The following is a 72,089-nucleotide window of genomic DNA, read 5'->3' as shown; positions in this document are numbered from 1 at the left end:
GGAAAAACAGGAAGAGTGTGTTAAGAGGTGCAGAGGGAGACATAAAGTTGTGGGATATAAAAACATGAAAGCTTGGTGTATTTTTGAGTATTGATTGCATTTGTACACGTGTGTTTGTGGTCATGTTGCTAAAAGAAATCCAGGTGAAGTGATATCATTTGAACAAGTCCTGCAGTCTGCAGGGTACAGTTGTGCGTGTGTGTTTGATATCTACAATAAAATTCTAAAATGTAGGGAATAATATTACAATTATAAAACAATTAGTCAGGAGTAATTTCAGTATCCTGGTGGTTTGCAGAGCTGTGCATTATCCTCTTACATTGTTCTTCACGTGCAGCCATTCATTTCTCTAAAGCGAACACGCACAGGGGTTTCCCTGTGGCTTAGAGGTTAAGACGCCAATCACAACCTTTGTTGCATCTCCGTCTCTCTTGTTTACTGTTATTTTCCCACTAATAAAGACACGAAACGCCAAACAAGCGAACATGCACATTTATATGCACATGCATCCACACACAAGGGAGTTCAGCCTTCATGATATGAGCGTGATAACTGATTTGTGTTCCCACAGCATGAATAATCAAATTGTTCTGTAACCTTAACATAACTTACAACCCTGAACCTAAAGCCAACACTTGAAACTCCCTTTTAACACACACACACACACACACACACACACACACACACACACACACACACACACACACACACACACACACACACACACACACACACACACACATCTGTTTTCTTTGCCATGTCATCCACTTTATCTCTCAGGTGATTTAATTTGTTTTGTACCTCATTTTGAAGGACACACTGCATAATGCGATGCCAACATGGCAATTCATATTTCAGTAATTGGAGCGGGTGTGCAGCCTGTCGGAGGAGGGAGGCTGCACTCACTAAATGTTTCCTAAATAACAGAACAAGAGAAGATTTGCAGTGATTCACTTACATTTGTATGCAGTTAAGTAACTTGAATTAGTTAATAAACACTGATATATCCTGTTCCTTTGAACTTCATTCTCCTCTGTTCCTTGTTTTTCCTTTTATTCTCTCCATTTTACCTTCCTATTTTGTCAAATCTGTGTACCTGTGATTAGTAATGTGAGCAGAATACCAAACTGTGATGGTACCAAATTATGATTTATATCGCTCAAGGGCGGCATTAAAAATACATTTGAGAGCCTCTCTCAGATAAACCAATCAGTGACCACAAACCAACAATACAATCAAACCTTCCTCATTGCTCCTTGCATCTTTCTCCTCCTGTCAGTTCTCTCCATCCTTATTTTGACACTCCACTTCTCTGCCTCACCTCCCCTGTGTTTTTCACAGAGGGAGAGTGCAGAGACAGATGGAGCAGGACCAACTCAAAAATATATTCACAGTAGGGATCACTGTCCTCGTTTATATCCACACAATGCTGTATAAACAGGTGTAGGTCATGAAAGTCCCGTCAAACAAAATACCTTGTAATAGTGTAATATCGAGAAAATAAAATAGCCACTACAACAGATTCAGCAACTCACAGCCTTTATTATACACTGCTACCACACTGATGATGCCATTTTCACCATAAAGTTATCATATTCACCAACAGCACATCTTGTGATCCGTGGTGCTGCGCAGAAGAAACCCAACGCTGGATTTAGGGCACACATCTTCTAATTTTTAAAACGTGAAAGCAGCACAACATTTATATCTCATGAAAAGACCAACCAAAGCTCTAATTAGTGCAGCTAGATTTTCATAGGAGACTTGTAATAGTGCGTCACGGAGGAGGGCAGCATAAAGCCTCCCTGTCAGTTTTCACTGTCAAATAAAGCGACACATCATTTAGCACCCCTAGAAGTATGGCAGCTGATAGACTGAATCTGCAAGAATCAATAAAAAAAACCGCTAAACACCAGCCTCGCCTGAAATAGCGCATTGAAACCTGCGCCATATGTCCGAAATACGCACAGCTACCCGCGTGCCCAGATATCCAAATGTATGTGTGTGTGAGTGTGTAGTTTTATGTCAGAGAGAGAGAGAGAGAGAGAGAGAGAGCTTATGGGTTGTGCAACACCTGAAACAACCGCAATCATTTGTCTTTGCTACTTAAAATCATAACGGTGTAAATAAAACTGATTCCGGACCAGGCTGATAGGTGTTACAATGACAAATGTTTTTTTCATGCCTTCATATTACCTAATCCTTTTCTATTTCCTAAAATGGAACAACTGAAGTGTAACCCAGTCCGTGCGTAAATTGTATCCAACGACGAGGTAACCAGTCGACTGTTGTACACTTGTATCCATGCCTATCAGGTGGGCCAGTAATTTACTTTTATCACCCTTACTTTTCATACAGAAAACAAACAAAAAAAGCGCATTAAAACCATGAGATGCACCGGGCTGTTCTGCCCAGGTGGAGAGGCTATCCAGTGAACCATACCTGTTGGTGCGGTGTGGTCTTGTTTTGTTAGCCCAGCAGGTGAACCTCTCTCCTCATAGCCGTTCCGCTATCCGAGACGGAGGAGAGACTCGCATCCCCTCTCCTCTACCGTAATAACGGCTCCTCTCTGTGACACCGGCCGCTCTGGTTCGAGTGGAGCGAAAAAGTTAAACCTTACCATCCACCTCCGAGGCAACAGGGGGGAAAAAAGGGGGAGCCGGTTTTGGATGTGACCTCCTGGGGTAAAAACCAGCGTGCTGCCCCTGCGACTACTCCGATGCAAGAAAAGGTCCCCTGAAAGTTCCGCTCCTCTCCTCCTCTTTTGCCCAGAAACTTTAAGCCATGCCGACAGTGAGGAAACACCCGACTTGAAACACCCTAATCGGGGAGTCGTCTTCGCACCGAGAAGCTCCTTTTTATCCTCTTCTAAGGAAGTGATAAGAAAATAGCCCAGTGGCGGGACAGAGGTGCGATGCGGTCGGGGAGTCACGCAGACTGTTGTTGCACTCCTGCTTGTCCGCCTGGAAGATGAAGTGCTGCTTGACAGTCAGCTCCGAAGTGGGGCAGCGCCCCCCAGCGGGCTGATGAGGGAACAACTGCCCAGAGAAGTGCACGCAATCAACGTAAATGGCACTGTACAGTAATGGGAGGAAGGCCATGTGGGCTGCGCCAAGATGTGTCGGATATATGATATTAGTCGTCTCTTGTCAGTGACAGTCAAACAGAAAGAGACACGGGCCAGTTCATCTGCACGAAACATAAACTACTCCCACGCACTCCCACGCACAGAACTCCAGATGTGTCAGCAATAACTCTTGCGGGGATGGGTGCAGTACAGGGAGGAAATCTGAAATGTTTGTCAGTTCAAGAAGTACAAAACAATATTGTCCTTCTCTGTCCAACTCTCTCTCCCTCTGTCTCTCTCTCTCAGCTGTGAGAAGTTCAAATTAAATTGAACTCACTTTAGCTGAGCTATGGGCATTTCCCAGTGGACTCCACCAACAGGAGCCAAGGGGTGATCGACACCATGTCGACCAAACTGACCTGTCTCTCTGCCTCTGAGTTTGTGCATGTGTGCTGTGTGTGTGTGTGTGTGTGTGTGTGTGTGTGTGTGTGTGTGTGTGTGTGTGTGTGTGTGTGTGTGTGTGTGTGTGTGTGTGTGTGTGTGTGTGTGTGTGTGTGTGTGTGTGTTTGTTCCACTGCCTGAAATGACCTGAGCTGCCCAAAGAAGTTTACTCACAACAAATGACTTTGTCCAGACTCAGTCACTCTGCCCAGTGCAGTTCATTTGAGGAAGTAGCCCCAGTGGCTCTGTAGTGTAACTGTGTGTGTGTGACTGTGCATTTATATGTGTGTGTTTGTGTCATGGAGTGTGCAGTTTCTCCTCTGGTGGCAAGAGAAACAGATAGACAGTAATAGGTGTTAAGGCCACAGAAATCAGGCAGCAGAGAATCCTGGTCGTAAAACACTACACACACACACACACACACACACACACACACACACACACACACACACACACACACACACACACACACACACACACACACACACACACACACACACACACACACCACAAGAACTTCAGCTGTACTTTGTTTCACTGAGTGTGTGTGTGTATGTGTGTGTGTGTGTGTGTGTGTGTGTGTGTGTGTGTGTGTGTGTGTGTGTGTGTGTGTGTGTGTGTGTGTGTGTGTGTGTGTGTGTGTGTGTGTGTGTGTGTGTGTGTGTGTGTAGCACACTGTGTATTGGAGTCAGCATACAAGTGTGTGTATGTGTGTGAGATGTAATCGAAGTGATGATGTATTGTTGCACACATGGATGACAGGGTAATTGATCCATAGTGGGGGTGTGATTGTGCACATGTGCGAGTGAGGAGGCCCGCTGCCAGTCATATATCATTTCAACCAGTGAGCTAATCTGTTACTCTGACATAGAGTTCAGATTACTGATCTCTCCTCTCCTTTCTGTTCTCCCTCTCGAACCTTCAACACCCTCCTCTCCTCTCCCCTCCTCTCCTCCCTTCTCCTCTCCTGCTGATCTTATTTATATAACCTACCACAACATTCACCTCATCCCTCCATCTCTTCATTCTTCTCTCTATCTCATGCTCAAGTAGCACGGGTGAATCATGGATAACCTGCATAACCTCACCATGGGATTTGTCCTCTGTACTGTTACCTGGCAGCACGGCTAAACTCAGCATGTGGAATAGAAGATAACAAATGGAGACACACGTGCAAGCAAGATCCCAGGGCTGCTTGGAAGCCCTCAAAAATGAACCTAATTCTTTTGGGATCTGTGGCATTTACAAACATTCATCGTCACCAGCACATCCTCGCATTTGCACACACACACTCTCCAGTTGGTGGCCTCCCCGTGACACGGAGAGGGATTTAGCATGTGCCAATCAGAGACCTTGGAGCATTTCTGTCATAGAATAGATAGTCGGTTCCCTTAGAGAGAAGCTTTCCAGATCACACGACAGCCTTGGCGATGCATGTTGTGTGTAGCACATGTTAGCACACACACAACCATGTTGATATGATAACGGAGCAAGCTGAAAATAGTCTAATCGTATTCGTTTGTCATACATTTCCTTCAGTCAGCTCACTGAAACAGCTGAGATGGAGACCAATGCTGCAGGACCATGACATAATCCTCACAGACATGAGGAGTTTGCCACATGGCTCTGTACCACTACACATAATCATCCGAGCAATTAATTATAGTAGACAGTGTACCATTTGGCAGCTGTCACTTGCAAATCCTCATAGCGAAAAAGTTATTTTTTTGAATTAAATTTCAAAGGATAAGGGTCTTGATTCTGTCCACAAATCCCATGAAAAGAGCTAAACCATCTACTGTAAGTGTTTGTTCGTCTCTCGGTATGACCTTCTCTGGTCCGTGTCTCGCAGCCGAGTGGTTCATACTGAAAATGTGAATCTTTGAAGCTGCAGTGATTTTCAAATAATCTGAAAACAATGTGAAAAGCGTCACTTATTGTGATGAACGGACAGAAATTTGTACCTGAAGCTGCAGCCCGCCTTCGCCGTACAGCTGTACGGTTTTATTTCACCCTCACTGCTATCTTACTGTCGCAGTGTTTTTGGCTGCATCAGGCAGCTCAGCACCAAACAGCCATCAGAAAAATGAACAACTAGTTGCTAAAGAGACAGATATTTCTCTCTGGAGTTGGTAAAGACCAAAAACAAAGAGTGGATTTTGCACTGTATATTAGCCTTAACCGCCACATTGATGATGAGGCTGGCAATATTCCGACTTGTTGATTTAATGACCTCATGCTGTTATGCAGCGTAGCTTGCAGTAACAAGTATGGCTTAAAGGCACCGTGGAGAAGTTTTCCCAAAAATGGGAGCGATCTCATTAGAGTGGAAATGTTTTGGGTATAAAAGATCAGATGTAAAACAAATCATCATGTTTGTTTTTACTGAATATTTGAATATTTATTCTAACAAAAACTATAATACTTATTTTGTTGCAATCGTATGTTCTTGAAATGAATGATGAAATATTTGTCTTTATTTTATTTTATCGCCTAGCTTTGTATCACTACACCCAAATTCACTGTGTGAATATATGGGTCTGGCCTTGTTCTATTGAGCAGGGTTTCCAGACTCATAATCACAGCAACAACTGAAACGTTGAGCCATTGCTGGGCGGAGCCAAGCTACATATCTCCCACCCGCATTCTCACTTTATTTCTGCTGATGAAAAAAAAATGCAAGGGTCACAAATACATACTTTAATAAAACAGTCACTCAATCAGGAGTAAATGGCTGACTGAACATGTACGCGAGCAGCATGGTGTACATGGAGCTGACTCAACATAAACCACATTGCTCATGTTCATTACCGTGAAGGAACAAGTTATCCAGTGCGAGGCTGTTGCTTATTTAAGTTTAAATATGTTTTGGGGAAAACAATGAAGGGTCTAATTCAGGAGTATGTTGCAGTGTATCAGGCTCCATGAGCACTAGTTGTTAGTAGGATCAGTTGATCTGTCTTTTATTTGCTGACAGTGAAAAAAATATCCTTTCGCCGCCACCTGTTACAATATATTGTAACTGACTTCACAAAACTTGCACAGTACAGTACTGTGTGTAACACTTAATTTCATGGAAGAACAACAAAGTGAAGATGAAAGCTTGTTACACAGCATTATGTGTGCACTTGTGTGCACGTTTCAAAGCCCTGCCATATGACTCTTTACCAGTACCACGTGGCACTGAGTGCTGAGCGCCTCGCTTCATTTGGAATAAACACACATGCACGTACACAGAGACACACACGTTCTTCTGTGTTGCATTGGCAGCCCATAATACCAGCATTAGCATATGAAAGAAAGCAGCTGGAAGGTGTAGCTGTCACTGTTGTTGTTACTTGTGTTATCCATTCTGATGGCAGTTTTTCTGTTCTTGCTATCCCTCGCCTCACTGATGTTTGTACAGCTCTCCATCCTATCTTTCTGAGTGTCAGTCATACGCCTTGTATTTTCCCCCTCCACATGTGACTTAGCACATCTCTCAGGGAATGTAGTTGGTATACAGTATCCAGTATATGTATTAAATAGACACTCATTACAACTTTGACAAACACAACTTGCTTTCTGCAGTTTTCTCTGTCGAAATTAGCCCCTAATTAAAACGGGACTTTCAGAAAATCTTAAAAGTAGTTTCCTAAAAGTTCCCCATATCTAGAAATCTGTACATTAATTTATTAACTTGAAATTACTGAAGAAGCCCTTTTTTTTTTTACTCGTGCCGTGCTTCTTAAAACCCAGAATAATGCAAGTTACGGTGTACAAAAGTTACAGTAGATCACTTTTTACAGGCTCTAAGTTGAGTTAAAAGACAGAGCTGCCCTCAGCACAGCACGCTTTATCTCAGATAGCAGCAGGGTGCAACTTATTAACTCAACTCTCTCTCCTCTTGTCTATTTCTCTCTTTCACTCAAAGATGTAAATGTTCAAACGGACTAATTCCTTCAAAGCTATGATGAGCATGAAAGACCAGTCTCCGCCCTCATTCCTAATTGATGGCCTTGCAACGCAGCATGAAAGCCAGATGGGTTTGCCTTGAGACTCTCATTAGCGGTAACTACACTACAGTTAGCTCCATTAAAATTACATTACAGACATTCTACCGACACACCTTATACTGATCCCCTTTCGGTCTAATTCATTCACTTTAAATGTCGTCTGCATGCAAGTGAGCTGAATGAGTTCAGCAGAAGGATACTATCCTCATTGTTATTCATATGGTATTGTTGTATTTCTGTAAGACATACAGGAAGAAAACACTGTTAATACAAACAAGTGAATCCACTTGTCTGAGAAACCCGGTGCTCCTTTTTTCAGCTTGTGCTTTCATCCGGGGAAAGCCGGTAGATGCTAACGTGTGACCGTAGGCGGTTGTTGAACCTCAGCCTCCAGAGCAACATGACATTATGATTGATAACATTTCACAGGTGTTATGGCAGCATCTGGAGATCCTCCAGGGAGAGCTGCGGGAGGCTGCTTGAGAAAAGGACGCCTGTGATGCTCTGCTTGCCCTGTTGCCACGGCACCAGAGGAGCTGCCCGAAAGTGGGTGAATAAATACAGTATTAACACTTTTTTTTTTTTTTTTTTAATGCCACATGCAACAAACTGGAAACACAACTTTGACTTGTTATGGCATAAATGTCAACAAACAGTTGCTTATTTACACATTTAGCACATAAAGAACAACATTATTAGTAATTTTGTTTCTTCTGTTTATCTGGTAAAAATCAGTCCAAACACTCACTCTCCTTTTTAGCTCATTTTAGGTCTCCACCAATTATTGTAATTTTCAAGAGAAACATCTCTCTGTTTAGAACTGAAAGCTCCCCGACCCTCTATTATTCATTGCCAGTGATGTTGAAGGACAAATATAAACTCAGTGGTTCAATACACATGTGGGCTCGAGGATATTCTGGACAGCAGCTTCCTCGCATCCAAATGACTTTGGTAAACACAACAAATGGGCCATGCATTGTATCTCTAAGGAGGAAGAGAATTGTGTCAGCACTTCATCTCGTGTTTTCCTCGGTTCTTAGAATGACACTTCCGTATAACACCTTGTCAGGCTGTTCACTAATGCAGACACAACAGGAGTGCAGCAGGGACACCCCTGCAGGAAGACACCGTCCTCTCCAGAAATAAGACAACTGCCTTTTAGGTGCTTATACAGAAAGCTGTTCGACTAGGGTTACACTGAAGGCCAAATCTACCCGAGATATGGGCTCACAAACTTTAGTCACTTTTGGTTTCCTTTTACCAAATGCTGTCAACCTAAACCTGAATATTTTTCCGACCAAAACAGCTCTGTCCCATTGAGACATGGACTCCACAAGACCTCTGAAGGTGTCCTGTGGTTATTAGTTGCCGAGCACATCCTTTAAGCCCCGTAAGATGTGAGGTGGTATGCAAGGTGCAGGGATTGAACGTGTTTTTCCAGCACATCCCGCAGATGCCTGATGGGATTGAAATCTGGGGAATTTGGAGGCTGAGTCAACACTTGCTCTTTGTCAAGTTCCTCAAACCCTTACGGAACAATAATTGTTGCGTGGCCGGGTGCATTATCCTGCTGAAAGGCCACTGCCATCATGGAATACGGTTGACATGAGGGGGTGTACATGGTCTGCAGCAACGTTCAGTAACATGTCAAAGTAACAACCACATGACTGCCAGAACCCAAAGGTTCCCAGCAGAACATCACCCAGGGCATCACCCCGTGTCCAGTGGCTTTGCCCTCCATCCAACTGCCATCTCTTCCCCATGATGAACAACACACATGCACCCAGATGTCCACATGATAAAAAATGAAATGCGATTCATCATACTAGGCCACCTCCTTCCTTTGCTGCATGCTCAGGTTCTATTGCTCACATGCCCATTGTAGGCATTGATCAGCTGTGCACAGAGGTCAGCATGGGTACTCTCTGGTGTGCAGCTACGCAGTCCCGTAAACAGCATTTAGGTTGTCAGCGGATTGTGCTTCAGCAGCTTTTTGGTGGGATCAAGCCACATGGACCAGTCTTCACTCCCCACACGCGTCAGTGAGCCTTGGGCAGCCATGGTCGCTGAGTCTGCCATTCATCGAATGCAGCGTGTTTTTTAGAGCTTCTTTTTTTGTTGTTGCCGAAAACAGCAACCTGCTACGTCCGAAATACATGAAGATCTCTGAGAGTAACGCCAAACTGCAAAGGTACCAGCCAGGCAGCCCAACAAATAGCTGCAACTCACTGCAGTGTTCTGTAAAACGGGGGAGAACTGTAGACTCTGGAGATAATTCTCTGTAGGTTCATCACTTTTTTACATTCTCACATTATCACGTTGTCATTTCATCTATTGTCAGTATAAAAATAAAGATTATTCCTGCTTTACCTGTACATTAACTGCGGAGGTAAGCACAACACTTGGGATGTTTTCATTTAAAAACTCAGTGACACCTATTTTGCTACGCATGGTTCGCTCTGGAACAGGGAGAGGACCCGCAGTGATGATCCTTTAACTTATCAGATGTCCATGTGTGGATGGGAGTCAGTTATCCCACACATGGGGGATGATATGCACACCAGCTGGAAAGCTCTCTAAGTGCAACGAGAGAGGGTGTCACGACACTTGTTTCCATGGCTTTTTAAAATATTCAGTGGTGAAGGTGAAGACTATGGCACAGGTTTATGAGGCACTCTGGCGTGGAAAGTGATAATAAAAGCACGTTTTTATACTGCGGCGTGACATCCCAGGGCTATTATAATTACTGGAGACCGTTAAAGTGGAAGAGAGAAAATGTGTGGGTATGTAAGTGAAAAGAGAGAGAGTTTCTTTTCTTCATATTTAAAACCAAATCCTCAGGAAAACTCTAAATGTATCTTCCCTCCACCTGTCATTCCTTCTTCAAAACAACCGTATCTGTTCCTCGAACGCTCAGTGTAACTCATCTGAGTAGCAGGGCAACGGGGTCGTGTTTATAACCTACTGAGCACAATGAGATACAGGCGTTAGAATGCAACTGCCACTGATAATCTAAAAGCTTTTCAGGAAAAGCATCAGCCGTAGAAATCTGGGATTATGTTGTTCCACACTACCGGTTTAGGGATAGGAATATCTCTCGCTCCTTCTCTCAATCTTTTTTTTAATCCTCTCTTATTCTCAGTTTTTCCTCATGTACAGCTTTAGTTCTTATCAGGATGGGATCAGACAAAAAGGGCTCCATTTGGAGGCTGAAGAGAAAAGTTTTCTGCAGATACCTTCGTCAAGTTTATACTGTAGTGTGGTTCAATCTGGAGAGAGGCAGACTCACAGAAAGAGAGAGAGAGAGAGAGAGAGAGAGAGAGAGAGAGAGAGGCAGAGACAATATAGTTTCCAAGGGTTTAGAGACTGCTCTTCCACTTGCATTGCAAAGTATTAGCAGATACTGTGCCCTTAACCCATCCCTGCATCCAACACCCTGCTACGCTGTGGCTCAGTGTACATAAGCTGGATTAGCGGGTCTGACACAAACACAAGCACGGATACACGCCTTTAGCTTTACATATTTGAGCAGCGCAGCTGGATATCTGGCCCAAGTGAAATAGGATAAAACTTTTACAGTCTCTTCAATTCCTCGTTTTTATGTTTGCGTGGCTCTCTTATCCCTCTAAAGCCTTGCACGAGGGAGGCAATTGTTTTTAAATTCCTTGTGAACATGGTCGGCTAAACAAAAGTCTGTCCGGCCTGGATTCACACCCGTACAGGTTTAAATTGCCTGATAGTCACACGACGTCTCATCCATACAGATGCATGTCTATAGAGGCATCACTGTGCAAAGCACGGCCACTGAAAGCAATTCAGTCTGTTTGTATATACGCTGCCAGCGGGACTACACTGCATTCATTCATCTGTCGCCATCCTCCCTCGCTCTCGCTCTCCCACCTGCCGACCCCTTTTCCTCTCACTCCGTTCCTCCAGCCTCCTCATTTTCCACTGATGACAACACCTACTGATGTTTAATGATAATCCATGCTGTCCATTGGCTGCGGTTTGGGAGCTTTTTATATGAGAGGCAGCAAGGGGAATTTTCACTCACTCTTTCTCTGTTCCCAGTTGTGTCTTTTACTCAGCTGACTCCAGTTTACTGAGGAAAAAGACACCAGAGGGAAGCCAAGATAAAAGACACTTTTGAGAGGAGAGAACCAGTGAGCCCAATACTAATAGCACTATTTTGAAGAAAAATCTACTCCGAGCCGGAGTAGGGTGAGGCAGATGGGGTCGTGGTTATAAATGTCAACTTATGGAGAAATATGATTCTTTTTATTTGAATTTGGCCTGGTTTAAAAATCCTAAACTTACCTTCTGAAGGGTTGAATGAGCATGAACAGTTGGCAGTGGTGGTTCATGGGATGTCAATGCTGTTAAAATTAGTCCTCATAAAACACAGTATACATGTATAAATTATTATAATGCAATCATAAAGAAAGAAAAGCACATAAAAGACTGCAGTTCGGCCACCATCTGTGTGATTTAAGAGCCCTCTAGTGGTCACATCTACACACACTTTTACTTTTACCAAAGCTTGTTGGTTGCTGGATCAGCATTGAGAAATTTTGCTGAATATTAATGTTATTTTTTAAAGTGTTATATAAGAAACACCTGCTCACTGAATGTATTAGACACAAAACATCTCAGTCATGGACCTTCAGGCATAACATTAATGATATGCACAGAGTATTTTCTTTAACAGCCAATCAAAATGGAGTCACTCCTCAAACACCTGAGACATGTGACACATCATTCATTGATTTTTCTTTCTATTTGGTATCTTTAAAAAAAAAACCTCTTTGTTCCATTTATTAATTTACTGTAGATATTTCCTGAAACTGTTGTTTCTCTTTTTTTCATTCATTAGTTCATTTAAATTTTTGGGCATTAAGTGTTGTCTCTACTGCTAAAAAGTTTTCACTTGAAATGTTAAATTAATGTTTTGTGTGACATTTCCGTCATGTTTCCTTAATAGTAAATAATTGCTTTTTCTTCAAGGTTATAAAATGCTTCCCTTTGTTGCTGTCTAATATTGATCTCTTCTATCTCTTTGAACCCTTTCCTAAAGATTGGGGCTGCACCTGACAGTTGCTTTAATTGCTGATTAATCTGTTGATAATTTTCTCGTTAAACTGATTCACTGATCAATCGAAAGAAATTACAGCAAACTTTTAAAATGCCCACTCCAAATACAATTTCAGTCTCGTTTGATTAGCAGACCAAAACACGATGTTCAATGTACAATTATAAAAGTCCAAGAAAAATGGCAGATTTTTACATTTTAGAGGCTGTAAACTTTTACCACGTCTATTTTTTTATATAACTTCTTAATAATTAATCAATTATAGCAAAAAATATATATATATATACATATATTTATAATTTAATTTGCATTCTACAGATTTAAACCTTTTTTTTTTTTTTTTTAATCACTTATTGATGTGTTAATTATTTGTTTGTGACAGCCGGCAGCTTCAGTATAAAGATGTGTTGTTTTAAATTGTGATGTGCAGACAGTGTTTAAGGTGTCGTCTGTGTTTGTTCTGAAAATGAGCCCAGATGTCGGCTCTGTTCTCCTTAACAATACCCAACAGGTGCTTGACAGAACAAAGGCAGCGGCATCAAATTGAGGCTGATGAGCTTCTTCCCCTTCTGTTCCTTCAAAACTATCACGCCTTCTGTACTATATATTTACCACCACTAAGTGTCACTGTGTCCTCACATTTCGGCGGTGGAAAGGTGAAGCGAGGACATCTCGGCAAACTCCTCTCTGGAGTAAACTTCCTCGGGGACATGAGGTGTGACTCAGTAGTTCTCGGTAGCTTCGAGCTCCTTCTTTTATTTTCTGTGCTCACTGCTCCATACTGGCCAGCGTGGGAAAAAAGATGAGAAATGCCAAGTTTGGTTTTCACAAAGTTTTTATTGATATTTGGATGCTGTGTCCTGAGGGTGAAGGTATTTTATGACCACAGTACTGGATTACCTAAGCTTTGATAAATCAATGAAAGGTTTAGGTCGTTGTACCGTATGCGCATCCTCTAATACACTCCTATGCAAGGTCAAAGTTAAAAGGGTATTTTATTTTAAACAAAAATACAGAAATTTGGGAATGACATGTCAACACTTTTAGGTGTCGAGTTTAATTCTTTATGAAAGACTTACAACCATGTCTATGTTTGTTTTTTTAGTGCTTTTGCGCATCTTTGTTCAACAACAACTTATACTTTTTTTGTTTGTTTTCCATGCCACACAGGGCACTGTACTGCCCCATAACTTATTTTTCAATAACAAAATCAGTCCAAAGTAACAGGAAATACTGTACATTTCATTTTATACAATCGTGTCATCTGTAATCGGCTACATCATCTTTAATGAATACTTTTAGTAGCACTGTTAATAAATGACACTGTAAAATCAATGTGATAATGGAGAAATCACAGGATTAGCACCTGAACCTGCAGCTCACTGGAGTTTTATAGTGAGTTTCAGCTCATCGTTTAGCCCTCCGGCCTACAATTTTACTGTTTGATTTCACTCTCACTGCTCTCGTAACGCCGTTTTCGGCTGTGTAGGCAGCTACAAACCCACTGAACATCTGCTCAGCACGCAGATAACAGCACAGCGCCACAGCTAGTGGAGCATTTGGCAAAGGAAGAGCCACATGTTTTCCAGGATTTACATTCACCAGGTGGACACAAACATGAACGATAGTGCTGCTTATATCTGCTGGATGTGTGTATATAAGCAACTGTTTGCCTACAAGGTCGCCATATCAAAGGATGACGTGGATTTTTCTGTTCACAGCGGGTTTGGCTGCCAGTTAGTGCAGGTTGAACACTAACACTGCAGCCTTTAAATTCAATGGTACACTTTATGATGGTGACATGTTGCCATTTGAGTCTACTGTACTCTTATACTATCGTTTTATACCAACAAAAAAAAATAGTCACACAGCCCCAGGCCTTCTACAGATTACAAATGTGTACACTCAATTCTATAATCTGTGTTATGTTTAATAATCTCAAGGTTTTTTTCAACCATGTGACACATGTATGACTTGACTAACATCACACACTTTAGTTTTTCTTAAATTTGTAACCATTGCACTCATGAAAGGTAACCAGGTGGATTGTTTGTGGTGTAGTTTTGGTTTGTAGTCAAGAATGTGAAGCCAGATATCTGCATTATGACGGTCTCCTGTTTGATGTAACGGAAAGGAACCCAAGACAATTGCAACACTATCAAGATGAGTCATGTGGTTGATGATGCGACAATAACAGAAATTACTTCATTTTCAGTGCCACAGCATCACCAGCAAAGCTATCTGAGGTCCAGCGCTACAGTGCACAGTGGATTACTTTCAGAGGCCCACACAGGAAACTCAGTCAGACTTGCACACTGGTGACACTGGACACCAGCAGATGAAGCTCGTTCCAGGGCTTAATGTTTTATTGAATGATTCAGGATATCTGTCTGTTGCCAGCTCAGCAGTTGTACGAATATTAATAGAGAACAACTTTGTTTAAACATCCAGTAAGTGTGTCTCCATGTCCTCAATGTAGCAGTTGGACTTTGACTTCTCTTCCATTGGGGGCGTCTGTACTGTGCTGAAGGATATCAGTTTAAACACTTGACCTGGAAGTTGCTTGTCTTCTTCATATGTTTACACTCTGTAACTTTGTCATTTCAAGGGTCTATTTTGCTAATCTGCTGTCTTGAGGATCCTCCTCATTTGCTCATTCTGATGTTTATTGCCTACGTTTTTCTTTGTCTGAATTGAGAGTTTGTGTACTGTACAGGTTGAAAATCTTATTGAGGAACATTAGGGTTTGTGATATTGGACTCGAAGACTAAAAAGGATTGGACTTGACCCTCGTACTGACATTCAGTTTGGTTCATGCTGGAAATACTTTACTTTACTTTACTCTACTGCAATTTGATGCAACTCAAAATTTCAGACAGAAATATTTCAACTCCACTACATTTATTTGACAGCTTTAGTTGATTTTAAGATAAAGATTTGACAAAATGGATTGTATATCAAACTTTAAAAATACAACACATTGTTTCAGATTAAACCGTTTTGGCCTCCAATGTCTTACGAAAAGCAGTGTCAGTTTCATATGTCTTTGAGTTAACTGCACCACCCAACACTGATTTTCCCCTCTAAAATTCTCACGTGGTTTCATTTCAATAAATATAGGACGATCCAATATCTCACCAAAAATCTAAGATTAGAAAACTTTTCAAAAACTGAAAAGAGACTTGTGGATTGGAACTTTTGTGTTATTCTTCTTTCCTCTCCCAGTAATCATCTGACAACCCCTCAGATTTATCTGCTGCCCCTGTTAATAAAACTGTAAAGTAGTTCAAACTAGCTCCGCCTGCAGCAGCTACAGCAGTAACATGCTGCTTACACACTGACGCTTCACTATTAATAATCTAATGATGTCATAATATATCAATCAGAGGGACCAAACCAGGACTTTTACTTAAACTACTTAATCATTTTGCTGCTAAGACATGCAGTACTTTTTTTTTTTTTTTTATAACCTTCATTTTGGGTGCAAGTGACATTTTTTGTTTTAAATCGGTCCAGTATTAACTAAGAGTGCTTCAGCCGGCAGATTGTTGATGAACAGCAGTGGCCGTAGCTCTTGGTTGCTAATTGGTCAGCCAGTTGCCACAGTTAGTTCAAAAACGATATGTGCACCATCCAGTCTTGCCTCACGACTTACTTACAGAAATAGCATCAGTACCTCTGTGGCACTGGGAGGTGCCATTGTGCACCGTTTTATCTGAAACTACAGTATGTGGGTATTACCATGGAAACTGCAGAGAGCTGTCCAAATGACTGTCAAAGAGCCAGGCTCTCTGTAAGTCTGTATGACTGTATGCAAGTCACACACAGTAGATTCAGCATGATCTTGAAACTTGCGTTTCCAGCCGTACAACAAATAAGTCTTTGCTGGATGTTTTTCTTTGGGTGCAATACAACTCCCTGATTAGACTGGAAAACAGCTGTGTCTTGATATGATAGTGAGTGCCACTGTGGTCTAATAATTTGCGTATTGTGGGTCATGAAATGTTCCTACCTTGGAGCTACTGCTGTGTTTTTACAGTGTACTGCCCTCGGGGGTAAATGAACTTACGACCTCGTAGAGAGAATGGCATGTTGAAAAGCTCAAATCCCTGTTGTGTGATTTCCTGTTGCACTGTGGGAGAAAAGAACTTGGGTCAAAGTCCATTTCCTTATGCAACAAGTAATAGTAACAACAACAACAATGCTTCATTAACAGTAATGATAATGATTATTTAAAATATAAATAATAATCGTTATTATTGTAAATATATTAGCAGCAGCAGAGTAGTGTAATAGTAGCAGTAGCAGTAGGAGTCGTAGTAGTAGTCGTAAAACTACCAGAAAACGATAAGAGGAGGAAGAACACATTATATGAAACATAGAATAACAACAAAACAGCATCTTTATATAAATGATGTCATTATTCTTTAACCGTAAAGGGGAGGGGACGTTTAACGGTTAAATCATTTTCAGCCAATCGCGTGAAAGCGCTGGAATCTCAAACGGCTTGGACACTGTGCTGCGTTCAAGTACAGTTCGGAATTTTCTGATCACAGATGCTCTAACCACTTTTGTGTAGACTATTTTAAAGAATGTAGGCACTAAAAATATAAAAGAAGTCATTCAGTACTTTGGCATAAGTGGGCTATTTTGTGTCAGGATGCCAGACACTAGCCTGATGTTAGCAGAGCCAAATTGACTATATTATGATATGGGTCTGGGTACGCTCCGTTGGGGAATAGCTTTCAGACATTGCATTCTACTCGGCGTAGACCTCGGGTTAATTTTGAAATGATTGGAGCAGCTTTAACCAATCTGTGTGTGCTGAGACTCTGCCACTGCTGCAGCTACCTTTAGAAAATAACACTCGACCTCATCATCATTGTACTTAACCACCGACACTGGTCGCTGATTGGGCTGCCCTTCAGAGTGGCTGAGTGAACTCTTATGCGAGCTCCGTTTCTAGTCTAAAATCACAGTGAAGAAGACTGAAGTTGTGAGCGATAGTCTGATGTAGCCAGGGCAGAAGAGCTGAATAAATGTGATGGCTTTGGGAACGGCTCACAAAAATTACTGGGTTTTTATTATATTTAAATGAGTGATATTTCTATTTTATTTCATTAGAAAACACACAACATTCTGAAAACGTATTGGCTCTTTATCAGGAAGAGTTATCACCTGAGCCAGTTTGGGTGCAAAACTATGCATCATTTTTTGATGTTTTCATATTTGAAATTGAATATACTGCACTGTCACAATTTGTACAATGAGTATATCTCATGGTATTATGCAATAGAAGGAACTGGGAGACAACGTAGTTTGATTTTCTTTGATCCCAGGTATCGTTTTGGGGGGGAGCAATTCTATGATCAAGGAAATGTAAGAAATATGAAACAAAACATTGTCTTTGGACCCGAAACACGTATTGGGGGGTTTGAGTGATATACAAAGAGGGGCGGGGGGGTTGAAGGGAAAACTGGTAGAGAGCATGTCAGTGTTGTCAAATAATGATGGGCTGATACTGCACAAAACCATTTGGTTTGTAAATTGATCTAAGATACTCATAATATAATTTATAATTTAGGTTGTAGATATTCATTTCTAATAGTGCTAACACAGCACATGCAACATTTTTCCAGTACTTCTTTTCTTCAATAAAACCTGACCATGTAAAGAAAGATAGTTTTGTCATAGTTACAATGAGACATGTTAACTATTAATTGAATGACTAAGAATTAATCTACAACTATTCTGATACCCTTTTTTGTTGTTGTTGTTGTTGTTGTTGTTGTTGTTGTTGTTGTTGTTCCAGTCTTTCAAAAGAAGGTTTGTTATATTTATTTGTCATAAAAGATACTAAACTGAATATCTTAGATTATCGGACTGTTGGTCAGATGTAACAAGATGGTGTAGAAATTACAACGTCCAATTTTAATATTTCAGACACAAAACGATTCGAGTAAACTGGTATTGAAAATATATTGGGCAATGGTGTGTTTTGCTTTTCCGAGGGTGCCCTGAAGCAGCACAATGGGAGGGTCTTGTGAGAATCAGTTTGACTGCCTCTCGACTACATCCACTCTGATTACAGCTACTTCAAGGGAAGGCGACGAGCCGGAGGGAAACACGGCGCTCCTCGGTATTTGAAAAGCACAGTCTTCTGCGAGAGGTAAGGAAATTAAAAAAATGTTGCGCATTTTTTAATTTATTTATTACTTTTATCAAACTGAACCGCGGAGAGTTTTCTGGAGTTTGAGGTAGTTAGGTTTGAAGCAGCACGTACCGCTCCGAGTGTTAATAAGCCGAGATACCAGCTGCATCACCTCGGCGGTGTTGAAACCTGTTACTTGTTAGGAAGTTTTCCAGCAGTGTTTCGGGTTTTTTGTTTTGTTTTGGTACAAAAATGTAAAGGAAAGGTGCCATAAACCGGGGGGCACACCTGTTTTGTTCTGTCCAGCCACGTCCTGGTGAAGATAACGGGATTCCTGCCACACAAACCCTGCCCTGTATCTACCCCCGTAATATACTTGATTGCGTAATTTAATTATCTGGACTTCAGTTTTGGAGACGCGCGCGCGCGCGCGCACGAATAGCCGATCTTTAGACGTTGTAAAAAAACAAAAAAAAAAACAAAAAACTTTTATCTGCTCTTTCCTTTTTTGGGGGGGGGACCTGTTCGACCAGCAAGCGACAATTGATCGTTTTGGGTGTTTCTTCCTTTAGACGGGAATTCCAGGAAAACAACAAATATCTAAAAAAAAATTTTTTAAATCGTTCAGGCTACCGAGAAGAAATGAGAGCGAGAGACGGTTTTCATTCGGTCGCACGGTCGAAGAAAAGTCGGTCCTCTTCGCTTGTGAAACTAAATAACAGTTGAAACGTTTTGTCTGTCCCGAGGAAATTCCTCTCTCCGAGTCACCACACCCTTGTTGTGCTGTGCTCGGCTACAGTAGCGCAGACCTTCATATGTCACCGCGAGTTGTTCCCTCGGCCGGGCATGTTCTCCATAACAAAAGTGCAAACCACTGGCACTCGGCGTCAAACCTGCAAAACTCGGCTGTCCTCCAACTGGACTACTCCCCATCTGCGTTTCTGGTTTGTCACACGCACACGGGAGGTTGCAGAGAGGACACGTGTGCAGGATAATAAGGCATAAAACACATTACCCCTACATGCTCCTGGCTTGTGTGTGTGTGTGTGTGTGTGTGTGTGTGTGTGTGTGTGTGTTTGTTTGCAAGCGACAACAAAAATATGGTTGTGAAAGTATGATGTCATTGTATCTGAACAGCTGACTGCTGACCCAGCAGGTAGTGGTCAGAAGTGCTACTCCGTCCTACACGCACCCACTAAAGCGGTGCCGGTGCAGCAGAGGGAGATACGGTGGAAACCCCCCCCCCACCTCCCCCCACCCCTCCCAATCCAAGCTACTTCACACAAAAGACGTGAGTCTTGATGGTGTGGTTTTCCCCGCAAGTGATGTAATTCAGAGCCGCTTCATTAGGGTTGTAAAAGTATTAGAATTACTGTTATTATTTACATGTAGCCAGTCTGTAAATGATGGGGCGGATATATTGATATGCAGAAAGGAAGGAGCCCCCCCCCTCCTCCTCCTCACACACACACACACACACACACACACACACACACACACACACACACACACACTGGATAAAGGTGAAACATTGACATTCGATGTTTTCCGAGGTTGCTGTTTTTTTGGAGCATGCAGTGCATCAACAAGAAAGCTCAAGTTAAATGCATTTATTACAAAATTCCTCTTTTAGTATTTAATGAAAACTAAAAGAATGCAGACAGAACTTAAGCAGTTCAAATATGATGACCTACCTGAAATTAGGCACAGTCGGGTTTCACCTGAGGATTTGTGTTATTTTCAGTGTTGATTCATCTGACTATTACTTTGTTGATGCATCATTTTGTCTATGAATTGTTAGAAAATAGTGAAAAAAGGGCCTGTCGTACGTCGCCAGAGCCCCCGTCAACAATGGGTGTGTTTTTTTGCTTTAAGGCTGCCGGGCCACCCCTGACTAAGGATTTATCTGGTTGAGTAGTTGCTGTTACTTCAAGCACTCAATTAGTTGTCGCATGATTAAGATGTTAATGAAATTATTTGCATCTACATTTTGGGAGCATCAGAAAGTAGTTTGCGTTCCAGGAGCGCAAAAGGATGTTTGTACGGTAGCGTTGTTTACGCCGTGCTACTTTACAAGAAATACAAAACGGTAACGACGAGCACTTTAAATTTAAATGTTCCAAGCAAACGCATGAAGCACGAAGACAAAAGCTGACGACGGATACAGTTTGCTTGTTAACTTAAGTTTGATTGATTGTTTAATCCACTGATTGTTTCAGATCAATACCATTTGCCTCAGCTAGCTGTGTAATACATTTACAATCGTAAAACATGGTGGCGTCCTGCTGTGTTCTGTAGGGGGGCTAACAAAAATAAATACACATTTATGACTCCTTTAGCTTTAGTGTAATGGAACGGGCCTAATTTCACACACACACACACACACACACACACACACACAGATCAACATATGCAGTGCTTAGTATTGTTTAGGCAGCCGCTCCTGACTCAACTAACCTGACGGCGAGAGGAAACCCTCGGGGTTCAGGTGACTGACCAGCTGAACAACGATGTGCTTTGAAGATATCGTGGTAACAAATGACCGAAATATTCCAAATTTTCAAAAAACCGCCATGACACACGCGCCTTTGATTGGAATTGACTTAATTATGCGCGTCTCCGATCTTCAGCACGTGAACTTTCGTTCCTCCCGCCGTATCGAGGCCACGCAGACGGATGAATAGTTTAGTAGGTCAGTGTGAAAGCCGTCACGAAAGACCATTATGGACGGAAAGCTGCACGTCCGCCCGCGTAGCCGAAGGCCATTTCGCGCCGGTTGTCGCACCTCATTTGGTCCCTCTTTGAGTTACGACCGACCCACTATGAGGTTTTTCTTTTCGCCGACTGATTCGGGAAGTAGCGCGTGGACAGCGGAGGGATTGTTCAGATGGCGGTTGTTGTTGTTGTTGTTTTGTTTTTTTGGCCACCCCACCCCCCCCACTCGCAGTCTTCGTCATCCCATCGTTGGGTTCTAGGTGTTTATCAAGGCCGAGGTGTTCAGACACGATGCTCCACAGTACCCCCCCCCCCCCCCCCCCCGTCTCAGATTCGTGTGGACAACTTTCCACCAGCAGTGATTTCCAAGGGAGCCGGCGTCCTTCTGAAAACGGATTTGACCGCAAACAAATGGCTCGTCGTGTCGGTTGTTTTGCGCAGCGAGCTCAGGAAAACGTTTGGCCGTTTCTGTTTTCCCATCATTTGTCTGCGGCTGACAAACATGTCCGCGTGGAAAATTGTGCCCGCAGGCGGTGGATCACGCACAGGCAGCAGGCAGACAAAGTCCTCTTGGTAGAAAAAAACAAAAACAAACGATAATCTCCCTGAGAGTTTCCTGTTTGGATCTTGAGGCTTGCAGTTTCAGAAAGCCTTAAAAGGATAAACTTTTTTTTTTTTTTTTTTTTTTTTTAAACATTCACAACAGTCCCCCTTAATTCTGTCGTGGCTACAAGGAAAAGTTGTGGTGCTCTCTGGTTGATTTGTTCTCTGCCGCCGATGTCTTAATCGTTGAAGTCATTTCAAACCAAAGCAGTAAAAAAAAAAAAAAAAAAAAAAAAGAGACTATTTCCAAAGTCTTTTTAATTTCTGCTGCTTTTCTTTCTAATTGTAACTGAATATTTGGGGTTTTCGGGCAAAGGAATTTAAAGAAGTTATTTTTTGTCATTTTATTTACACAAAATTAACAGATGAATCTAGAAAATAATCCACTGGTTCATCAATCATGAAAATATGATCTATTTGAAAAACTACCTAAATATTTATTTCACTTTGGTTTTTTTTTTTTTACAGTTGTGAACAAGGAACTTGAGTATATGGGGATAGAGGTGGAGAAAGAAAGAAAGAAAAAATCGATTTACTTAAGTATTGCAATTCTTTGCCTATCTACTGACCTACTGACTTCTCGAGGGATATTTTTAACGACAGATTTTTTTTTATTTTTTTTTTGTCGACGAGGCTTTAACAGCCGAGAGGTTTACAGCAAGTTTACGCCGCAAGCGTATCTTCCCAGCTGCTGTAACTAGGCCGCAGCTGTTAATGGGATGTGTCGCGTCATTAACATTTCATATATGCTATTCATCGGGTTTTGGGATCGTAGATGCCGAAAAACCGTATCGTCTCCCGTCTTTTTGGCCAGCAAAAAGGTCATGAAACACCTTTGACTTCACGTTGTTTTCGCCCTCACTTACTTCCAAGCGTTGATGATTTGATGAGCCTCTTTTTTTGTTGTTGTTGTTGTTGTTGTTTTTCTTAAAGATTCCGATTTGACGCCGGACGATAGAATGCTAAAACACCCTTAAGGTTTCACGCAGCTTCGCAGACGGACTGGAAAGAAGAGAGAAGTCGTGCTGGTGTCGGAGGCGGTCGAGGCGGCGTGCGTGCGCGCGCGCGTGGGCTTTTCATTTGCAGCTTTCGTTTGTGCTGCGTATGTGAATCAGGAAGAAGGCATGCAGCAGCATCCTAAGGATACGCAACATTAGCTCCCTGATGGTGACATCACACTGCAACACGGAGGGAGCGGGGAGGGGGGGGGGGGATGGGATGAGATGAAGGCGGCGAGAGAGCCTGGAGGCGGATGGGTAGAAGGAGAAGCAGCTGAAGGAGCAAACGGAGCAGGGAAAGATCGCGTCCAGCCGAGGCGGCGCGCGTCCCTGCACGTGCACACTTTATAATCTTGGTCACAGCAGCCTTGAGCGCGAGGCGTTCGAAAGCGGAAATGCATTCCTCGTTTCCCAACCAAGTCCTGATTTAGCCGTGTTCCCAAGTCAGCCCATGACTAATTCATCCGTTTTATTTATTTCGTACCCGCGGAATATTAATCAAAGGCCCGCCTTAGTACATGTTTTAATATTATGAAGTTCCCCCCCCCCCCCCCCCCCCGTATCTGTTGCTGGTGCTGCGGCTCTCTAGTTTTGACCAACACGCCGCCGCTCTCTCTCCTTTTGACGTCCCCGTCCGTCTGCGGATAATTCTTTGTGATATTTCTCTCTCTCTCTTTTCGTCCTCTGCTCTGAGCCGAGCTGTGCGCGCTGTGATAAATTGGGCTGTGGGAGTCTCAATGGCTCTGTCCTATTTTGGGATCCAGCTAGGTTCTCTGGCTACGGCCGCCTCTCTGGCCTGGATCCTGAGCAGCCGCTTCTGGTCTCGAGTCGGATTTAACCTTGAAAAGTTGAGCTGGCTTTAACTTCCCTGCGACAATTTCTTTAATCAAACCCCGGGTGAAAAGTTGCTGTTTTGTAAGAACAACAAAATATCAAAAGTATTTTCAACACCACAATAAATGAATGTTGCACTGGTCATTTCATTCCACAGCACCTGTCACTTTCCATCCATCGTCCAAGCTGTATTTATTTATCTTTATCTTTATTTTATTTGTTTTTGTGTATATAGTCCCTGTGTGTGTATTTATTCTTTTAGTGCTCTTATTTTTTTTTCTAAAATAATAATTTTTGTATCCATCTTATTTCGTTTATTTCATACGTATTGGTAAATTTGTTTATAGTGTGTAAATGCTGCTGTGACCAACTAAATTTCCCCACTGTGGGATTAATAAAGTCTAATCTATCTATCTATTTTCCAGCTACATCCTAATCAGGTTTTTGTGCCCCCAGTTTGATCATGTATGTTAAAATATGTATATATTTTAATTGTATATTTGATGGTTTTTTTTGGTTTTTTTTTACATTGTACAGCTCCACAGTGCAAAATTAAATAGGTCTACATTTAATATTAATAAAGCAGTCTGAGAACGTTGGTCAATTGAATTGGTCTGCGTTAAGTGCAGCCTGCGTTTCCCCTACATGGTCTCTCTTAAAGGTGAATTCCAAACATTTTACACTTTTAAGTTCTGCTTCCAGTTCTTTGGGAGTTCTACTACATACAGTATGTGAAAAATGCTGGATGCAGTTTTCTGTGGCTCCAGAGAGAGCTGTGCGATATCTCAAGTTTCTATTGACCCCCCATTAGCATTACACACCCAAATCGCCAATCGAACTGTCAATGGTGAAGTTGGATTGTAGGTAATGCCAGGTTACACTAAAGAGATGTGCTATAAAAAAAAAAAAAAAAAAAAAAGACAATAAAAGTCTTTCTGCACTGATTTTTATCACTTTTTAAAAACTGCCCATTATGAGCTTGATAGTAAATCAGAGCACTCTGGTGATGATTTGTAGATCTGCAACTAACAATTATTTTCATCATTTAATCTGCTGGAGGAATTGTTGGGTTCCTCTGTATTGTAAAGTTGTGTTGTCAGGACTTTACGTTGTTTGTAAAGTGCCTTGAAATAACCCGTGTTGTGATTTGGTGCGAGATAAAGATAAGATAGAAGATTGAATTGATTATTTTCTAGATTAATCAGAATCAAAGTTACTTGATCAAAAAAAACATAATGCTCATCACAATATTTTTTTCCAAAACCCAAACATACTTTTTTTTTTTTTTTACTATGACAGAGCTGCAGCGAATAATTGATCAATATGTTATTTGATTGACAGGGGAGGGGGGAAAAAATTCCGCAGCTATTTTGATAGCTAATTGTTTAAATTGTTTTTGTTTTTTTAAATGATGCCAAACATTACACAAGCATTTCCAAGTTATATTTCTGAGATTTCAAACAAAAAAAAAAAGCAATTTAAGGACATCATTGTGGTTTTTATGAAATATATCACTTTTTTTTTTTTTTTCATATTTCTTTTTGTTTTCTAGATGAAACAATCAATTACTTGAGAAAATCATTTTTAGATTAATTGAGTGAGCACCTTTTAGAAAGTAGGTGAAATAGGTGCAAAGCGACCCGGTTGTAATAGCATGCTGCTCTTCACTGGCAGGTGATACTGCTGGCAGCACATCTGCACATCAACAGAATAACTTTTATGAAACCACATTCAGCAACGTCTATGTTGTCTTTTGTACATGTGCTTCCCCCCGCCCTCCCCCTCCCACCCGTGTATACGTGTTCACACACGGGGCTCTTTATGGTAATCTGTGGTATGTATGATCTGTCCTGAATATTTCAACCAGGAGAAAGAGAGATGAAGATGTGTGTTTAGAAGAAGAAGGGTGAGGGGTGTTGAGCTTAGGTGAGAGATTGCTCACGGCTCATGTCCTCCCAAATTCATACCCAGTCAAGACGGTGTTGTGCGCCCGGTGACTCGTCATCACGTGGAATGTGCTGCGTTCCTCCGACCGATCGGAGTGTCAATATCTGAAGAGCAAACACGCAGTTCATACTGCAATAGCTGTTTGTTCATGCAGCGCCGGGGAAGCGTGCAGTTCGTTCACGGTTGACGTGGACGTCCAGGCAGAGCCTAGATAATAACCGGGGAGAGGTTGTTGTTTTTTATTATATAAGCATGCGGTCACACGCGGGTCTGCTGAGCTGCTAAAATCCTCTTCATCTTCTTATAATTCCATAATTCTGCATTTAACCTTTTCTGTCCTTGTTGTAAAACTTCGGGCAGTTTCTGAAGGGAAGGTGGGAGATGTTGTTTCTCCCTTTTTCCTCTTTCTACTTCAAACCAAAGTTGGCGACTTAAAGGAAACGGTTGTCTTCTTGACACGTGTTGGAATTTAGGGATGGGCATTTCAAGTAAAACTACTATTTGAAATTCGCTCGGAGCTATTTGAGCCACACGCGCGCGCACACACACACACATATATAAAGAGATAGGCCGTTTGCTCGGTGTTGTGTGTGCTTAGCGGTGGAAGGCTTGTATGCCAGCTTTACCTGCATGGTTTGCACCGCACCTCCTCTTTGTTTATTTATTTATTTATGTATTTATTTTACAGAACTTTCTGACCGCTGCAGTCGTCCCTGCATGCCCCCCCCGCGTTCGTACCGGGACATCTAACACCGGGAATATCTTTACCTGCAAACCTCCGGACCCCTTGAAAGCAGCGCGTTGTTCTTATTTAACATCCAAAGTCTTTTAGGTTGGATTTGTTTTCTTTTTCTTTTCCAACGCAACTTAAGGCAGGTGATGAGAATTGTGCGGTTACGACCGATAAACAAGTACATCCGACGTGTTGTCTAGCGTTTCGTACTACAGGGCATCACATCTTGGCGAACAATACGATACGGCACGCTCCAAATGCAGCTGAATGAAATCGGCAGCAATTTCAAGGTGCGCTTCATCTGCAGAGTTTTACTGCAGATGAAGAGAGGTGTTTTGTTTGTTTGTTGTTGTTGTTGTTGTTTTTTTTTGAACCCAAAGCAGCTGTGGTGGCGTTGAGCTCCGCAGCACACATTATTCATTGAAACAACCGTCTTATTCCACTAACTAAACTAAACGGCAGCTCTCCAGTCGCCTCACCCACTCGCAACGCTGCGGCCGTCCCACCGTTTCGGCAGAGCGCAGCGGGACGCTTCACAGCAGCCGGCCCGCTCGGGACGAAGCACGAAATGATTGGGAACGCTTTGTTCCCTCAACGGGTCGGCGCGAATTCATTTACGTGCGGCCCGTACGTATTAATAATCAGACGGGTCACCTTAAGTGCGGGGGCGGGGGGCCTGGTGTAAATGCCTTCAGCGTGCTGACCCATATGATTAAAGGCCGGTTGATAGGTTTGAGAAGAGGCGACGTTTTGTACGTTTCTGCCCCTCGCGACGCTCCCCGAGGCGTTTCATGTCACGTTTACCCCCCCCCCTCCGATTACCGATATCCTGATCGATAAGGCCGGCCGACGTTGTTACCCACCACTGCGGGTTTGAACTGCTGTCATCGTCAGACGTGACCCCGTCTCTTTTGAGGCGGGCGTGCAGGTGCTGGCGGCTCACCGCTCGGACTGCCGTCTTTGAACGCAACGTTTGGTGTCCCATCCTGCGGCTGCTTGGTCCACGACTCCCGTTTTGCTGCTTCGGTGGTGGTTCTGTGTGCGATTTTAATTATTCATCGAGCATATTTCAACTCCCCCCCCCCCCCCCACCCCCAGTTAATTTATGTTTCCCCTGCGTCGGCGGACGACCACTAACCGCGGCGTAAAATCCAGGGCGCGCTCAATTATTAATCGTTCAATATAACACAACGTAGAGTGTCATAATAAAAAAAATAAAAAGTAAATAGCCGCGAGGACCGACAGATTATATCCGTAGGAGCGTTTCATTCACTTTTTATGAGGTTAATAATACTGTATTTTAATATAACCACTAAAATTGAAGTATCTCGAGATGCAGCCGTATTCACTGGAAGGCAATTCTGTGGAAAAGTTTGTTGCGGGTCGGGTCAACTTAATATCTATCAAATTCACACTAAATAACACAAACTTCGCAGCGCGAGTGGCGTCTTTGCTCGAGTCCTCGCACAACGCGCCTGTGCTTTAACAAACACAAAAAGCTCAAGCGGAAACCACGCGCCGTCCAAATTCACCAACAGGAAGAGATGGCGGCGGCCCCCACCCCTCCACCCCCTTTGTGCAATGAAGCTTATTTGAACTGACCCGAGGGCAGAAACTCAAAAAGAGGAAGAACGAAGGGGAAACCGCAGGACCGGTGAAGCCCGGCGGTCCTTCCTCCTTCGCGTCCTCGCTCGGGTGCCGCGGTCGTACCGGGAAGTTACTTCCGGGGGAGCAGAGAGAGGAGCGAGGGAGGCCGAAGACGACAGCCTGGGGGCGGGGGGGGAATCTACGAGATGCACACCCAATGATTAACTCTTCTTATTTAGGGGAAGAAGACCTTAAAGAGTCTCTGTTCCTGTCCTCGTCCCCCGGCACGGCGTCCCCACGCAGACGCATCGAGGCAAAGTAAAAGGGTCCCTTATCCCCCAAAGAGCTCCCCGCTGCGAGAGCCGTCGTCAATAAGCTGCATTATTTCACCGGAGCACAACATCTGCAGGGCTGGCCCCATTTGCTGAAAGCTCGCCGTGGCCGCGAGTCACACACAACACGCGCGCGCGCATTTCTGCACGCGTGTTTTGTGTGCATCTTCCCTCCGGCGGTGACGGCGTGACGTACGGAGCGGCAGCGGGCCGCTATCACAGAGAACAGGTGGCTCTCCCCGGAGACAAACCGACAACTCGCTGGCCTGATTTAATGTGTGGGAGAAAGAGAGAGGGAAAAAAAAAGAAAAAGAAGCAAACTGAACAATTGTCTCTTTATTGGCGCGGTGAAAATGGAAGCCGTTATCGCAGCGAGTGGAGGTGAACGCCCGATAGTTTTGTTGATTCGTAACGGTGAGTCCGGAGGTTTTTAAAACGGGCCGCTCCGGTTTCTTGACGCTCCCGACGGGGAAGCGCGGGAACGTCTCTCGTTCGCTCCGTGAGCCCCCGCGGCGACCGGTTCGTTTGGCTGCGGGGGGGGTTTAAAGAAAGCGCTGGACACCCGGGATGTTATCACGCGTCAAGCAGCGGACGGCCGTTTGTTTAGACGGCAGCCGGCAAGTCCAAAACTCGATCTCGTCATAAGTCTCCGCCGGTTTTGGCTCGTTCTAACTTTTACCTGCCGGTTTGGTGCCGAGCGCTTCCGAGTACAATCAGGGTTTTTTGGTTGGTTTTTTTTCGAGCTTTGAAAGACGCTATAAAAGCCAAGTAGTGCCGGGGGGGGGGACTGTAGAGTCCAGTGATAAATCCTAGTGAGTTCATCACTAGGATTTCAGCATCCTTCATTGTGCGTGCGTGCGTGTGTGTGTGCGTGTGCGTAATCCACCCCCCCCCCTCCGAACCGGTTAAGAGCTGTAAATCACTTGGTCGCGGGGGGGTTGTATAAGTGACGCGTTTTAACGATCGTTATTGATGTGATCGTGTGACGGAGGGTGTGTGTGTGTGTGTGTGTAGAGCACCGGGGGCCGCAGCGGTCCCCGAGTCCGGGGCTCACCTCCTGGTCCCTTCCCTCCCACTGCTTTTTTTTTTTTTTTTTTTTTTTTTGAGTTTGGCGCTGAACCGTCAGCCGGGCTGTTTTTCCACCTCGCACGCGGCCCGGGAAGAGGGTGCGGCTCTAAAACGCACTTCGATCATCCCCCCCCCCCGCCCCTCAGCTCTTACTCTATTTTCGGTTTCATTCTTTCACATCTCCCCCGTTTAAAAAAAGAAAAAGAAGAAAAAAAAAGACTCGATTCTCCCCGTTCGCCGGGTGTTTGGCACCTCGGCGCGCAGACCAATCGCATTTGATTCTGTTTGCAGATGGCTGCTATCAGGAAGAAGTTGGTGATAGTCGGGGATGGTGCGTGCGGGAAGACCTGCCTGCTCATCGTCTTCAGTAAGGACCAGTTCCCGGAGGTGTACGTCCCCACCGTGTTTGAGAACTACATCGCCGACATCGAAGTGGATTCCAAACAGGTACACTACGTTTAAAATGTCTCCCTTTTTTTTTTTTTTTTTTGCTTGCGCGAGAACAGCGATTCCCAAACCTACAGTAACGCCAGGCTTTACCCGGCGGTACGGCAGCACTCCGCCAGGCCCGGGTCAAAACTCGAGTCAAAAAAAAAAAATTGCTATTTAAATGAATTTTAGCACAGACGACAGGTATGACGCAGAAACCCCGTCGTACGACAGTGACGTCAAAATGGCTCGTTAATCATTTTAAATACGAGCCGCGCGGGGTCATTTGAGGGTAGCCATTTCATTTACCTTAACGCTGCTTTTCTCACGACACTTGTAGTCATTGGTTACTTCACTGTCAAGAGATTTAACATAAAGCCGACGTGATAAGCTTCTGACATCCAAGACATCCTTGTGCTCCAGCGCAGTTCTGTGTATCAGAACTCTTGTTTTTTTGGGGTTTTTTTTTTTTACCCTGTGCTGACCCACTGGGTCGACCCCTTGATTACGATCTACCGGACAACACCATTTATACAGTGTATTAAAAGGTAGCGCCACCTTAACCAGCTCCAACAGTAAATCGCAGATGTAAAGATTTGCCACTCATCTGCATTCAGCGCCAGAATGAGTACTTAAAGTACTTTTGCTGAAGTAGGATTTTGAACGCACGTCTCTTGCTTCTGTTGGAGTACATTTGCAATGTCGCATTTCTGTGCGTATCTTTAACCTCTGATAATCACGAATGATACTCGGGAGCCTGCGGGGTTTATGTGACACTGTTGACCCTGTTGGTTGTGAAACATGTGCCCTTTTTAAAACTGATGGCGATTAGTGCGTAATGTGGGAATATCCTTGGGCCATTTCATTGTTTTAAGCAGCAGCAGCAGCAGCCAGCCAGCCAACAACAGGAAATGGATCAGTGCCACCTTCCTGTGCAGGGTTGGGAAACCCCCCTCCACCCCCCTTCTCGTACATCATGACTAATGTTCCATTTCCTGTTCCTGTTTCCTGTGCTGTAAAATCTGGGATCAGCTGGTTGAGACTTCGCCTGTATGGTATAAAGTTGACTGTACAGATCTCTCTGCTGTGGTATACATATTTTTTAAAAAAACTGTAGTGATATATTTTTACAACAAGTCTGTGCCACTGTTCAACCCATAGCTTCTGCCTATTGTTTTATTATATTAAGTTGTGAAGTACAGCAACCAGGAATATGGATGAGCCCCAGGAGGCCGACTCCTGAGAGACACCTAGTGGTGAAAGAGCCAAACGCAGCAGATTTAAGGTTTGCCATGGTGTGGAGTTGCTCCTTTTCAGATACAAGACGCGGTACTGCTGCCGTCCTGTGATAAACGACCTCCCTGCGGTAGACTATAAGTGAGAGCATGCCGTGTGCTGCCGAGGTATGTAGTTTAGGAGCCAACAAGAACGGCTCGACGAGACACGAGTGCTGCGGGGACATCAGAAAAGTCCAGATGAACTGCCGAGTTACTGTAGTTGCCCTCTGGGGGACGATTAGGACGGTCTGGGCCCAGTCCTCGGCAGTAGCCAGGCGCGTGTTTTCCAGCCGCCATATCCACCCGATACAGGGGAACGGTATAGGTCAAGATTACAGCTCAAGCTAAAAGGCCACAGTCATTTTCAAGAAACTGTTGTGCTTTTTAAAAAGAGCTGTGATTTTTGTATGAAACGACACTTCCGGGCTACTGTGTACTAAGCGTCCCCATACGGTTGCTTTGGGGGGGGGTGCATTGTGGCAACGCAACGCTTTCGAGTGCTTTTTGCCGGGCATTCGTTTTATTTAGAGTAGGTCAGACACTCCGGGACTGCTAACCGTTTGATTAACAGCCTGAAGCCCTGGGGGGGAGGGGGGGACCTCCACCTCTGGGGAGTTGTTCTTAAGCCCGGAAGCGGAGGAATACATTTGCCGTAAATGTTTTTTTTTTTTGGTGTGTTTCTGTATTCTAAGTGTGTACGTCCCACCTTATTTCATAATGCGACCCCCTTTTGTTGCCGTGTTTTCTCCCTTCCCTCAGGTGGAGTTAGCGCTGTGGGACACAGCAGGTCAGGAAGACTACGACAGACTGAGGCCTCTCTCGTACCCCGACACCGATGTTATCCTCATGTGCTTCTCCATAGACAGCCCCGACAGTTTAGGTAAGACGCTCGGTCACCTCCCCAACCAGGACGTAGGTAACATTTGAAGTGATTACGGCGCTGCAGCCTGAGTCATTTTTTGTCAAATTTAAAGGGGGAAAACTCTCCAACTTAATGTTTGATAATTGTTTTGATTTATTTTTGGAAGAATATTTTTTTTTTTTGGGGGGGGGGGGGCATTTTGCCTTTCTTTGACAAGGCGCAGGGAGACGTGCGTGACAGAGAACTGAACCGTTAATGTTCCAGTTATTACCCGTTTGTACAGCTTATTACTATTATTTATATCCTCGACACGTTCTGCCCTTCTTTGTGGGGTTTTTTTTTTTTTTTTTTTTCTCGTAACAAATCATTTTAATCTTGTCTGGAGGCCTAATGAAAGCAATGATCCACTTTATAAAAAAGATAAATGCTTCTTCATGTGTGCAGATTGTATATATTTTTGGTGTTTTAATTAACCCTGCTGCTGTCACTCCAAAAATATATGACTGTTAGACAGCGACAGCACTTTAACTCAGTAAACGGAACGTTCAAATTTAAATACACAAAATTATTTATTTTTTTCAAATGAATTTGAAGTTAATTAAATATTCTATAGTCGGTATAGTAATCAAAGATTCGCCCGGATGGACTGTGGCACCAGGAATCGACTTTTATGGTCTCAGCTGTTTCCTCAGTAAAGAATATAACTTCACTGCGGTTGTTGGGTATCATTACAAAATCTGTCACGTGTATTCCAGGTTCGAATCTGCTCTTCGCCCTCAAATACCCAAATCAAACAATCAAACGTGTCTCGTTTGTTAAAACTTCAGCTGGTTTTGTTTTTTTTCTTCTCCCACAGTGCTTTGATATGAGCAATAACACAGATGGTGTCCCTACTCTGTCACATCATGGCATCTCCTCCCAGATTTTTGGCTAGCAGACTCAGACCATGTATCAGCCAGGGGTCAGTGATCTCTTAGTGATTGTATGGACAGTCACAGGGGAAACTCTCCCAGCTGTCCTTGTAGGGGGGTAAAATGTCTGGGATCTACTTTGCTGTGTGACTTTTTTTTCTTTTTTTTTATGTCATTTTTCCAATTCTTTCAGAGAACATTCCTGAGAAATGGACACCTGAAGTGAAACACTTTTGTCCCAACGTCCCAATCATCCTGGTGGGCAACAAGAAGGACCTCAGGAATGATGAGCACACGCGCAGGGAGCTCGCCAAGATGAAGCAGGTGTGTGTGTGTGTGTGTGTGTGTGTGTGTCCGTGTTGATGGCAACGGACCGTCCCCGGAGCTAATCGGCCTCCCTTTTTAACGTCCGCGCACAAACGCTGAATTTTAACCTGCTGTCTTGTGCACGAAACCTCCTAGGAGCCGGTCAAGTCCGAGGAGGGCAGAGACATGGCCAACCGCATCAGTGCCTTCGGCTACCTGGAGTGCTCGGCCAAGACCAAGGACGGCGTGCGGGATGTGTTTGAAATGGCCACCAGAGCAGCACTGCAGGTCCGCAAGCGCAAGAAGAGGGGCGGCTGCCAGCTGCTGTGAAAGGGCAGAGTGGGGGTGGCCACAATCAGCACCTGAGGGAGGGACTTCCCGCTCCCTCCTCCGGCACACAGAGCAAACTTAGAGAAACCTTAAATCAACGGCTTCCATGGACGATACTTACTTCAAAAATGCAGATAAGCCACAGGCAAATATGAGAGACTGACACACCTGTTTAAAAGCAAAACAAATCAGCCTTTTTTTTTTTTTTTTTTTTTTTTTAAACTGTTTCGTCTGCGACTCGTACTCCACTACTGCTTGTTTCCTGTTTACTTTTCCTCCACCAGCACACCCGCCTGTATGTGTGACTCGCGCACTCCCCCTCTAGGTATGAATGTATGTTTTTATTTATATGTGCATATACTTTACAGATATGTCCTGCATCTGCCTCTGTGTTACGACTGTTTACAGAGAAGGGTCTTGTGCCCGACATGCCCACTGGCTGACAGTTTTAGATTTCCCGCTTCTCTTGTACTTTGCATGTGCCACTCGGGTCTACTTTTATACGTGAGCTTCGATCCCGGTCCCTTAGCCGTTTCCTATACCACTAATAATTTGACACCCTGAAAGTTTTAGCTCACCAAGCGCTGTGCCAGCAGAGCTCTGCTGTCCACAGCTTTCTCTTCCGACACAAAGGACTAAATTTAGAGCCTGTTCACTGCATTATTCCATTGAAACCTGCACAAACTGAAGCAGCAGCAGTGCCTATTTGTATGGAGAGCTTTTGGACCGCACCTCGGTCTGTCCCTCGACCATGGCATGGCGATAGCTTAAACTGGCACTGGAGACAGTGGTCTATTGTTATGGACACAATGCTCGCAGTCACGCTCACACTGGCTTCAGCAGACGTCACCAACGCCTTCCCCCAGCGAGTCCTGCCTCCTGTCTGAACGCTGTCCTGTTTCAGATCCAGTGCACAGTCACACATCACTGTGGACTGGATTTACTGAGGATGAATGCACACTTTATACAGCCATATTGATATTATTTAATACAGGCCTATTCTGTGTATTCAATTTTTTTATATATATAAAATGCCCAACTGACAAATTGATTGGCAGCTAAAAAAAAATAAAAAAAATGTCATTACCAATGTGCCATCTCCTCAGATTGACTAACTAAGAGTAGATCTGTTGGCCAATTGAAATTAGGGCTTTGATGGCGCGTAATAGCCCTTTATTTGACAGTACAGGGACATTCCTTGAAATGCGATTGGACAAACAAAGGCTATCTGAGGGCGTAGCCAATGTCTGGCGACAACAAGTAGCCCTCAGAGATAGATTGAAATGGGTCCAAATGAACGGGGGTTGTGTAGTCTGGGAGTAACAGCGGTGCCTTTTGGCTATATGCTGAAACGGTAAATAAATCAAAAGTACACCTGATGCATTATATGTGCTGCTCACAGCAGATGTAAACCAGAATTTGTAACAGAACTGTAATGAAAAGCCTGAGCGCCTACTTAGTCAGTGGGTTGCAAACATAATTTAAACTGTAGATTAACCAGACATGTGTTCTCATAACTGATTGAATCGTAAAACCACTTCGTGTCCGAACTCGCCGTCCTCTGACGCAGTTCACGAGTTCTTCTCTAAAACAAAGAGAAGTGAAGTCCATACTTCCTAGAAAACCGCCCTGAACGCTTTCCGCGGAACTGTATCTAAACGGTCACTACATTGATCTGCCGCCACCACAAGCTTCAACTGTTGTTTTCTTTCTGCCCAGCACATTCAGATCCACAGCGATCAGAATGTGGTGGGCCTGGGCTAATACCTGGACAGTGCCTCTGTCTTAAAATGTCAAACTCCACAGTTCAAGAGAAAATGTTGATTGTGAAGATGCTTTACAAACAGGGGTGGGGATGTGATGAATGTCTGGATGAGACAAACATGTTAATAAAGTATTTTTGAAATACTACTTCATCTTAACTGGGTTGGTTTTGCAGTTCCAGTTTTAATGCATTTCAAAGAACACTCAGTCCATGTATACCTATTACATATTAAAAGTACATCAAAGGCTATTACATGGTTTTTATGCTATTCCTTGGTATCAAAATCAAAATCTGATTCCACAAAAAAAAAAAACTCTCCTTCCAAAACCCGAATAGTTCATTTTCATTTCATGTTTTATGTCATTATCTGGTTTAAAAAAAAATGCCTTAAAATGTTTTCAATTGGTGAATATGAATGACATGTATGGCGTAACACTGATTCAAAAATACACTGGATGCATCACATAGTTTTGTTCAATTTATCAACAAATAACCATTCGATTAGTTGATTCTAAAAGAGCAGACGTGGCTGTGTTCGGTCGAGTTAATTTCAAGAAATGTATATGACATTACATTTCATTTAGCTGACGCTTTTATCCAGAGCGACTTACAATAAAGCGCATTTCAACCACGAGGGTACAAAACCCAGAACAACAAGAATCGAGGAAATACAATTTCTTCAAGAAAGCCAAACTACAAAGTGCTAAAAGTATAAATCTATTTAAAATTGAAGATTCAAGTCATTGTCACCATGAGATGGTGTTCGCAGCCGTTTAAAAGGGAACTTTATGGCACTGCAGTTCACCGAGACAGACGTACACTAACTTCACTCGCTGAGCATAAATCTGCTTCTTCTATTGCTGACATTAAAGATGTACTTTGGTATGTTATTTTGTTGTTCTGTACCTTTTTAAAATGTAGGAAGGTACCGGTGAGCCCTTTTTTTTTTTTTTTTAGGAGACTTTCACAGTATTTGGTGAAACAATTTGCCCAACTATAATCATAATGAATCCCTTCGAGGGCTAACGATGGAGGTCCAGGCTCTCCTTCAGCTCGCGTCCTTCCTCCACTCGGGGCCCAGGTACTACTGAATGGTACTTTCTGCAGTCTCTACTGGTGTAAAAAGATAAACGGTGAGAACACAAAGTGGACAATTTCAGTATAAAGTTTTTAAAATATTGATTTAAGGCAGATGCGCATGAAAACTAAAAGTATTGCCTCATGGTTGTACGTCTCCATAAATCAAGTTAGTTGCAGTTTACATCCATGTCTGTCCAGACTGTGGGAATCAGATTTATTCCTTCAAAGTCTTCAAATACAGCGGGGTAAAATAACTATTGAACACATCACCATTTTTCTCCAGTAAATATATTTCCAAAGGTGCTATTGACATGACATGTTCACCAGATGTCGGTAACAAGCCAAGTAATCCGTACATACAACGAAACCAAAACAAATAAGTTCAGAAATGAAGTGTAATAAAGCCAAGACAACAGCTGAAATCTATGGGTAAATAGAAAGCAATCCGGCCCCTTTGTCAGTGCAAATTGATATCAGCTGGTTCAGTCCCAACTGAAGGCCTATAAAAGGTTATAAGGGTATAAAAGGTGTCTGCTCACCATGGTGTCACACAAGAAACATCTCATGATGGGTAAAAGCAAAGAGCTCTCTCAAGACCTTCGTAACCTTGTTGTTGCAAAACATACTGATGGCGTCGGTTACAGACGCATTTCTAAACTTCTGAATGTTCCAGTGAGCACCGTCGGGGTCCGTAATCCGGAAGTGGAAAGAACATCATTTCACTATAAACTGGCCACGACCAGGTGCTCCTCGCAATATTTCTGACAGAGGAGTGAAACGAATTATCAGAAGAGTTGTCCAGGAGCCAAGAGCCACTCGCGGAGAGCTTCAGAAAGACCTGGAATTAGCAGGTACAATTGTTTCAAAGAAAACAATAAGTAATGCCCTCGACCGCCGCGGCCTGTACGCACGCTCACCGCGCAGGACTCCATTGTTGAAGGAAAAGCATGTTGGAGCTCGTTTAAAGTTTGCTGCGCAACATTTGGACGAGCCTGTGAAATACTGGGAGAATGTAGTCTGGTCAGATGAGAGCAACATTGAACTCTTTGGATGCCATAACGCACACCACGTTTGGAGGACAGACGGCACTGCACATCACCCTAAAAACACCAGAACCGACGGTGAAGTTTGGAGGTGGGAACATCATGGTGTCGGGCTGCTCTTCAGCATACGGTACCGGCAAACTTCACATAACTGAAGGAAGGATGAATGGAAAAATTTACCGAGACATTCTTGATAAAAAAAAAAATTTAAAATCTGCTGCCATCTGCCAGGATGATGAAGATGAAACGAGGGCGGACATTTCAGCAAGACAATGATCCCAAACACGCAGCCAAGGAAACTCTCAATTGGTTTCAGAGAAAGAAAATAAAGCTGCTAGAATGGCCCGGCCAATCACCTGACTTGAATCCAACTGAAAATCTATGGAAAGAACTGAAGATCAGAGTTCATAGAAGAGGCCCACGGAACCTTTAAGATTTGAAGACTGTTTGTGTGGAAGAATCGGCCAAAATCACACCTGAGCAATGAATACGGCTAATTTCTCCATACAGGAGGCGTCTTGAAGCCGTCATCCCTGATATATCCCTGCCATTACCAACAAAGGCTTTTGTACAAACTATTAAATAAATATCAGTAAGCACGTTCAATACTTTTTCCCCTGTGTCATTTCACATTATTACACATAACTTCATTTCTGAATTTATCTGTTTTGGTTTTGTCGTATGTACGGATTACTTGGGTTGTTACCAACATCTGGTGAAAATTTCATGTCAATAGCACCTTTGGAAATATATTTACTGAAGAAAAATGGTGACGTGTTCAATACTTATTTTATATATATATATATACTTGCATATATACATACATACATATATATATTTGGTATATTTGTTACCTGAAGCTACAATCTGGATGAAGAGATGAGCTAATCTGGAGACAAATTCCTTTTCTTCCTCTTCCTCTTCATGAAGATAATTAATAAGAACAGAGTCTCTTTTATCGCTGCAGTGCCGGATGAAGCTGCAGACGAGCGGACAGAGAGACAAAAATGTTGAAGTTTACATGAACCGCTCTCTTGAATTTCAACGTTAACGTATGTATGCTGAAAGCGGAGGTCGCCGTGTGACATACCGGGCCCAGGTAGGAACTGTGTTCAACACTCTGCGGTTTCCCACCACAATCAGCAGGGCTTTGGCTCGAGTCATAGCCACATTGATTCTCTGGACAAGAAAACAGTGCGTTACAATAATGTGTAAACAACCAGAGTGAGTTTGCATGTTATTATGTATTGTTTACCTTATCATCCCTGACGAAGCCCAGTTCAAACTTTTTGTCGAGCTCTAGGAAATTGGGGCTGCTCCGAACTGTAGACACGATGATCACTGTCCTCTCCTGGCCTTGAAACTCCTCCACTGAACCAACCTGAGACACACACACACACACACACACACACACACACACACACACACACACACACACACACACACACACACACACACACACACACACACACACACACACACACACACACACACACACACACACACACGTATATATTGTTTATTCAGGACATATTGGCTACTCCGCGCTTCTTATGTTTTTTTAGTTTCAATTTCTAGTTACTGTACCTTCAGGTCATCCATGTCCTTAATTTTGAGATCTTTCCCAACTTTTTCCAGGAACTTGCGGATTTTCGCCACCTATGTGACACCCAGAAAAAAAAAAAGACAGCTGCAGCTTTTAACTTACACAGAATTAGATAATTAGACGTGACCATTTGAATTCAGTGTTCGATGGGAGTAAATTCAGACCTGCTTCTTGTAGGGGGCGATGATGCCTATGTCTCTGGCTGCGACGGTAGGCTGGCCCCTCTGGCCTTTTGTCTGCAGCAGATCCTCCACGTACTTTATGAGCACCTCCACTTCTGCAATGTTGAAGAATGAAGGACTACTGCCCTCACGCTGAGCAACACCGGTCACATCATGAAAGATTACAGGGAAGCCCTGGAAGATACACATGAAATGTTGGTTTTTTTTTAAACAATGTTGGTCAAATTACAGTTCAAAATTTAAACCAAAAGAGAGTCAGTTACAGGGCTGTTCTTCAGGCTCCTCATTAAATGATAGGTTTTTCTTGTTTGTGTTGCAGCACCAGTTGGTCTGCATGTCAGTTTTCTCAGTGTAAATGAACTGTTTCTGTTCACACATGAACTGTGCGCTATATCTGTGCTAAATGAAGACTAATTACCTCTTTTTTGAGGCCTTCCCATTTGCAGTAGCAGTTGCGTGAATCTTCATTTGCGCAAACCTGCAGCTCTCCGTCATAGAAGAGCTCATTGGGAATCTTCAGAATGTCAGGATGGGACCTGAAAATAAAGAAAGGAAAATGAATTAGATGGTGCATTTTGGTAAATGAAGTACATGTTTTCTGCCAATGCACAATCTAAAACCGTCTCCTCTGCCACACCTGTAGTTGCGTCGCAGTTTGGTGACGAAGCAGTTGTTGTACACGCCGTCCTTCTTTTGGTACGGAGAGCAATCTTTCATCAAGCGCTCCAAGAGAGACACTCCTGCGGACAGCACGGACTTTTAACCAGTGAAACGGCAGCATACAAAGTGAGACTGCGTTTGTAAATTAAAGTCCTGCACATCTTTCCTTTACTACAGTGAAGTTATGCTAAGAACATGAGTGTGTGTGAGTGCGTCTGTACTTACCCATGCCGTATTTGATCGCAAAAGGAGATCTGACAATGGGTCCGAGCTGCTTGGGGTCTCCGGCTAGAACAACCTGACCAGACTTTGCGTCGAGCAACCCTTTGTACCACAGATAACAAAAATCAGCCATCGCGCAACGCAAGTTCAGTACAAAAACAGATGACACTTCTGTTTTGGTTTTTTTTGTTGTTGTTTTTTTTACCTGCCAATGGGATTAAACATTCGGTCTCCTCGGGGTGTCCAGCCTCGTCCACAAACACATGAGTGTAATATCCTGGATGAATGTTTTTTGTGATCAACCTGCAGAGATCAAAAGTACGGTAGCAAATCCAAATCCCTCAAGTTCATCTATTGTGTTGACTGTTAGTCATTTGGATGACAGAGAGCATGAACAGGATGTAATTAATGTAGTATGCGATGTCATGCAGGTGAGTCATTCGCTACCTTCCAGCAGTAAACAGGGTGGTAACCATGATCTTATACTGCATCAGCGTCTCTCTCGAAGGAAAAATGAATTCCTCCTCTTCCAAGTTAGAGTGTGCCTGTAAAGTGCCACAATGTTCAATGTACATAAACAACAGAATCAAAGATACAAAGCACCGGGAAGCGGCCTTACTGCAGCAAGACAGCAAAGTGTTCTGATTGATGTGTCGATACTGCGAATGCATCGTGAAATCCACTAGAGGGCAGATTGTGATGTTTGTGAAGATTGTGTGTGATTTAATGTCACGAACAATAATAAGTGGAACGATAGCGAGGGAGGTACTTTCTGGGTGAGAGATCTGCTTCACTTTGCAATGAGTTGGAATACAAGAAGCAACCGGCACTGACCGTTAGTTGTTCGGGGACAAGTTTCGGGTCAGAGCATTTGGCGTACATGCGGTACACTTTGTGCTTGTCCACATTCTCCAGGATCTTGCTGCAGAGCAGATCAGTGGCGCTGTTGGTGTGAGCGCAAGCCAGAATATGGCAGGAGGTCTGGGATTTCTCTATCTGCGTGATGGCCTCTACCAGAGTCATAGTTTTGCCTGAACAGACCAAGAAACATCCAAATAAAGTCAAGTGAATAGAATTTCTTGATTTGTGAGCAGTTTGGTAGGATAAAAAGTCAAACCTAAATTACTTAAACAGTAAAACTTTTAAAAGGCCCGTGGAAGAAGTAATATGATGGAACTTGACGCACCTGTTCCTGGTGGACCGAACACCAGGTAAGGGGCAGGCCTGGATGTGCCAGCTACAATGTGTCGCACTGCTTGGTACTGCTCACGGTTTGTCTCCAGCTGTGGGTTGAACAGGCTATCCAAAGAAAGAGAGAGGATCATGACGATGACGGAGCTGAATCACAAGTAGAAATGTTTACACGTAGAAAAACACTGAGGCTGTTCACTTTTGACATGAATATGTTTCCTAGGTGATCAGATCGCACATGGTCAGCTAGTGTGCTGTTGTGGATTTTCCTCCATCGTATTTTTGGTGAGAAATGAAATAAAAGGTTCCGACACCAGGTGTCTTTATCGTTTTTTACTCTTTGCAAAGAGGTATCACAGTCACATAGAGTACTTCGGCAGTCTGGAGAGCATAATCAATACAATAATTGTACGCTGTTCTCAGTACAACAGTCCTGAGTTTGTTTTTCACTCTTGTTTTCCCAAGGGTTACCGTCAGGTTGCATTAGGTACGCCTTGACCAGCACTCACAAAAACGTGTGTAACTCTACTACTACTACTACTACTACTACTACTACTACTACTACTCTACTAATTGTGAAGGTTATAGCTTCTCCCTGCCGTGTGTACGTTGTGGTGCTGCACACTGTTCACAGAAAGCAGAAGAGGTTTACCTGCAGAAGTCGCAGTAATAAAGCAGCTGTTTAGTGATTACACAAATAAACTGTAAGTGACGCTTGCTTTACCAAGGCTTCCTCTGGTTGTCGTTTTCTTTATTTTTTATCTCCGACACACATCAGACCCACAGCTGTGTAAGAGCCGCCTGTTGTTAAATGTGGGTCTCTTCGACTCATCCCCTGCGTTTCTGAACGTGTTCACGTGTTTATTTACTTGTATATTTAGGAGATGTCTGTGTAAATTTGCTTATAGAGCGGGGAAGATCATTTGAGAGGTCTCGTGAGGTCGTGGTCACTCAAGGTGCATGTGGAGACACATGGTCACCAGTTGTTGCTATCGTACTTATTAGAGTTGTCCACTTATGATCGGACCACTCTTACTGACTAAAGCATCGGTTTTGGCTGGCTTTATCCAAAGCATTAGTGTGACATGTAAATATTTTTGTCACTCAGCTTTTATCAAACATTAAATAATAAGGCCGCAAGCAGTATTTCTTATCATTACTATGGAAATCCTCATTTCCCTCTGCATTTGTATTTCATTCAGCAAAAGCTCTTTGAAGCCACACCCTTTTCACGCCATCTTAAATCTGGAACTTGCTTCTTCGCTGTGACCTTAGGCAAATGTCCTCGGGATCATTTGGAGATATTGTTAACTTTTTTTTTTTTTTTTTTTTTTTTTACCAAATTGTTGTACTGGCATGGATTTTGAGCATTTATCTTTTTCTTTTTTCATTTCAGATCAGCCTCCCGACATGAGTTGGATCAATCAATCAACTTTCTTGATGGTCAGATCCACGAGACGCTGTTGAGATTTGGGATTTGTGTGTGTCGGCTTTGCAACCAACCTACAGAGAACTTTATGTGTATCTTTGGAGAACCACAATTCCAGCCTAAGATGACCAGTGTCATAAGTGTCGAACTGTCTAACATTGTGTCATATGTAGAGGAAGGGATACTACAGACATGCTAGTTAACACATGGACTGTATATAAAGAAACTTCAATCCACTCGTGTGCCTAACCTGAGGTTGGGAAGCCCAGTTTTCTGATAGGAGGACGGGTCTGCATCAGGAAACAACACCTTTTCCAGGTTGTGTTGCGTTGCCTGGTCTGCTGCTCTGTGCTTAAGTTTCAGATTCAGCCGGTTAAAAGAGAACTCGACATGGAAGTGTGTGCCTTCAGGGCACTGGAACCTGCAGAGAAATTCAGAAAAACAGTTTAAATTTAGATATCGAAAGTCACTAATATGTCTGTTAACAGTTCACGAGGGACTGCAGATGGAAATTTAGCTAGTAGCTAAATCTGGTACAGAGCATCTCCTCTCTTTTTGTGATTCATGTTTTTTGTACATGGTCCCTACCATAAAATAAACCTAAACTTAAACCATCAAATCAGTATTTCATTGACTTTTGTTGTTGTTTGTCACTGTGATGCCTTGATCTTACTTTGATATGAAGTTCAGTTTGACACTGTCCCGCTGCACGCTGTGGACGCAGCCGTGGTACTTCACCCCTCTTACTCCAACGGGATACACGATCAGGTTGTCTCCTCGTATCAGGGATGGCCGGTTCTCAGACAGACCAGGTAACTGGTAGGTGAACAAGAGTGAAAATAATTACAAAAATTCATTTTATGTCAGTGAATATGCAGGAGAATATGAGGGGAGAACACCTGTTGCGTGTGAACAACGTGCAACACTGTGGCTCCTGTTGGCTCCAGCAGACCATGCCTATATGCATTGAGTTTCTGTGATTGGCTGATTAGAGATTAGTTTCGATGAGCAGTTAAACAGTTACACCTATTGAAGTGGCCAGTGTGTGTATGTTGTTTATTTTTTATATTGTTGAGAGACCTAACTGAAGAACGTCTTGAGCCTGAAATGTATTTACATACGGGAATTGACCTTTAATAAGGGAGCTGTTAATTATACAATAAGAGGCGATCAGAAAAGGAACATTGCAAAAACTAGATGTGCACGTCAACTAAACTCTCCTTCACTTTGCTGACAGTTACACTTTGTGCTGCAGCTCAATGGCCCAGGAAGTAACACTTTATCAGGGTTATCTTCAAGATGGAAAAAGAATGTAGGAGGCACTTCTGACTACCGCATCGTCCTGTGGTAGCCCCTCTCGCCCCACACTCTGGAGTTATTGTGGTAACGACTTGTACCTCCAAAAATTACACAATACTCTTTTCCCTCAGTTTCTTGACTTGCTTGAGGTTGTAACTGGCCGAAGGTCTGACCTCTGTGGCAGTTACAGTTCCTCTTCTGGCATTGATTAAACCCCAAAAAAACAGACCCGACTATTAAAATGACACATTTAGAAGTCTTTTCTAAGAAAAAAAAACCCTTAATGCCTGAGAGTGTTTTTTTGTGAAATTCTGCACCTTTGCCTTCAGTCAATACGTGCAGATCTATGAATATGCAAAACACCAAATGGACAAGTTAACAAGGTTGAAAACTTGATATTTACTGGAGAAGGTCTTTAATCAGAAATAGCTCAACTTCTGTTTTTTTTTTTACTTCGTTTGCCAGAAAATGTATGCATCATGTGCTTACTTTGCAAGATTGTTCAGAGGTCACACCTTGACCTTTAAACACCAAAATCGACTCAGTTTATCTTTGAGCCCAAGTAAACGTTTGGCCCAAATTTAAACAAATTCCCTCATGACGTTCCTGACATATCATGTTCATGAGAATGGGACAGCTGTCACCAGTGTGGAGGGGTAATAATAATGTTTACCCTTTTTAGCACTTTGAACAACCAGAGGAAATTTAAAGAAACAGTTTGAGGAGTAGCGGGCAGACCGATGTGATAGGCTATTCCAAAAATAACGAGGGATGAGTCACAATTTTTGAATCATCGAATAATCTTTAAAATATACAAAATCGACTTGTGTATACAACCCTTCCTTATTTCCCCTGTGTTTTTTCCCCCCGGCACCTGGTTGTTATGTGTTACTCCAGAAGGCGGCAGTAATACACCTAAAAGATGTCTGCAGCCGCCATTAAACGACATGAAGAGAAGAAGAACAAGTTGCTAGCAAGCACTGGAGCTTTGCCAGGTAAAACTGTGTAGCGCTGTGAGATCAGATGTGAAGTTGCAAACAGGAGACACATGCAAAGACGACTATAGCTGTCAAAAGGTTCTGGGTGGAACTTCAAAAAAATATATGAAGATGAGATTTAGTGCAAACTCTGCAGTTAAAGCTAGCACTTAAGCCGACTACAGCTATGCACAGTTGTTTGAGTGAATCTCAGTCCATCCAATGACAAAAATGATCAATAATCAATGGCCACACGAAGAAATTTGATGTTGGCCTCCAGAGAAAAGAAAATAGCCCTTATTTTAAAGATGAAGTGAAAGTCTTGCTTCTCATTAGTTTTGTCAAAGGCGAAGGTTTTAGAAGGTGGATGGCATTTGTTAAGCTCTAGTTTACAGCACAAGTAAGTCTCTCCTTCTCTTGATGTGTGTGTGTGTGTGTGTGTGTGTGTGTGTGTGTGTGTGTGTGTGTGTGTGTGTGTGTGTGTGTGTGTGTGTGTGTGTGTGTGTGTGTGTGTGTGTCAGTTCAGAGCAATTCGAAAAGTATTTTTGCTTGAAAAGCCCTAAAAATAATCTGTTAAACTTCAATAACTTTCTGTTTTATTCATGCACTTTGCAATCAGAGCATATTAAACCAGCAGTCACATGCTCACTAATGATTGCCTTATACTGGATGAGTAATTCTACTACTGTAGTGTACTGTACTATTCACTGCCGATTGTCTGTTCTATTTGTCTCTTTCTACCAGGCATGGCGGATACCCTTGAGGTGAGTACAGAATCTAGTTGGTGCTACTTACAATTGTAAAATGTAACTATACAAGTTAATGGATGAGAGTCAAACTTATTTACCTCCAGAACATGAAGTTTCTTGTTGACCGGATCTGTCCTCATAACAGCGTAGTCCGCTTCATCGTTGGGGATGTTGTATCTCCTGATGTCCACATGCATCTGAAGCTCCTCCAGATACAGCAGCAGATGGAGCTTCTCAGTGTAGTTCTCCCAGCTCAAGGGACTCTCCAGCATGGCCCTTCTAAACAGACCATGTGAAAAGTGCATGGTCGCGTTTACTGCATGTTATAGCACTGAAGCTCGGCTGTTTTATATCATTTGTGTTTGTTTCCGTCCAGTGCTTTCTCTCACTACACAATGGCTACATTTACATGATATTGATGAAGTTGATGTTTTTTAAGAGTCATTCCTACAATATTGTGCTTTGACCATAAATTGAAGTGAATTTACCTTTTATCGTTGTGGAGAGGAGGCTGCTTCAGTGATTTGATAAACTGGTTCATGTCTGCTGGTATTTTATACTCTTTAAGCCACACAGTTTGCTGCATCATTATTAATTGCCTGGGAGGAGAAGACCTAATAAAAAACGTTGGATCTATCACTATAAGGCAACATGAGGCATACAGCGTTTAATGTTTTACTGTACATATTTAAGTGAGTTGAGTAAATGGTGTTACCTTTTGGGTCGCTGCCAATCAATGATCTTGTAATGAGATTCTACATTTCGGGCACGGAGGGAGCGAGGTTTGTAGGGGGCTACACTTCTCAGCTCCCGTCCTAAAGAAGTTTGAACCTGAGCCTCAATAAAGCGCACAATGTAGAAAGCCGGCTGCTGCACTGGTTTGAAGGCAAACGCTAGTGTCTCAATATAAACTCCAACCTCACCGCAGAGGAAGTGAACCTGGATTTCATAGCTGTCGCCTAGAAACAGAACACAACAGGAAATGATGTTATATCATAAAGCATTCATAGTGGTTTGTTGTGGCCATAATTCTCTCTCAAATGTGGACTCGTGAATTCAAATGACGGTCAACTTGTTTGTGATATTTGCATCACCTGGTTTTAGTGACAGAGGTTTGGATTTGGTCAACTTGTGCTTATCCGACAGAGTGAAGGGTCCGCGCGTCTGCAGTGGAGTGTACTCGGTGAAGTGCACAAGTTCTGCTCCAATGTTTTTCACCTTCAGCTTTAACACATGCCTCTGAAATAACTCAAAACAAAATGAATGTATGCAGTAGTGCTTCACGTTTGTAAAATGATTTAACATGGTTTTGAATGTTTCGGCAGATGACAAAAAGGGCTGCGATTTCAAAGCATAAATACCTGATCTGTGTCTTCTCCACACAAGTCCCACACAAGTTTTCCATCCTCAAACGGATAGTCGGAGGTGATCCTGATACCACATTGGTCAGAGATCAACTGAGACCTGTGGGTGCAAAAAAAAAAAGATGATGATGCACTTTAAGAGCAGCAGAGTAATGTGCAACTCAAGATACAGATGGACAAACGGACAGACACATAGAAAGGCCTGTTGTGAGTGCAAGTACAGTGACGGAAGTTAACATCGTTGTCTAATTCAGAACTTTGTGTATGACTGTAGTCATATTAGTTTCTGTAGTTACTTACTTACAACTCTATCCACACTCTTTCTTGAGATGTTTTTGATTTTCGCAACACCACACAAGTTAAATTAGCTTCTGTAAGTCTCGTTTTATCAGATGACCTTCGTTTGATTGTAACGTTTCACATTACTTTTACTTATCATCTTTAAATCAAAAACGCATTCCAGTTTTTTAAACAATTTGAATTAAAAAAAAATCAGCAGATGTGTTGGACTCTTGAGGATTGTAGTGTAGAAATAAATAGAAGAACCACCTTGTATGTGTCAACATTTAAAAAATAAAAAAAATCTGACTCGTATTTACAAGCAGAAGTAAAAAAAATTTTTTTTTTAAAAACACCCCCACAGAGATGAGGAGTCTGTCCTGTTACCTGTCTGTCTTGAGTTTTTCAATTAGACGCCCGGCCAGTTTTCTCAGGTTTTTGTTGTCCATCTCTTCCTCATCTGCTGAGCAGTTGAAGTCCTGCGCTGCCACAGGGGTGGCCGCTGTGTTCTGGACAGGCTGAGGCTGACGAGTCCTGTGTGTACGCCACTGGTCCAGAGGAACAGAGCTGACCTGTGCAGATTATCACTTCATGTAGATTTAATTTTTTTTAACGAGACATTCACTGTCATTTGCTATAAAAGGTTTCCTTAATAATTATCCTTAAAAACACATAAGAACAAGCTTCGTCTTAAAATATTCAAAGGCATAAATTTCAAGGGGGTTTGAGTCAAAACACCGAGATGACACACTGCTGCCGATGGTTTCAAATATTAGATCTCAGGAAATGTTTTCTTATGGTTAGCCACAAAAAAAAAAAAAAAAAAAAAAAGCTGCTGTCATTCATCTTAACAATTAATAGCATAACTTTTCAAACCCAACATGTCATTTAGAACATGCGTGTTATTCTTACTGGGTTAAATAATATCATAAATTATTTATCTTTTTGAAAATGCTGGGAAAAAAACCAAACCCTGCAGTCAGCATTTTTTTTCACATGAATGATGCAACAATGTTTGAGTTTGTAACAACAGCTGAATCACAGTGAACACAGGAAAACTCTCTGGTCGGTCTATTTGTTTAAAAAATAAAAAGTTTACGGTTTGAGGAAACAGACTTCACACATTATAGACAGAATAGACTTTGTTAACTATCCCCTTCTCTCTACAAAACTAAAATGAGAACAAGGTGTCTTCTCTCAGTGACGAATTGTAGCAAGAGCTGTTTGCCATAAACATATCTCAGTGACTGAGATAAGTCACATCAGGACACCTGGACGATCCTAACCCCCAAGGTTACGACAGACCATTTAACATAATTTCACAATCGCATTTATATTTCTTATTTTCTTATTCATGCTGAAGATAAAATTCCATGACCTGAAGGAAGGAAGGGTTCATATAGAAAACAAATAAGTCAGTGTACTGTTTGACCTCATTTGTGACAAGCTATACATTTTACTTTGTACCTTTTAATCTGTAAATTTGCATTTATGTACAATTTAGGGAATAAAATAAAAAGACGTGTGACACAAAAAAGTGTGTGGTAACATGCCATGCAATAAATGTTTCTACAATAGAATACACATGAATTATTACGGCTCTATTTAAGTACAAAAGTCATACAAAAAAATTACAAAAATCCGAAATGAAGATAATATTTATGAAATAATTCATATCAATGTTCCTGGATTTAAAAAAACAAAAAAACAAAAACGAATAGATGTTTAACTGGATAAATGCTGTTAATAATAATAAAAAAAATGTTTTAATTTTTTTTATAAGATATTAGATAAGAGCCAGACCTGTTTCCGTAGAAAATTATCAATAAAACAATGATAGTGTGAAACATATTGGATGTCATGTCCATTTGAAAGATAAATTAAATTAAATTGTTACTGAGGATAGAAATGTAGAAATAAAGTGACTTCAAATGATGTGAGAAACGTTTTTTAGAATCTAAAATATATAATCGCATTAGAATAACTGAAAAAAAAATACATGCTCTAAGTAGTAGCTATATCTCAAACAGTTCACTAACTTTGATGTTTCTGTGCGGTTTTAGTGGGACTTGACAGATGTTTCATATGTTTGGTGACATGTTTGCTAATTTTGTTTTTACCATTACAATAACAAGTGTTACAATAGACAACCCAAACTCCGCCAACCGGCCTGCTATGAAATGCAGAAGTACATACCGCGGAGTTGATGCGTATAGTGTTTCTTCTTCTTGTTATTTTGTTAAAATATTGCAGCGCATAAAGGACCGAACTGAAGCTCGGATATCTGGTTCCATCGTTCCTAAAAGAAACGCAAAAAAAAACCCCATTTCAATTCGGATGCATTTCTGAAACATAAAGAGCTCTTGTGGCGAAGTACCCACCTGGTCCTGAACTCTGAGATGTAAATATCTGTTATTGATTGAATCGTGTAGGTGCTGGATGCTCTCTTGGTGTCTCTCAAAAAATCGAAGAATTCAAGTCCAAGTTGGCAGCGTGTGTGTAAACTTTCTTTTTCAACCATGATAAATAAGCCTATTATTTATCCCAAAAAAAAAAATCGTCCGGGCTGCGCGTCTGAATACGGATACAACGCTCATCAACACTGGATGTGTTCTATGAGGAAATCCCCAAGACGACTGACCGCTTTCAATTCCGGAGCAGCTCACATGGGCGGTTGCTCTAGTTTATGAAGTACAGCTGCAGTAACAAATCGAGGAGATTAGGCACACCCACGAAGTCAGCCTCAGAAGAAACGAAACATTAAAAACTGCAACCATAAAAGCAAATTTGATCAGAGCAGATCTGTAAAACTTCCATCCAGATTCGGACGAATCAAGCAGTCAATCTTCATTTTAGTTTCCATTATTGATTCAACTTTTCAAATCTGGATTATTCTAAAGGTTCATCATAAATACAAAAATTTTGTGGATTCATTTAAAAAAAAAATTTTTTTTATGAGCCTATGAGTCAGGCTCTTTCAATTCAACTTCCTGTTAAAAAAAACATGATGAGTAGGTAATAATGTGTATTGCCATAGAAACGCAATGCAAGCCGAACCAGAAACAAAGAAAACAGTTTCCTGTCTCTTGTTTTTGAGGTCTCTACAATAATAACCTCAAACCAACTCCAGTGTCTCTTGGACCAGCAGACCCCCGCACAGGACGTCTCCACCATCTGTTCTTATCAGTGTAAGGTACCAGATGTGACATTGGATCCCCTTGAGGAATGTAAATTACCAACCCAAAAGGCACCACTGCCGTAACATTGTGACATTTATGCCCTCAAAGAGCACTGGAGTCTGACACCTTTAAACGGACACTGATATGTGGATTGGGATGACTCGGTACCAGATGACCGACTCATGAACCCCTTAAAGTTCCTCAGCCAGGAATATAAACCCTGTGGAGGATGTGGTTTTATAGTCTTTAGAGCCACACTAAAAAGACACTCTGGACAATGTTCATTCGTGGACCCATAACCAAGAGCTGAGTGTGTCTCAAACCCCCTCACAGCATCACCATCAGGAACAACTCTCCGAAAAGGACCAATACATGCAGAGACATTTCATTTCCCAGGACTCAGCCTTGTGTTTCCTGACTTGTCCAAAAGTCTATGTCTTTGATGCCAAAAATCATTGATCCAACAATGCTTTTAATTTTGTAATTTGTGTCCTCGAATAGATCCATTCATCGTCAGGTGGCATCTGTCGCTGACTCCTTACCATCTATCACAACCTACATCTGACTTTCAGGTGTTTCGACTTCCTGTGCTATATACTGACCTCCACTCCTGATTGTTTCCACCTCTGTCTAATTGTCTTCCCGCCCTCTTCTTTATATAATCTGCATATTTCTGTCAATCTGTGCTAGTTTGTTGTCCATCTTGCTCAGACCCAGGTGTCAGCCTCCAGTGTCCTCTTGTAAATTCTCCTGATCTTTTGGTTCCGCTACGTGTAATTTGGCTTTTGTTCATCCCTGTTTTGACCTCAGCCTGATTACTGGATTTTCTGGTTTTGACCATGGCCTGTTTTTTTGGACTCTGCCTTTTGACTCATCCCTGCAACCTGCTGCCTTGTAGTTTTGTACTAAATGCAAACTTCAAGTAAAGAGCCTGAATGCATAAAGAATGCATATAAAAGTCATCAGAGAACAGCTGAGTTTCAGATCTAGATTTGAAACTGGCTGCAGTTGGAGCACCTTTGACATCATCAGTTGTTTTTTTTTGGTGTTTTTTTTTTTTGGTCTGCTGTATGCCAGTTTACTTGTGAAACTCCAACATCATGGGCACAACACTGCTCAACGGTTTACTGAGATGACTAAGATGGTGTTCCTGTAATAAAAATCAAATAAAATAATTAGTCATTGATATACAACCACACTGAAAAGAGGGAAACGTCTGCGTCACCGACTGAAATTGAATTTGTACTTTAGTCCAAGTGAAAATTGTAGTTTCTCGTTTCCACCAGGATTTTTCAGTTTGCCTAAAACTAAAAATGCGCTCACCCCCAGAGTAAAAGAACAGCAATACTTTTACTTAAAGGGGATTTAAAATTTTTTTTTTTTTAACTTTAAACCAGAGGTTTTCATGTCAAGTGACCACATGACGTCACGTCAAATCTTTCTGCGCAGAGTTTTGCGGTCAGCCGTCACCTCGCTTCGGAAGCGACAAACAACTCCTTTAAACAAGGTAAGAGTTTGAATTTAGTTGTTTTGAGGGGGATTGTGTGTTTTCTGTGAACATGTATGGTGAGTGGCACCATGGACAAATACTTTACAGACCGTCTTTGTATTTTTGCGCGGGTTAAGCACGTTACCGGCACGGTTGCCTCGTGCCGACTGCGAGGCTGTAATTGCCTCCAGTTGACAAAGTGCGTGTTTTTCCCGGAGGGGGGGGCTGGGCTCCCCCACCACCACCGCCACCACCACCGCCCCCCCGCCTCACACTACGGCGCAGAGCCGCGGGTGAAGCGGACGGTGACGCTCCGTGGAGCTGCCGCTGACGACAGAAATGCCCGTTACTGTAAGTATCGCACACATGGCGAGTGGGAACGAGCGAATAACTTCTTTTTTGTTGTTGTTGTTTTGTTTTTTTGTTCCGTTTTTTTTTTTTTTTTTTTTTAAAGTTGTATTTAATGAACTGAGTGACGTGTCGGGTGTGAGGCGGTCTTTCCCGCCGCTGAGCAGTCCACGCAGCCGCAGCCTGTCGCCTGATTACCGTACGTGAGTCGTGTCATTTCAGTCGTGTAACCACTTTTCGTTAATCCGACGGATGTTTTAAACGTGTCGGCTTCGTGTCTGATGAAATGCGCACCGGTCACTGATTATGAGAGTTCCGGATCCCCCCCACCCCCTCCCTCCCTCCCTCCCTCCCTCCCCGTCTGAAACGACCTCTCCTCAGCCATTTCTCGCCTAACAGAGGTTGGGATGCAGGTGAAGCTGTGCAGCAGCGGAGGGAGGAGGGCTTGTAGGTGACTTGACTGTTTTGTGCCCCACAGACTTGAAATTCAGAGTTTTTTTTTTTTTTTATTTTTTCCCCGGTAAATATCTTTATCTTTTTGCGCATTTAGTAATGCAAATGTGAATTAAACTTTTATTCTCTGATGCATAACCACAAAATATGACGGCGGATTAGGTTGTTGGACTGATTAAAGTAATGAGGAAGAATTTATATTCTTGCATCTGTCAGTGTAATAGAGTATAGTACAGAACCACCAGTATACTCAAGGCTCAGTTCATAAATTACAGTCTATTGTCACGAAGTAAGATTTCACCAATTTTCTTTGAGTTTACAGGCTTGCCGTCTTGCCTTAAAGTTATCAACTTTAGCCATGTTGCTGAAATTGGTACGTCCCATAATGAGCAACTGTGACTATTATTTGACTGTATATTTAAATAGAATTTACAAAACCAAAATATACATTTTGCACATTATAGAAAAGCTTTGAACTTGCACAGATGTATATTTATCAACGTAGTATTTAAATGTAATTTCAGTTGAATTTGTAATGTAGTATAAATTAGAAACGGTATGAACATTTAACAGCAGGTTAACTTCACATTTATTATTATTACAGTTTTGCAAACCAGAAGAGTTGCAAACAAATAACCTCAGACCATAACAAATACAAACTCTAGTTAAGCTCTGATTATTATGTTGACCCGTGGTGATGGGGTTGATACTGTACTGAGACCTCGGATGATTTTAAACTCAAAGAATTTAGGCGATTCTACTTTTGCTGTTCAGGATTTAAATGTAATGTTTAGCTAAAAGTTGTCCCTCGCTGAAGTTAAAACATATTAATCTCGTTAACTTCCGACATGGCAACTGTCGGGTAGAAGAAACTGTTCTGCAAGAGCCAGAATCTACTCGTTGCAAGTAAAATCTAATTCTAACTTCTTTTTGTGGCCGTGGCTCACTTTCTGTGTTGAAGTGAAAGACAAAAAAAACAAAACATTTTGTACTGTAGAACTGTAGCTTGTCTCCTAAAAAAGGAAATCATTTTAATGTATCTACACTAAAAGCCTTACATTGGATCTCAAAGTTGTGGCACTTTTTTGGATAAAGCAACAATTTCTATTATTATTATTATTATTATTATTATTACTTCTATGCGTACAGGCAATGAAAGAAAAAGACCAGGTTTTCTGCCTTTTTCAATGCAAGTATTATACTCTAAAGATGACCTCAGCAGTTTGACTTGCACAAACATTGATTTCATAAATACTAAATATGTATTGTGAAATTGATTTCTTATATCACCAGACGTATGAATCTGTGAGTGTGAATTAGTTGCAAGTTACAGCCAATTTTGTACCGCAACGAATACAGTTGTCACTCTCGTTTTCGCGAGACCCTTTTGGACGGGCGGGCCGGCCGGTGAAAAGCTCAGCCACGGTGCGAGTTTTCCTGAATCCCGATGACACCGCGAGGCTCATTCTGCCCGATGGAACTCCTGACAAACGGAGCAGCTTACGGATGAAGTCCGAGAGTCAAAATGGAATTTTGCGCACGTGAACTTCACATCTTCTGCCGAACTCGAGGATTTGACAACTGGGTCATCCCGATAACTGACGATTGCAGCGAAGGATTCGGTGTCGCCGTCTGTGACGTTTTGGAGTCAGACGGCAGAGCTCCCCTCCACACCCTCTGGCGTTTCCGGGACTCCTGCGACACTGAACAACATGGTTAGAACATGGAAATGCGGTTTGGGTCAAACGTGTCACCGAGTTCGAAAGCAAATATGTTCTTGAAAAGGTAGCTGGAGAACTATTTAAGTACAACGATTACTTAGCAGATGCTAATTTCCGATCTGGCATTTGTAATGGTTCAATATAAGGTAACATTAGTACCATAGTGCATTAGTAACTTGAGATGGCCAAGTTTTAATACCGGCTGGAACTTTGATGGTTTTTGCGTTGCTTATCTCGTGTTTTAGAGAAAAGGTGTACCGTGTTGCATGTTAACATCGATGTGGTTAATGTCACTGAAGGCTTAAAAACAGATGAAAGACCAGAATTGACCTATTCTGTGTTTTTCCTCAAGTGTTGATGTGTGATACACGTACTAGCCAGATCTACTGACTGCAAATGTCAGGTTTTATTTGTGTATTTTTTTGTTTTGTTTTTTTAGTACATAACAGAAGGTGACGCATATTTTAAAAACATCACAATAAAGATGGTCTTTTGAGAATAATATTCCTGTATTTGTTTATTGTAAGTAAACAAAATTGAATATTGACTAACAAAATTTCAGTTTCATCTTAAGTGAAAATGTATATAGTTAAATTATAGTTTGTACTGAATAAAAAAAAATCTGAATTGAGAAAAACTAATACATTTGCCTGTAAAAGAATTAGAGTATTTTAATTAGTTTATTCTAAAGTAAAAAAAAATGTACTTGCAACAAAATTAGAATATTTGTATTAGTTTATTCTAAAGTAAAAACTTTACTTGGATGTAATTGTAAATATTAAGGTTTTTTTCTAAAGTAAAGAAATTTTGTTGTAACAAAGTGAAAAATGATGTGTGGTCTTTATACTAAATCATCTTTTTACCTTGTATGAAAGTAATATTTTTGGTTTTGGGTAAAATAAATATTTTTGATTGATATTAAATAAAACAAACTTTAATTTTACCAAATCATAAATGTAATTTCAAAAATCTTTCCTAACCTGATTTATATAATTTTATTTCTAGATAAAATCATGTATAAAAAATAATATCGAGGCTCGTTGACAGTATTTTTAGATTTTTGTAGTGATAACGGAGCATCAAAAAAAACCTTTGTATCTAATATGGAATTTTAAACCTGGTATTTTCCAATGTTCAGATTTCTGTTCCGGTAATTTAGGTGATGACTCATTTGCCTATTTAAACAAAAGACTTTGACATCTGTAATGGTAATTCTCCCAGCTGTTATATTCTGTGATACGCATGTTCTCTGTTTGCTTACACACGATGTTTTATCTGCCTTCTAGCACACGCACATATTCTCCAGATGATGCCGTATACTCTTTATGTAACACAAATGTCTTCGTTGTTTCAGATCACATATTGTTTGACACACACACACACACACACACACACACACACACACACACACACACACACACACACACACACACACACACACACACACACACACACACACACACAGGTGACCTCGACCCTGGTACCGAACGCTCCATCAGGGCAGAAGGGAGTATCAACCGAAACCTTTACATCGAGATTCTTCCATACAGGGGAGTTCTCCAACCTGCTTTGAACAGAGACGGCAGAACTTTCCCACAAAAGCCTCCTGTTTCTTCTAATCAGGGTCTCCCTCTCACTTTCTCCAGACTGCTCAAGTACTCTGCGTGACTGTGACACCTTCTTTTTCAAAGAATAAACGACGACAAAGACATTTGGCGTCAGAACCGTTATTTCATTTTCTCACCTGGAATTAGACGAAGAGAAAATCCACGACAGTGATTCAATTTATCAGCGATATGTTACACAGTCTCCATGAGAAGTGCAATATCTGTGAACTACTTGATAAATTGTCAATTAAGTTAACAGATGAGGAAAAAAACAGCCACACTTCTTTCACGCACACATGCCGAGCCTCCTCCACTGCTAGCTGCTACGATGTGCCAACAGCACAGGTAAGGAGCCTGCTGCCCTAAATATGCCTGACATTGAATTTGGTGCAAATTACAATGTAATATTTTCAACTCTAAATGCATTCATACATCTTTTTTTTTTTTTTAATTTTTTTAAATGAAGTGTATAAAAGGATAATGTTTTGTGATTAAAAAATGACAGTGCGACCTTTCCAACGAAAGACATGAGGTTATTTTACATTAATGGTTAACTCATCTGTGAATACAGTGATGCCTAAGAACATAAAATTTTTGTATTTCAACAAAATTACAGCTAAAAATCAATAGGTCTGCTTACAATAGTTGTACCACGTATAGCCTAATGTATACATAATGCTGTGAGTCACTGTTGTATCCATTCAATTAACATAATGCAAGAGTGTGCAGCACTGATGTAAACAATATGGTAAACAAATTAGTAGAATGTGCCTTTTGCCGTCAGATTTATTTCACACGTTTGGTGTAGTCAATGTTAGGCTAATTTGGGGCAACTGTTAAATGTGTGTGGGATCTGTAGAGATCCAAGGGAGCTGAGCTGGCTTGCTGTTTCTTTTTGCCACCTTGGCTTTATTGAGCTACACTTTTCATCTTAATAAACGGTAATACATGCATATACACTCAAATTACATGTTGGTGGGGGGTGGGAAGGGTTAACTTTCATCCTTTATTTTAAAGTTTTTAAGAATGTTTCACTTTTTGTTCCTCTTATAGCAGCTGTGATAAAAAAATTATAATAAAAAAAAAAAAGCAGCAGAGCAGACATGAGGTGGAGACTGCTTTTAAAAACTGGTTAAGAAATGAGGTGGAGGGAGGCAGGACAACTGACCCAAAGTAAGTCAGTTGTCCTGCCTTTGTGTGACAAAAGTTGGCCTCGGTAACCTATTTTCACTTCAGTATTTAGTCACTGCATTCACATTTTAACAAAACTGACAGGTTTTTTTGGATGCTGATACTTGCACATAAATTGAAATGATTATCATCATATAACAATACATCTGAAATGAGCAGACTATTGTATGATCTTATGAATTTTTTTTAAGATGATCACCACCATCATTTTAATTGTGTATAAATATTTTAGATTTAAGATGGCCCATCAACAAGCAAGGCTCCTTTTCCTGCCTTAAGATACCCACATGCTACTACAAGTTTTTGCTTATCAGGTTGTTGTTTTTTTAATATTGATTCTTGTATAGTTTGTACTATAGTAGTTTGATTTATTTAATCATCTTTTTGATTAAATAGATCACTATTTATTGGAAGTTTTGATACAATTTTGATACAAACTGTGTTTGCTTGAAATAACTTTGACGTGTTTTGGTATTGTAGTCACGGCAGCAGGGGGCCCAAAGTAGGACCTCAAATGGCACACATACCATTTAAAATATGCTGTGGTCCCACACCAAGCCTAAAGGTTTTGGGCAATATGTGGGTTGCCCACGAGGGCCCCATGGCTCGGGCCCCACATGCGACTGACATTTCATGCTGAGTGCGAATGAGATTATTTGCGGGGTCCGGTATGTTTTGGTTCGAAAGAATTTTGTTATTTTCTACTTGTTCACTTTGTACAGCTGTCTGGTCCTTATCAGAGAGCCAAAGTTTGTTGGGTGGTGGATGGAGAAAAGACAGTTGTTCGATAAAACTTTGGTCCCTATACAACTGAGTTATGTGCAGTTCGATTTGAAATATTCTCTGTGATTCCTGAATAAGTTGAAAGTATATATAATAATAAAAGTTGTTCCTGAAAAGAGATATTTAGGCCAAGCATCCAGGAAAATACAAAATTCCCAGTGCTGGGAGTGGACCACTGATATGTCTGCATTCCTAACTTTTCAAGGGCACAAAAAAGTTACTGCAAACGTTCTTGGCGATAATACTGTATGAATGTCGTTTGCACCAACATGCACAATGATACCTTAGATAGTTTCATGTTTTGACACAGTTTCTGAAACATTGTCTTTTCGTCAGTGCTACTTAAGGCAACATGTAATCACCCCCTCTCCATGTACATGTCTGACAACAGAGTCACCAAGAATTGGGATTTGGGTTGGACAGGTGTTTTCAGACAAATGATTGCAGAAAAACTAGCATCCCTGTCTTTTTTTTTTTTATTTGATTTATTCATAGGCCTGCATTTTAGGTAGTTGAAAATGAACAAATTTTGTGGCTAAAAATATTGCAACATGATGTCAACATTGAGGGCAGCTAAACACTTGGAGAAAATAGGGACTTTCACCCTTATTCCTTTAAAAAAACCCAAAAAAACCCCCCAAAAAAAAAACCCAACCTTGTCCTATCCTTATCTCAGATGGAGTGACTTCCGTGCCATCCTGTTCCCGAGGGCACCATGCATCATAATCTACACACTATTATGACTGGTTGGAGATAGGGTGAGGTTGAGACGAGGGCGGTGAGGAAATAGGCTATCAATGATGGAAACGGTCTTCAGCACACAACAGTGGGCATTGTGTGCAAGTTATTACTGTGGCCTAACAGTTTCCTGCAAGTGCGGAGGCAGGGCCCGAAATTGTTGCCAGCTATTTATCACACCAACTTTAACTGTCAGATAAACCGCAACAGCTTGAGTTATGATAGAGAATGATTTAGAGAGAGTACTTTCTATGGGCCTAAAGGAGGTCTACAATTCTGAGATGCTTTAATTTCATAATTCTCTCTCTACTTCTACTACACTACCTTTCAGAGGCAAATATAGGCTGTGTGCAGTGGTTAAAATAAGGGCCCCTAATTTGCATCGTGTGTTTCCGTTTCCGTTTCAATTTCAATTTCAATTCGGCAGGCATTAGACATTTTGGCAGGTCAATTTTCTCTGTTGTTAATACTGAATACGATGTTCACATACTTACAGAAACACAAGTATGTTTTGCGGTTGAACCATAGACTCTGCGGGTTGAACTGAATTGTAGCTGCAGGTGTTTGTGCTGATGCTTTTAGTTGTCGCGCTAACGTTAAGCGCGCTTCTCCCGGCATGCATTTTGCACTGCTTGGGAAGAGTTTGATGGGAAGAGTTTGACTTTAAAAAGCTCTGCTGTGTGATGGTCTCACTCCGTGCGTGTGTTGTCTTTGTGCCCTTTTTGAACCCAGGCCAGCTTTATTGTAAGGTTCATTTGACGTTACTTAGGCTAGCCACGAGCAGCAGCAAAGACGTAGTGCCTTTTGGCAAGCCTATTTTATGGACCATTAGGACTCACCCAGATAACCTGATATGGAGAAGGCAGAAAAGACCAGCTGGTGTTCAAGGAAAACTCAGTGAACCGAAGAGGTAAATATAGCTAGTGCTGACTGACTGGCATTTATTTGACAGTAGTGGTTTCTTTTCATGATGAAGGTTTAATGTAGGCCTAAAAAAAAAAATGCAGTCGCCACATAAAAAGCTGCACATATACTCACTATTACTCATCCAGTATTGCAGGCATTTTGTTGACTAATGCTTTGATGCTTTACTTTTCTGCTCCTACTTTGAATAAAGTTGAACGTGTAGAGTGTTTTTACCTTGAGGTACTGATGTAAAAGACCTAAATAGACAACTTTTTCCACCACTAAAGCACATACAGGGAGTATTTTTTTTTGCATGTTCATGTTGGCTATATCACTTTTTTGGTGAAACGTATACATTTAATTATACTTCAAGTATAAATAGGTTGGCTATATGTGAAATACAGCATAAATTGGTGATCCATGTCAGGTCTTTCTTGCTCTGTGATTACAGAAAGGACCAATGAGAGGGAGAAACGTCAGCTTTCACCGCCAATTTCCTGTAAACCACACTGTTGCAGCTGACACTTGATAGACAGGGCTGTGATGTTGAGTGACTGAAACAGCAAGCTCCTCTTTGTTTTTTTTTTACTTTCAAATTTGGCCACTAGATGGAAACACAGACTAATTTTTGCTCACTCCCTATATCTTCACACTTGAATAAGTATGTTTGTCTAAAAACACTACAATGTTGTCGTCTCATTTATTTGTGGGTGTTTGCAGGCTTCTAAGGTGCTGTATTAGGTTACATTAGCTTAGAGTATGTCCGCAATGCTGTGTGTTTATGGTGGCTGTATTGTAAATTTATGGTACCTATCTAATATTTCTTTAAGTAAATTAAAATGATTTGGGTCTGCTATCTATTACATCTGTCAGGTTTTACTCGTCTGTAAAGAGATTTGGTGCTTATATAATTGTTGTACAGCCAACAGTAAAATCAATTGCACCAAACACAAGTAGACCCGTCCTGAAAAATGTCAGTGGAGTAAGTGTGCAGAAAGTGGATGTATACGAATATAAATAGTAAACAAGAAAACAGAACTGACTGCCTCAGATAAACTGTGTAGTACGATATGCGTCATAGTTACTTGGAAGCACACTGGAGGGTTTGGTGAGTCTTCATGCAGGTTGTGAGGCTCGGTGGTTTAGAAGGGGTTAATTTGTGTATGTGTTTATCTCAGCGGAGGAGGTGTCTACTGATGATTTTGAAGAAAGTCTGGAAGTGGTCAAATGAGAATTAGATGGACGAGGAGGGGGGGGGGGGTGTTGTTTGACACAAAATCTTCAGAACAACCAGAGGTGTTTGTTTATTCTGATCAGTGTTTGAACTGTGCATGCGTCTGTTTGTGTGTGTGTTTCTGTCGGCCCGCTATCTCTCTGCTTGACCGCATCTGTGTTTGAAGCTAAATTCTGTCAGGCTCCATGATGACTCAGCCGTCCAGATTGTCTTACTGTACTGTCTGTCCTCCGTCTCAGTCCCACAGTGACTCAGTCAGCATCGCCTGTCCGTAATGCCATGACCCCGCATCAGCCAGATACCCAGACTACAAAGTGTGTGTGTGTGTGTGTGTGTGTGTGTGTGTGTGTGTGTGTGTGTGTGTGTGTGTGTGTGTGTGTGTGTGTGTGTGTGTGTGTGTGTGTGTGAGAGCGAGACGGTGCCCCCTGATAGCACTGTGCATGTCTAAATGTTTATCAAACGACATGTCGACGCATTGTGTGTTTGTGTGCATGTGTGTCAATGACCCAGAGAGACAGCAGGGCCAAGAAATGACTTAAACGGCTGCAGCTGCATTTCCATAGTAACAGGGTGTTTTAATGGAGGGACATTATGGGCTAGAGCACAGGGTAATGACCGCTTTGGCTGTCGGAATGCCTTGATCTCATCACCATGGCAAGAGGGGATGCTCCCACTTTCTGATGGTCTAATAGCCCCTGCTGTAATAGACAGGCAGCCTGGGCCACCGAGGTCACCCGGAAACGCAGACCTTCCCACACACACAAACCCGTAGTGCTGCTTTACAACGGAACCTAACTGTGTCTGGCTTTCTGGCAATGGATTTTATATCGGGTTAAAAGGTCTTACAACAGTGTTTTTCTGACAAATAGGCTGCAGGTTGCAGGTATATTTGTGATGGAAATGTAAATTGACAGGCAGTTCTCCTGGGAGAGGAAAGGAAGAAACAAGGGAGTTGATGAGGAGAGAGCAGAAAAGAGATGAGCTTTTTGAAAACCTGTTTGTAGAGGAATGGCCTGTCACTGTTTTTGGCACCCTCGCACACACTCATACTGGCATACCCTCCCAAATCTCGCTGAGCACGGCCGAGTGTATACATACACAAATCCTTTCAGTCCAATTGAATACCACAACAGTCTTCTTCTAATCTGTTTGTTTGAAACTTGTGATGAATCTGCAATTTTCAGCGGACCCAACGCAGGCCTTATCCACACTTATTTGTCCATGTTATGGGTTGAGTTCTTTCTCAACACAACTGGTTGGATGCCGGTGGTGGTGGTGGTGGTGGTGGTGTTGTGTGTGTGTGTGTGTGCATGTGTGTGTGTTGCTCTTTATCTCACTCAATGAGTGAGTGGAGGTTGGTTGTAAGGCCATCTGTCCCTCTCAGACACCTAATCTGTCTCCGTCACTGCTTGTGAAGCCTGCACACACACACACACACACACACACACACACACACACACACACACACACACACACACACACACACACACACACACACACACACACACACACACACACACACACACACACACACACACACCAATAGGCTCAAACTCACACTAACTAATGAAGTGGCCTCCTCAGTGATGTTACCTTTGTTGGATGCCATGTCACTGTACAATTATGACCAGAAATGACAGTGAAAACAATGCATTTAGTTTTAATTGAATCTCTGTCCCCAATTCTCTCTCTTTTATGACAGACAGACAGACAGTGCTCAGGGTGAGAGCTGTACTGAAGTGGACTTATCTCCTACCATCCCCTCTCGCATCTCACTCATTCCTGGATCCAGACAGGACTGAGTGCCACACTCATCCTGCCCTGCTCACACACCAGAGAGGCCTCTCTCCTCTGGGCTCGGTCCCACTCTCAGACCCCCTCAAGCTAACATCGTCCTTACAGTTGGCGGAGTGCTGCATGATGCTCAAGGTAAGGATCTTGTGTGCTAAAGATCCTCCTAATTCCAAGTTGACGGTATTCAATACAAGAGAGGCATAAATCCTGACATCTGGCTGCTATAGCAACAAATCTTCACATACTGCACACAATTAGGATATGAAGCAAGTATTTTCTGTGTCCTCTAAAAAAAAATTGATCACATTGTATGAGGTTTCTTCTCATTTAATGAAATCTCCTATCACCAGGCATTTGTACTTTGCTCCTTGACTTGTCAGACATAGGACACAAGGAGCAGATGCCAAAATGAACACGATGAATCCACCCAACACCTATTTGTTTAATCGTCTACATATTGCTGAGGTGTCAAAGTCAGGTGTCATTTTCAATCATTTACTTATGATGTGTTTGGCAGATGTATCACCTGCCACAGGACTTATGTGGATCTTTTAATATACATTTCATATTAAATGTGCAGTAAGGATGCATTTTTGTCTGTGAAATTATCTCTGCATTTGGTCCCTTAATTCCCATCGCATCGCTCGTATCCAGTTAGAAAAAAGAATCCAGATAACCATCATATTATGTCCAACAGTAAATATGTGACTGAAACAGATTAGTTTAAGTAAATCTGTAATAAGTCACCAACAAAATGCTCTTTGTGCCATCCATTAACAACTATCCAGCTCCACTGTTCACACACTAATGCATAATACAAATGAGAAATCAAGTAAAGGGATCATGTACTTCGTATTTCATAGGATAAAAAGATATTCCTGCAAGCAGCAATGCAAGAGTTCTTTGGGACAAACAAAAATAGATGTTTCAAATACTGCAACCTTCACTATGTAGACACATACTATTTACAAACTCTAAAACTTCCATTTCAAAATGAAACAAACAAGATAAAACAACTAAATCTAATATCAAATGCGGTTTAATCCCATTGTTTAATCTGCACAAAAGCCCAGGTGTAAAAACATTACATGGTTTTACAGGGAGAAATTTTGAGGTTGCCAGGCAACCAGCGGAGACTGCAGGAAGTAGCTGCGCTGTAAAAACAGAACAACTAATTATTACATATGTACGGTTTAGACAAACAAGATCTATTACCTTTGTGCTGAACCAGGCCATATTTTTACAGTCTTTATGCTAAACTAAGCTCGCTAGCTGCTAGCAAAAGCTTCATATTTATCATGGCACAGACAGGAGAGTGATAGCGATCTTCTCATTTAACTCTGGACAAGAGAGCAAATTAACATATTTCCCAAAACCCTCCAATGGTTGTTTTAAAAACTTCTCTCTTTTTTTTAAAACTATGTTCAGATGATAAGATGGACAATGGAGGAACATGGAGACAGGGATGCATTATGTGAGAATTTATGTTTTATGTCTTTGTAAAACACACGTGCATGTTGACAAGGAGACATACAAAGAAAGTTGGCATCAAAGATGTGAAAACCTAAATGCTGTAGTATGTAAAGTGTGGCAGATCACGGTTGGTGAAGCTCCTTGCTGCTTCCTCATGGGGATAAATAGGCTGGTTTTCCATCAATTTGTGTTTGTCCCATTGGAAAGCAACTCACTCACAGCTGCTTACACTTTTAGTCTTTATGCTATTTATTATCTTTTTGTAGAATTTTAAATATTTTAATTGATCTTTGTTTATTTTATTTTATTTAAAACATTTTTTTAAAAAAATTTTTTTTAGGACTAACTGATTCACATTTGCAAACTCTATCATATTGGGGCAAAAGTACCATCACATTTTACAATTGCAAACTGTAGGACGGGCAGGCCCTACTTAATGAACAGGTGTGAGGCTGTGACTGTGAAGGACAGTCCTTTGATATCATCTGTGTATTTCTATGTAAAGTATCTTTGTATTTACTGCATACATGGTTGAAGTGTTCTGCTGCTTTTCCTTATAGTTGCATGTACTGTGGTCAAGAATTGTGTATTTTTGTGGAAGCGTGATTGATTGATACCAGGGATATGATTTCTTTCGCACCCTCACTTTCCCTTCCTCAGGCTCGACTAAAAGTTTAGAGAATGTGTTGCAGCAGCTGGGTAATCATAGCAGGGTGATTACTTTGTCGGAGCCCCCCAACCCATCCAAAACATAAACCCCTTCCAACATCACCTTCCCTTACAGCGTGCAGCTCCAGGAGATTTCATGTCCCTCGTGGTGGTGTTGTGTGCGGTTTGGCTCTCTGTGTGGTAAACAGCTGTTGGTGTCTGCTTTAGTGTCTGATAAACACATTCGACTGCTGTTTATTCTCCTCTAAACTATCCTAGTTCAAACACTTGATAGATACGGAGCTCCAAGCCAATGCTGAAGTTGTAAGCATCATCACAGTACTGTGAGTGAACAAAGTGAAAACAGAATCATGCTACGTACCCGCATTTAACACAGACATGCATAAAATATCTATCGGTGCCGAGTAGCCAGGATAGAAACCATTTTCTGTATGTCTTGTTTCATTCCCAACATCTCTCCAACCTCCTTTACCATTATAGTAAGACATTTATCTGTAAGATCCTTTATATAGCATTTGATGTGTGTTTGAGTAGACGGGCTTTCAGACGGTAAATTTGGATGTTTCTGCACAAGGAGTGAGACCATGCAACATATAAGAGTGATTTATACTTTCATGGTGGACATGGATGTTGGCATGCACAGTGTTATACGTTGATGTGTTCCATGTGTGATCTATAATGTACACGGACTACAGTGACGTTAGTGCTGCAGCCTGCCTCCACACTCTCTACACGAGAGGAACAGTTTTCCACTCTGAGGTGGATCAAAACACTGTCGGTGGTTGGCGGTAGTTACCAGAGGGAAATGTGGGGTTTTGCCAAAGTAAGGTTTGGTGTTCCTTTATCTTTCTGGTGGACTGATTAAAATACCACAATACTTTCAGGCATTAGTATACCAATGTTATACAACAGCTTCCGTTCTCTCCCACGCTTTTATCTGTAATGAGGCAGAGTGGTGCATTATTGTGTATCTGCATGATAGTGCCATCTATTTTGTGCTAATATAGTGTATTTATTACATCATACACTGCATTTATTAGGATTTCCTAAAAATAAAAAAAGCAAAAAAAAGATCAAATTGATTTGCATAACACATTATAATTTATGAACACATTCATAATTTATATGTCGCTTCTATCTAATTTGAAGTATCCAGTAAAACCTCTCATCTGTTGACATGGAAGAGAATACAATTCTAGATGTATGAGATCAGGCTCCAGATTTGGGTCTTGCCTCATTAGTATTTGAGCTTGTGTGAAAGATCTATTATACTTGATTGAATTATCTCTTTCCACAGAGTGGGAGGCCAGAGTGTAAACAAGTCACTCTGAACAGGGAGAGGGACAGATGAGTTTTCTTCTGTTGTTTTTGTTACACCAGCACATTATTGTAAAACTGAAATGATATTGTTCCCGTGGCAGCTCTGTGTAAATGTTTTGTGCGCAGTATTCCTCCATTTCATGCTGAGCGCTTGCTCTGTTTATCACTGTTTACGGAGAGACTGAGGCTACTGTACTGTGTCCTTGCTCCCGATCAGCTGTCTCAGCGCTGGGAGAAGGTGAAACATAGTCGGGGAAAGTGTAGAAGCTTGTCAGTGTTGAACTTGGTTGTAAAAGCGAGCAGACTGACTGGGAAAAGTTACTTTAATTCTATGTCTGGGCCAATTTAAGTGCCAACGAGAATATACAGTATATTTCAGGAAGATGAGCAGGGAAATGAAGGCTGAAGAAAGCTGCACCTCAAAACACAAACAGGACAGTCCCCCACATTCCTCAGGGAAAGTGTTTGTTTGTGCGCTGTGAGTCTGGGATTCACCATCTGAGGGAATCTGTGTATATCTTTAGTGGTTTGTGTTTTTAAAGGTAAGGAGTCTAGGAGACTGGGAGTTGGATGTTGGCTGCAGTGAAGTGATAAACACATCTACTCCACTCAAAGCAACAACAAACAGGCAGTTGTGAACGTGTTTGAGTACAGGTAGACACTCCAGTAGATGCTTTTTCCTCTCACCCATTTACCACTTAAGAGGTTATGTTATTTTTTTGTTTACCGTTTAGACCCTGTTACACTAGAAAGTCTTTAACACTGGCAGAAGTTGGAGGAACAAGAGAGCGCATCCCTTTGGCACACAATATGTTGATTAAAAGTCATAAGAATGAGCTTGAGTTTTGGTTTTGATTGTGTGTGCACGCTGGGATGGCTCAGCGCTATCTATCAATGTCACTCAGGTAGCTGTGGTATCACTGTTAGTGTCGGCATCAGTGTGTGTCAGCTGGTATCACTCACTGGTATCTGTGTCTGTGAGGCCTACACAATTTGACCCTGACCCTGTATCTCCCCCGTTTCCCACACCTCTGTCTTTCGTGTGTATTGTCAGACCAAACCCCCAGATTCCCTGGTATGTTGGTGGAATTTCGACTATTTTTTCCAGGTCACTGTTGTTTGTGCCTTGTGAGGTGTGTCTGTAAATTCCCACACAGGGAGGGAGATAAACACACTCACACTGTCACACGCATATACAAACCTCGTCACATCGCAGTCCACACCTTGTACGGTGAAGAATTCACTGCAACTAACCGTCTATCTAACTGTCCGACTCTGGCTCGGCACTGACGCTCTTTGTCCTTTAACCCTCATGGTTGCTGTATGTACGTATATGAGCAGAACCCACTGAATATTCCGCAACTCTAAGACTGACTTCTGGCCGAGCAGTGAAAAAGTTATATTACAGATAAATTAGAGATGACAAATTGGCGCCAGATCAGGTCATGCAGGCTTTCTGCTGCGTGCATGTGGTTTTATATTTTGGTAGTTGGAGCAATTATAGAAGCACCGGAAATGTTTTACCTGCAACGGTGTGTGACTTCTGAAATAACGGAGGAGAATTGTTTGGAAAATTTCCGTTGTACTCTTTCTAAGCAACTTGCCAGATCTAAGAAATGATTTAGCAAACAGCTACCTGTTGTAGCAATATTTTGCAAAGAAACAACTGCAGTTGTTGCTGTAGTGTTGACGGGGTAATACTGTACCGTGATGGCCACCAAATGTGAACCATTATAGAAAATGACTGAGTAAGGGCGTAGTTAGTGAAGTTGGGAGGTACTGGGGGAAAGAAGTTGGTGGTGATGAGGGGTAGACATGTTTTACCGTAGCTCTCAGCAGATAAATGTTTTATGTCATAAATCCCCCTTTTTTCCCCTCAAAACAGATGATTCATATCCACTCTTTTTCTCCCTCTCCGTGTCTACACCCCTCAGGTCTTGGCAGGTCACGTAAATATTAGTTTGAGCTCCCTAACAAATCTGCACCTCCTGTTGCTCCCACAGCCTCCCCAGCCAAACCTGTTTCTAACAAAGCTATACCGACTAATACCTAGTGGCTGACACCCACCCCATCAGATAGGGGCAGGGAAAGACGAATGGAAGAGTTGACACTGTAGGCAGCTCACCGTTGGCCAGATTTTAATCCAGCAAAGCAGGTGTTCTTTTGAATAGGTTCTCATTCAATAGGCCAGCCAAATAACAACTTGAGCCCCGTGAGCAAGCTGTAAATGTTTAGGAGGTGTCAACAGGCACCGGATCAGTGGTGGCCATTCATAGTGCTGAAGGTTCTCTGCTGATACACCTAAACTTTATGACCCCTGACCTCGCCAGACTTGCCCTTCAACCTCCAAAAAAACCAAGACCCAGGTTCTACTGGCCCTGAGGGATAAAATGCACACATACACACACATTTGTATATTTGAATGCACTTTCTGGTCTTGAACAGTGAGTGACAGAGTAGAAAGGCCCACTAACATACTGAGGATTTTACCAGACAGGTGATAGGTGAGTTCAGGGGGCACTAAGGGGGTGCTATCCTAGCCTGCAGGTATATACATGTGAATATGTGTGCAAAACAGATCACATGGCTGACACCCAGACCACCCCAAGGTGCATCTCCCGCAAGATTCCCACCCAGAGTCGCCTGTATTGTAGGCAGGGAGTAGGAGAGAGGAGAAGGGAGGTGGTTGGAGGGATGTGCCAGATGGGGCGGGTAATGATGATGAATTGTGGGGAACGCGGTTCTGCTCAGATTAAGATCTGCTGATAAACATGCCCGCCAGGTCTCCAAGTAACCCTATACATTTCTTTCTTCCCCATTTTCACCCATTTAACTCACTGTCTTCCTGATCACTGCCTCACACCCATTTTTTTTTTTTTTTTTTCATATCTCAGTCAAGGCTGGATTTTAGGGCTAAATACATTCAACTCTCTCACAGTCTAGGTGCGGGGCCCAGTTCTGTGTGCTTGCCTGCACGAATGTGTGTAATCGGAGTGAAGTTCACTCTATTCTCAGTGTTGTTGTCATTTGGCAGCCAAAGCTCAGACTGAAATGCATTACAGCCTGGACATAACGTTGATAAATCTTTGTAACTGTCAGTACTGAGACACAGGGGGAGTCGAGAGAGTGAGAGGTAGAGAATATAGAACAAGTGTTAAAAAAAAAAAAAAAAGGCTGACACAGTTTAGAATAATAGTGATGATGTTGAATAAATCATTGGTGCCATCTGTACTGTCTGCATGACTAACAGACTAAAGATACTGCAGCAACATGTGTCATTGTTACCAGGTTGAATGCTACAGGACAACCTCTGCTTTTAAATAAGAATTATGGACTTTTTTTCTCGATCTGAGCTTCTTGTCCCTTGTGATTTTAACTCAAAGCTGCTCTTTGAGGTAAAGTATGCTTGGCCTTCCAGTGCAAATGATAACTCAGATTTATTGCAGCATGTATTTCATTGTCTGCTGTTATATCGTTAGATTAACGGTGCACACACCAAATACATTGCTGAGATCTTTAAACGTGGCAAAAGCACAATGTGGATTTGAATCCCAGCAGTGGAGACGTTCAGACAGGTTTCTAAACTACTGATTTGGAGATCAAAACTAGTTGGCACACCTTTCACGTCTGTAAATGCGTTATTATTCCCTTACTGCACTGGAAAGCTGTGTGCATGCACAACTAGTACCAGGAACCACAGATAGAAGATGAGCAGCAAACTGTTCGTAAAATGTGATTGATGTTTCCAAAGGTTGGGTGATGATGTTACTTTTAGTCCATGTTTTCTTTTTATCAGTGTTGTAAAATTCTGACATCTCGGCAATTAATGTGGTGAGTTTACAAGATCATAGCCAGTGGCCATTGGCAAAACAGCTAATGCAAAACAGCTAATGGCAAAAGCAAGTGGCAACCAACAGGAACGTCACCCATTGGTGCGTGAACTGCCGTCATGAAGTCTTGAGTTTGACTTTTCGGCTGCTGCCATCTTGTAGTAGATTTAATTCGACCTGATTGGAAACCCATTGATATTACGCACCGCCCACTTATAGTGGAAACCTAACTGTCCCACAGTCCTTTCAATAACGCAGACATACCACCTAAAACACTTTTGACGCCTAATTTCTAATTAATGATGGGATTATTTTCAGATGGGCTGCCAGAAAACTAACAAGAAGGAGGGATTTTAGTGAACAAAACCATAAAAACTATTTAAAAAAAATGTATTGTCTTTGTATTTTATGAGAGAAGTTAAATTGGAGTCTATGAAGCTGGAAACTTTATTTAAGCCAAACCCTACTTTTGGGTGGTATTGCACTTTAAAGCACTTCTGCTTTGGCCAGACCCGGAAGCTACATCCACTTTTATATACAGTAAGTGGGAAAAACATAAAAAAAATATGATCACAGCGATAAAAAAAAACCTCAATCATCCTTTAAACCGTTGGCATTGTTTGATGCCATTTCTGTGCCCTCGATCAGCGTAATCTCCCTCTCATCTTCCTTGCCCACAACGCTGCCTGCCAGCTGCGAAGACTAATGGTTTGCCTGTGATACTCTGCAACAGGAATGCTATCAGCCTGGCATCCAGGACACAGATAGACTCGACCACAGGACGCTGGCACGAGAATAGTGACTGGAACGGCTTGATAATATTACCCCGAGGGACAATAAGCTTATCTTATCTAATGATATTGGCCCCCCATGGCTATTAAAAGACCACTTCTGAGATGTTGACGGCTCTTTTTGGGGCAGATGAGGTTGGCAGATTGAAAGGTGAATCACGAGTGGCCTAATATTAGTCCATTGAAACCTTTCATTGTAGAACGGTATCGCAAGAAAGAGCTTGCATTGATTGAGTGAGCTCAAAAGAAAAAGATAAATTTTCATTTCAGCTGCTGTATCTGAGTTTGTTTGCTTGCTGCATCCTGTCCTCACCCTGGACAAGGAAAGATAATCTCACCACCAGGACCAACACCTCATGCAGTGTTCGATCCTTAAAAAGACCATACAAGTTTGCTCAGTAAAGAGGTAATGAATTCAGGCTGTATCTATCAGTAAGTCTCACATCTGTGCAATTGTGTCTACACACTGATTTTGTCCTAATTTTCTTCTTGTGTGTGGAATCCTTTAGAATTCACATTATCAGGAGTCTCTGGACTCTAATATAACAGACTGAACCGGACTGAGAGTCTGGGGAGCAGAGGGGGCTGAGGCAGAGAAGATTGCTGGAAAGTATTCCCTTTGATAAGCCGGCCAAGAAGCCTTTGATTAAATGTGGTCCCAGCAGGAGCCCACACTAGATCCTCTGTGGCACAACCATGTCCAATCACCAGCTATCAACAGCCCCGGGTAATTACAGCCATCTAGTCATTAGCCTGGGACCCACCTGGAATTCCACATAGCGAGGGGTGGGATAGGGCCAGCAGGGGTTTGGGTTTAGGCTGGGCCTTTAATCAAACACTTCCCTCCCCTTGACTGATATAACAGACCCCACCCCGACCCACACAGAATCAGCCTTTGTTACTGACATACATTGTGTTGTTAGTGCTGCAGTGTCTCAGCTCCTGCTGGTGAGGAACAGCGATGGTGTTTGTGTGCGATGGCAATAACACGGCAGGTTATGACAGCAGTGCAACTGAACTTACTCACTGTCCTGCTCAGTCA

The 72,089-nt window shown here is 42.1% G+C and overlaps 3 protein-coding genes across 4 annotated transcripts in view; 1 reads left to right on the top strand and 2 right to left on the bottom strand.

The window, feature by feature from the left end:
• Window positions 1-2,926, bottom strand: part of LOC138614688 (chemokine-like protein TAFA-2) — an 83,061-nt gene extending 80,135 nt beyond the window's left edge. Inside the window, exon 1 of the mRNA XM_069688254.1 lies at window positions 2,443-2,926. The gene's annotated coding sequence lies outside the window, so the exon portion shown is untranslated. The remainder of the gene's footprint in view (window positions 1-2,442) is intronic.
• Window positions 2,927-18,666: 15,740 nt separating this feature from the next.
• On the top strand, window positions 18,667-35,586 carry LOC138614245 (rho-related GTP-binding protein RhoA-D-like). Of its 2 annotated transcripts, none has more exons than XM_069687559.1 (5): window positions 18,667-18,761; window positions 29,852-30,007; window positions 32,026-32,146; window positions 33,233-33,363; window positions 33,502-35,586. In XM_069687559.1, the coding sequence occupies exons 2-5, from the start codon at window positions 29,852-29,854 to the stop codon at window positions 33,673-33,675; spliced, it is 582 nt and encodes a 193-aa protein (XP_069543660.1). In that variant the 5' UTR covers window positions 18,667-18,761; the 3' UTR covers window positions 33,676-35,586. The 2 variants fall into 2 exon arrangements, with proteins under 2 accessions (XP_069543660.1, XP_069543666.1); XM_069687565.1 differs by lacking the exon at window positions 18,667-18,761 and adding an exon at window positions 20,011-20,034.
• Window positions 35,587-35,905: 319 nt separating this feature from the next.
• Window positions 35,906-50,052, bottom strand: LOC138614235 (putative helicase mov-10-B.2). The gene is made up of 23 exons (XM_069687547.1): window positions 49,903-50,052; window positions 49,718-49,820; window positions 47,909-48,093; window positions 47,240-47,342; window positions 46,973-47,126; window positions 46,594-46,837; window positions 46,367-46,477; window positions 45,977-46,157; window positions 43,527-43,669; window positions 43,104-43,274; window positions 41,420-41,532; window positions 41,068-41,264; window positions 40,681-40,778; window positions 40,439-40,536; window positions 40,237-40,335; window positions 39,989-40,091; window positions 39,770-39,887; window positions 39,334-39,525; window positions 39,151-39,222; window positions 38,819-38,944; window positions 38,654-38,742; window positions 38,418-38,542; window positions 35,906-36,553 (listed from the first exon to the last, which is right to left on the bottom strand). The coding sequence occupies exons 1-23, from the start codon at window positions 50,040-50,042 to the stop codon at window positions 36,525-36,527; spliced, it is 2,994 nt and encodes a 997-aa protein (XP_069543648.1). The 5' UTR covers window positions 50,043-50,052; the 3' UTR covers window positions 35,906-36,524.
• Window positions 50,053-72,089: the final 22,037 nt, after the last annotated feature.

Source organism: Brachyistius frenatus, unplaced genomic scaffold (assembly GCF_029030835.1).
Source record: "Brachyistius frenatus isolate BFR_SWC_R1_liver_20210118 unplaced genomic scaffold, ASM2903083v1 Contig_6, whole genome shotgun sequence".
NCBI classification, from domain to species: domain Eukaryota; kingdom Metazoa; phylum Chordata; class Actinopteri; family Embiotocidae; genus Brachyistius; species Brachyistius frenatus.
The sequence above is the reverse complement of the archived record's forward strand: the minus strand, read 5'-3'. Positions and strand labels throughout refer to the sequence as shown.

Coding starts and splice junctions, on each gene's coding strand:
- LOC138614235 (XM_069687547.1), bottom strand. CDS start 50,042: ATGGTTGAAAAAGAAAGTTTACACACACGCTGCCAACTTGGACTTGAA. Junction 41,533..43,103: donor ACTGGGCTTCCCAACCTCAG/GTTAGGCACACG, acceptor TTCTTTGGATAG/CCTGTTCAACCCACAGCTGG. Junction 38,743..38,818: donor GCTTCGTCAGGGATGATAAG/GTAAACAATACA, acceptor TTTCTTGTCCAG/AGAATCAATGTGGCTATGAC.
- LOC138614245 (XM_069687559.1), top strand. CDS start 29,852: ATGGCTGCTATCAGGAAGAAGTTGGTGATAGTCGGGGATGGTGCGTGC. Junction 30,008..32,025: donor TCGAAGTGGATTCCAAACAG/GTACACTACGTT, acceptor CCCTTCCCTCAG/GTGGAGTTAGCGCTGTGGGA. Junction 32,147..33,232: donor AGACAGCCCCGACAGTTTAG/GTAAGACGCTCG, acceptor CAATTCTTTCAG/AGAACATTCCTGAGAAATGG.